At 44.4% G+C, this 71,364-nt stretch overlaps 5 protein-coding genes across 6 annotated transcripts in view; 4 read left to right on the top strand and 1 right to left on the bottom strand.

Annotated features, from left to right (window-relative positions):
- Positions 1–5,674: 5,674 nt before the first annotated feature.
- Positions 5,675–17,398, bottom strand: LOC308137912 (high-affinity choline transporter 1-like; the record flags this gene model as incomplete). Of its 2 annotated transcripts, XR_013936866.1 has the most annotated exons (9): positions 5,675–5,717; positions 5,799–6,870; positions 7,029–7,246; positions 12,241–12,394; positions 12,549–12,692; positions 13,224–13,372; positions 13,912–14,067; positions 14,346–14,462; positions 17,215–17,398. XR_013936866.1 is itself a non-coding variant. In XM_080506814.1 (8 exons), 8 exons carry the CDS (start codon positions 17,396–17,398, stop codon positions 6,319–6,321), a joined length of 1,674 nt encoding a protein of 557 aa, XP_080362940.1. In that variant the 3' UTR covers positions 5,718–6,318. The 2 variants fall into 2 exon arrangements, 1 of the variants encoding a protein (XP_080362940.1); XM_080506814.1 differs by lacking the exon at positions 5,675–5,717 and having other exon boundaries at positions 5,718–6,870.
- An 8,013-nt stretch (positions 17,399–25,411) lies between these two features.
- Positions 25,412–31,255, top strand: LOC308137925 (high affinity choline transporter 1-like). The gene is made up of 7 exons (XM_080506828.1): positions 25,412–26,412; positions 26,691–26,846; positions 27,351–27,499; positions 28,165–28,308; positions 28,463–28,616; positions 29,731–29,948; positions 30,107–31,255. The coding sequence occupies exons 1-7, from the start codon at positions 26,337–26,339 to the stop codon at positions 30,656–30,658; spliced, it is 1,449 nt and encodes a 482-aa protein (XP_080362954.1). The 5' UTR covers positions 25,412–26,336; the 3' UTR covers positions 30,659–31,255.
- A 9,656-nt stretch (positions 31,256–40,911) lies between these two features.
- LOC308142214 (high affinity choline transporter 1-like) lies at positions 40,912–46,332 on the top strand. The gene is made up of 7 exons (XM_080512562.1): positions 40,912–41,430; positions 41,706–41,861; positions 42,330–42,478; positions 43,242–43,385; positions 43,537–43,690; positions 44,805–45,022; positions 45,181–46,332. The coding sequence occupies exons 1-7, from the start codon at positions 41,355–41,357 to the stop codon at positions 45,730–45,732; spliced, it is 1,449 nt and encodes a 482-aa protein (XP_080368688.1). The 5' UTR covers positions 40,912–41,354; the 3' UTR covers positions 45,733–46,332.
- Positions 46,333–56,203: 9,871 nt separating this feature from the next.
- LOC308141755 (high affinity choline transporter 1-like) lies at positions 56,204–61,646 on the top strand. The gene is made up of 7 exons (XM_080511968.1): positions 56,204–56,722; positions 56,998–57,153; positions 57,622–57,770; positions 58,556–58,699; positions 58,851–59,004; positions 60,119–60,336; positions 60,495–61,646. Exons 1-7 carry the CDS (start codon positions 56,647–56,649, stop codon positions 61,044–61,046), a joined length of 1,449 nt encoding a protein of 482 aa, XP_080368094.1. The 5' UTR covers positions 56,204–56,646; the 3' UTR covers positions 61,047–61,646.
- Positions 61,647–69,336: 7,690 nt separating this feature from the next.
- The window catches only part of LOC308141109 (high-affinity choline transporter 1-like), a gene marked incomplete at its 5' end in the record, with an annotated part of 7,203 nt that continues 5,175 nt past the window's right edge, over positions 69,337–71,364 (top strand). Inside the window, one exon of the mRNA XM_080511123.1 lies at positions 69,337–69,520. Coding sequence (XP_080367249.1) covers positions 69,337–69,520 — 184 coding nt within the window. The remainder of the gene's footprint in view (positions 69,521–71,364) is intronic.

Raw genomic sequence — 71,364 nt, 5'->3', positions numbered from 1 at the left:
AGAGACTTAGTGTACTGAGTAACAAGTCAGATATTACTTAGAACCAAGTAAATCTAACATTAGACACTGACAGTGACAGTCTGTAATGACACAGCTGATCAATTAGTAGGGTTAATAATGGAAACAGAGACAGAAGGCAGAACAGAGAGAGTGTGGATTCTATTTTGAAAAGAATGCACTTCAAATGGTAAATTCTAATACATTGTGGACTATTCCTGCATTGTGAGATGTGATAAACTGTAGGGCCAGATGATATTGAACCATCCAAACAACAAACATGTTATGGAAGAAACATACTTATTCAAAAACACATAACTGAACCAATAAAAAGATGTATACAACATATATCTATGTATATAACGGGGCAGAAGGGGGCTAATCAGTACCTGTTATTGATCAAGTATTTTAGACCAGTGTTTTTCAACCACTGTGCCTGCGAGATATAGTCAGGTGTGCAGTGGTAAATTATCCAATTTCACATTTTTCTAAAAGAACATTTACTCTCAAAGTGGCTGTCAGAGCAGTGTGCAGCATAATCATGTATAAATACTGTGGTGAGCTCCACGGAAGAATTGCTCTGAGTCGAGGCTCTATTCTGCCAGCTGAAAACCAGAGGCTTTTACTTTGACATGAATGCATGCAACCAGAACTTTATAACAGGATGAAAGTCCACACAACATATTCCTCACTCATGGTTGCACACCAACATCCAACAAACCAAACTAGACGAAATAATGAACAATCTGAACTGAGGAACAAAAACACAACACAAGCACAAATCAACACACACAACAACCCCAACAATAACACCCAATAACCTCCGGCATCACATAACCTGAACTCCTATCATGCCCTGCAGTGACCAACTCCGTGATCGCTACAATACTCTTCACCACTAGATGGCAGCACAGAACGTTGCCGGTGAAATTAAACTTAACAGACGTCAGTGTGGTTAATCTCCTCCTCCTGCTACCATCTTGTATCAAAGTACTGTGTCAGTGACAGTGATGGAGAAGTTTTTGAAAAGGAAGAATGTGAAGCAGGATCTCAGCTCTTCATCCATCAGGTCCAGGTTTCACACTGACGGAGTCAAAATTAAAAAAAGAAATTGGGAAATACTTTTTTTCTGTATTTGATTCCTGTTGATAAATGTTACCTTTCTGGCTTTCCCGCTCCGAACCGTAGTTGGGAGCACGCCAATATTCCTCGGCTCGTAGTGGTAACCTTCGTCCAGTGGTCCGGGTCAACACGCTGAAGAACCAGTCAGCGAGGCGGCGAATCAATAGACGAACTCAGCTTTTATTCCCGTCTCAACACGGTTTAATATTATAACAAAACTAACAAGTACTGTGTTTCTCTCCTGGCACAACCACGCTGCTCTCTGTTTACCTCTTGCAGACAACCCACAATACACCGCGCTCACACGTCACATCACAATAGGCTCTTCCCACCTTGGCCACCAGGGGGGGATTGCAACACTACCCCCACTCTGGAGGATGATTAAAACATTAACATTCCTCCAGCATCGTGGTACAGTACACAAGAAGGATATGCTATAGTATGATATAGTCTTTGACGTCCTTTAGTGAAAATAAGGGGGCAGCAACCATAAAACATCAATTTAGGCATAATGCATATTCCTCCCACCAATTCTGAGATTAAAGGGGTCATATTCTGCAAAATTCACTTTCTCATGGTTTTGCAGCAGTAATATAAATCCCAAAACCTGGAATTAGAGAGGAGTGAGTTCACTACTATCAAAGCATCCAACCGATTTAATGTTTTATATATCAAAAACTATTTACTATATAAAGTACATAAAGCTTAATTTGTAATATTTCTTAATTGTTTTATCTGGATCAGTTGGTAGAGCATGAGACTCTTAAGCTCAGGGTTGTGGGTTCAAGTCCCACATTGGGCGGAGCTCTCTATTGAGACAGAGGTGTCCTTGAGGACAGAATGGTGGACTTGAGATGTGAACCTCACAGTTGAGAAGTCACCAGTGTGGATCTAGAGTAGCCTTGAGGGCCGTGATCCTGCATGGTTTCAATGTCTTCTCACATCAACACAGCTGACAACAATGATTGGCTCGTCACCATGACAACTCAGCTGTGTTTGAACATCCAGGACTGTGGCCCTTGAGGACCAGGGTTCCCCACACCTGATCTAGAGGATCTTTGACCCCATCAGCTCCCTGGAAGCTTCACTGTGTCACCTCACCTCCTCATCAATGTGATGTGCTGCTGTTGTTGCTTGATGTCAACCATCATTTATTTAAACGTAGAACTAGAACTACACTCAGATTGAAAGTCCAATCACGTTGTGATGACTCAATGAATGGTTCTTTGAGGGAGTGTGGTGAGATGTTAGTGACAACATGGTTGAATCAAGACTAGATCAGTCCACTTCAGTTCTATACTCCAGATGGGAGGCCAGTGCCTTGTCCATTAGGCCACTGGGTTCACAGTTTAATACAACCATGACCTCAGCATCATAAATATCACTGACAACTCCATCACCAGGGCCTCATCCAATATCATTCATGTGTATTCATATAATCAAACATCAAACATTCTGTCCCATTCTACAAACTTCTTCAGGTCTTCTTCACCATCACTCTATATTCTTTATGATCTTTGACAGGTGAAGCTTCTCAAGGTAGTGATGGTGGCATAGTGGAGAGCATAGCTGCCTTCCAAGCAGTTGACCCGGGTTTGATTCCTGGCCATCACAGAGGAGAAACTTTCCTCTATATGTTATGATGTTGGATATTTTTCAGTGCTTTCAAACCTTTATTCAAAGGCTCAATGTACGTCCAAAAAGTCCCTCCTAACTTTTTCTTTTCCTTTTCTAGGACCAGGAGTGTCCACTGCTGGAGACTCTGCTGGAGGTCAACAGGGTCATGTGAACACATGTGACTACAAGCAGCAACTCAATCCAGAGACTATATAATCTGCATTTCCCGCGGCAAATGCGTGATAGTGTGAATGCTGCAGGCAAACTGTAATGCTTTGTCCTGCCGGCCCGTCTCTGGTCTGGAGTGAGAGTTTATAGTCTTCAAACTCTTAAGAATTGTATTTCTTAGCTTTAATAAACTGATGTTCTCTTGTTTTTAGTTTCTATTTCTTCTTGTACCTATTTTTGGTCGGTCTGTATTTTATTGTAGTATATTTTGTATTTTGTAACAGTTTAGAAAAGTGCTATATACATAAAGTGATTATGTTTGCTGGTTATGTAACATCAGAGACTTTTCATACTTGATGGCATTAATATGATGAAGATAAAAACAGCAGCTCCACCAGAGTATTTCTCTACTGGACAGCAGCTCCTCAGGATATCAGTGATTTGACAATTGGGTGGAGATCATGAAAGCAACACTCCTCTGGATGGAAACTCCAGAGAACTGTTCTGCATTGACATAGACCATCAAGAGACATGTTAGTTTGATCCTACTGATGATGTCATTCTGCAATAGTCATCCTGCTCAGCATCTTTTCACCTGACAAGTTTCTTCACAAAGAGCCTGAACAGGGACTTGAACCCTGGACCGTCAGATTAAAAGTCTGATGCTCTACCATCTGAGCTACCCAGGCCTGCTAACACAGTGTTGTGTCTCCATCTGATTCTCACTTATGAGAGAGACGAAGCAGACACTAATCCTGACCACCAAGGTGCAGAAGTGGAGACTGTTCTGTTTTGAAACTCAACAAATTGTGAAAACAATCAGGAAACATGTGAGCAGACTGCTGGCTGTATTGCATCATATTTTCTCAGTGTCTGATTGGCTGCAGGTGAGAAGTTTTGCTTCAGGAAAACCAGTTTTCAGTGGTTCCCTGAGTGGGGACATGTTAAAATGCCGGCCCGTGACATCCAACCTCCTGATAACCATCAGGCCTGAACCCTGGCCAATGCAGTGGATGGTAGGCAAAGTCAGTCTTTCTCCTGTCTGGTGCTCATGGCTAATTTGCATATTGCAGGACTGACTCCAGCAGACTCTAACCTTCAGTTGTGGATGAAGTTCATCTGCAGATACGTCTGGACCAAAACCCTTGAGTTATGACCTCCTGCTGTGATTGAAACCCCAGTATTTAAAGCTTGTAGCTCACAGGTGTGTTTAGTTACATAACCAGAGAGCAGCAGAGTCCATCAATGTCTCATTACCTCCTGTGGATTCAATTCAGCAGATGAGAGAGGCTCCTCGTGGTAACTGTTGATCATAGAATGAGTTCACTCAGCTCAGAACAGTTTTCCTCCAGTCTAGTTCTTCTGTCTGCCACAGACATGGTGGACTGAAATTCACTAGCAGGTTTTAAAATAAACCTTTTTAAGAAACTCTGACCAATTTGTTGCTGCAGAAGAGTTTTAGGGCCACTCATGAGGAAATAAAATAGTAGTTTATTATCATGCAATTTAGTAAAGACTCAAAAAAAACATTGTTGAGATATTTTGTCCATAAAACACTTGGTGTGGTCGAGAGTGGAGATATTTTGGTGATAGGTGAGTTTTTACAATGAAGAGAAATGTATCTGTGCAAAAAATGTGCAATTCAAAATAAAACCATGAGTCAAGTCTTAGTCAAGTATTTTATTCCTCACACACACACACACACACACACACACACACACACACACACACACACACACACACACACACACACACAGAAACACTTATACACGAATGTGCAGTGAAGTGCTTTGATTAAATAAAAACATATTATAATTTAGACCACAAATAAAGATAAGAGCACACCATAGTACACTAATAAACTTTTATTTACACACAATTATGCTTTGTAAAATGTTTACTGAACAATTAAGATTCAGACAGGTGTCAGTGTTGTTCTGCAGTTCACCTGTAGACAGTAGTCACAGTGTTTTACTGTAGCTCACGTGTAGACAGGAGTCACAGTGTGTAGAGAGGTATAAGGGAGATCACAGTGTAGACAGGTACCAGGGAGATCACAGTGTAGATAGGTATCAGGGAGATCACAGTGTAGACAGGTACCAGGGAGATCACAGTGTAGATAGGTATCAGGGAGATCACAGTGTAGACATGTACCAGGGAGATCACAGTGTAGATAGGTATCAGGGAGATCACAGTGTAGACAGGTACCAGGGAGATCACAGTGTAGACAGGTACCAGGGAGATCACAGTGTAGATAGGTATCAGGGAGATCACAGTGTAGATGGGTATCAGTGAGAACACAGTGTTGATAGGAATCAGGGAGATCACAGTATAGACAGGTACCAGGGAGATCACAGTTTAGATAGGTGTCAGGGAGATCAGAGTGTAGACAGGTATCAAGGAGATCCCAGTGTGTAGATAGGTAACATGGAGATCACAGTGTGTAGATAGGTATCAGGGAGATCACAGTGTAGACATGTATCAAGGAGATCACAGTGTAGATAGTTATCAGGGAGATATGAGTGCAGATAGGTGTGTGCGTGTGTGTGTGTGTGTAAGTGTCTGCGTGTGTTTGTGTGTGTGGTGGGGGTGAATGTGAGCATGGGTGTATGTGCGTGTGGGGGTGTGTATTCTATATACAAGTATGGGTGTCGTCTTGTGTGAGTATGTGAGGGTGTGGGGGGGTCTATGCTCCCTAGCCGCTGGCCTGCTATATATTCTGTTTCTTTGTAAACCGTTTCTCTAAAGAGACATAAAAAAAGTCAAATGTTTGGATTACAACAGTTTATTTACTGTACAAGCTTTTTCTACCTCTAATTATTCAACTTCAATCACTAACTGATGTATTAGTGAAAGTTGGAATACATGTGAAAACTCAAGTAAAGTACAGATACTTCTGAAATCTACTTCAGTAATATAACAAAGTATTTTTAATTGGCTCCTTTAAGCCACTTAGTAAACCAAAACCAAGAAAGTTCAACACATCGAACAAGTATAATAATACTAAACAATGCATCAGTCCTCAGTGGCAAAAAAAACAAAACAAAACAAAAATAAACACAAGGATGTTGGTGCTGTTTGTTTCCATTTGACTGGAAAATTCTCAGATTTAATTTAATGAAACATTGAAAATAAGGTACCATGTTCAAAAAGAGCTTCTTCTAATTGCATCACATTTCATGTGTATTGGACTGACGAGCGTGACACTGTGACAGACCAGCAACCTGTCCAGGGTGGATCCTGGCCTCGCCCACAGTAGCTGGGATCGGCTCCAGAACCCCCGACCCTGAATTGGATAAGCAGAATACAAGATGGAAGGATGGACGAGGAGCATGAAGCAATGGATTTCATGAGCCTAGATTGTAGTTACCCCCTTCATTCATTACATGAGTAAATAAGCACCAGACAGGAATGTTAACATGTGCTCATCATTGGTTCTGTTATGTCAGAAGGAGGGAGGTTTCCATTCCGCTTCTCATTCTCCTTCAGCTCTGTGGCGCCACCTGCTGGTGTTTGTGGCAGCTGCCGGTCTTTCACTTTGAACACGTCCCACCTCTCAGACAGCAGGTTTCTATTGAAGAGCTCAGACGTCAGGTAGGAGAAGAGCAAGATGGAGACCAGACCAGACACCATGGAGATGGTCTTAACCGGAGAGTACTGGACGTAGACGCCCTCCTCCAGAGTGCATCCTGGGAAATGGAGGATGACGGGCAGTCCCAGAGATTTGTGTCCACTGAGGAGACGTACCCCCAGTCCCAACAGAAGGCCTATAAGAGCCCCGTAAGCAGTGGACACTTTAGAAAAGAGGACACAGACGAGTTGAGGGAAGATGAGGACGTATGACACTTCGGCTCCAAGAAACCAGAAGAGCACAGTGCTGTTTTCCAGGTTGGTCAGAGATGTTCCAGCCACACCCACCACAACCACAGCAGCACGGATCACCCACAGGGTCTCCCTGTCTGATGCCTGGGGAGAAAACAATGAATTATAAACCAGATGTTCATTCATTCATTCTGTCAAATCATCCTTAATGGCTCCTCTCCATACAGTAAAACAATTGAATGGGGAGTTTGGTACTGTAGTAGTAAGAAGAAGCAGTTTAGTTGGATTCTAGATCAGCTCACCTTTGGTCTCAGGAGGTTCTTGTAGATGTTGTTGGTGAAAACTGAAGCAGCAGAAAGCAAAGCAGAGTCAGCTGACGACATGACGGCTGCAGCCACACATCCGATTCCGATGATGGAGACAAAGGTCGGGGTGAGGTGCTGCAGGGCGATGGGCAGGACCAGAGCTGCTTCCCCACGGTCGTATGGAGACGGAGAACCATAGGAGGTCATGTTCCAGTCTGAAGGACGGAAACAGGAGAATGAAACAGTTCGACTGATAGACCTAAAATGGTTCATTCATTCATCTTCTATCCAACTTGGCCTGCATACGGTCCCAATGGCAGTATGGAGAGACAATCAGCCCGGACACCCCTGTCTTCCCCCAACAGTTCTGAAGGACGTCAAGCTTCTGGAAGACCATCCAAGAGATGTCATTTCTCCTGGTAGTTTGGACCGGGCGTAGGGGCTGAGTTGGATGTCCTTGGTTCAGTTAGAGGACACCAGTGGATCTCTTAGCCGTTGCCCTGAACCACTTTATCTGTCTCCTTTCACTGTGGAGGACCAATGGCTCCACCACGAGTCCTGACACTTGTATCCACAATCTCATTCTTTCAGTCTTGGTGGAACACGGCGGCACTGAGTAGGTGGAGCAGGATCAGTAGGCTGGGGGAGCCAGAGTCTTCTGCCCCCTCTCTTTCCTCAGTGTGGTTCTGTGTACCACACTGAGGAAAGAGAGGGGGCGCTACTCTGCCAGAGTGACTCCTGACACCGCTCTGAGTGTCTGCGTGTTTATTATGTTTCATTCGTTGTTTTGAGTGGGTATCTTTGAAAATGGACTGCTTCAATGGACAGCTAACTACAGCAGCACCTCATTGGCTTGGCCTGTGGCTGATTTTAATGACTCTCTGGCCAGGAAACAGACTTTGTCCAGAGGGGGCATCCGAAACAGACTGAGGAGGAGAGGCAGCCGGCTGCTGTTACCGGCCATTGTGCTGTCAAATGTGCGATCGCTTCGAAACAAGACATGAACTTTCTACCTTCCTACAGTTCGATCGGGACTACTGACAGACCAGCCCCTTCTGCTTCATGGAAACTTGGCTCACCGGAGACACAGACTGGCAACTGGATGGATTTAACATAATTTGCTTTGACCGGGACTCAGTGAGAACCAGGAAAACCAGGAAATCGATTGGGGGCAGGCTCTGTATGGCCGTCAACAGTAAGTGGGCAACAAACTTTACAGTGAGAGAGACGGAGTGCTGTAAGCACTAGGAGCTGTTGACGGTGTCTTTCAGACCGCATTGTTTACCCCGAGAGTTCTCCCAGCTGACTGTGATCTTAGCATATGTCCCTCGTCCTGATTCTAACACGGCGGCAGAATGGATCGCTGACAGCTACCACAGAGCGTCAATGTTTAGGTTATTCTGTATATATGGTGTGTCGGCTGAGATGAATGCGATGCTGAATGTGAGAATGGCTGCCTGTGTTCCACTGTATGTCTACTGAGTGTTATTGTAGCTACACCGCAATTTCGTTGTACCATGTACAATGACAATAAAGCTTCTAATCTAATCTAAATCAAACTGATGCGCAGCCTCTATTTCTTCTGGGGGATTTTAATCCCTGTGATGTCTCATTACAGCTGCCAGACCAGGAACAATACGTCACCACTCCCACCAGAATGAACAATATTCTGGATCTGAGTTATGGAAATATCCCAAACGCATATGTATCGAATTGTATCAAAGTACTGACCTCATATTTCTCATTCTGTGAGGACACTGTCACTCCCAGCAAAAAAATAACCATCTACCCGAACAATAAAAAATGGTTCAACAAAGACATGAAAGTCTGCTTAACCCAGAAGAAAAGAACATTTCTTCAGGGGGACAAGCAGAGGGTGAAAGAGCTGGAGAAGGACTTCAAGAGACAGTCTGCCCTTGCAAATAATAACTACAGGAAAAAAGTAGAGGATAAATTGACATGTGAGAATCTGAGGGAGGCATGGCAGGGACTAAATATCATGATGGGCTGTGCCACCAAACCAACTGCAGCTGGTTGCAAAGACCCTGCCTCATTTACAGAAGAACTAAACATCTTCTTCAGTCTAAACATCTTCTTCAGTAAGTTCAACCAAAACAACGTCACAACACTTTAGTTTGAACTGTCAGATTGACGACGAAGCCATCACTGTAGATGAGCAGCTTCTGAACAAGCAGCTTACTGAGGGTAAACCCTCACAAAGCTTCTGGTCCTGACAGGCTCATGGGCAGGAGGCTGGGGGACTGTGCTCTACAGTTGGGACCAGTCATCACCAGACTGTTCCAGCACCTTTTGGACTCTGGCTGTGCTCTCAACCTGTGAAAGGAGTCTTTAATCATCCCCATCCCCAAAAAGGCACGGGCTAAGGACACCAAAGACTTCAGGCCTGTGGCCCTCAAATCAGTCCTCTGCAAATGCATGGAGTGGTGTGTGACTTAATGTCACACATGTTGTCCGACTAACTGGATCCTCTCCAGTTTGCTTACAGCACAAAACGAGGTGTGGAAGATGCAAGCCTGACTCTTTTAGATACAGTTGCAGAAAACACGGACTCTGCACAACCACTTACTCAGATTTTATTTATGGATTTCCTCTCAGCTGTTAACACCGTAAACACTGACACTCTGCTGCACTGCCTCCTGAGCCTACAGATCCACCCAACTGGGATTTTATGGATACAAGACTTCCTCCTGGCAAGACCACAGCAGGTGCTTTTAAATGACTTTAAATCCGGTCGACAGGTCTTAAACATAGGGCTGTGCTTTTTCCCCCATTCTGTTATCTGCCTGCACGAACAACCTCACCTGTAGCAGGGAGGGAATGAGTCTTTTTAAATATGCCGATGACTTAGCCCTGGTGGCCCACATGGGCAGTATTGTGGCTCCCATCCAGTACTAACTGGCGGTCAATGACCTGGCCACAACCTTCAGGGGGAAATCACTGGATCTAAATATCCAAAAGACAAAGGAGACGTGCTGTGTGGGCAGGGACAGAGCAGCAGTTACACCTCAGCTTTTGAAACCCCTGATCATCCTGGGAGAACAGGTTGAACAGGTGGACTGTTTTAAGCATCTTGGGACACAGATAGACACCCGCCTGTCCTTCCAAACACACTCCAACACCATTTACAGTAAAGCGCTCCAGCGCCTCCATCTTCTCAGGAAACTAAGGCACTTCAACATCAGTGGGAAGATTCTAATAATGGTTTACCGGTCACTCATAAAATCCATTATCACCTTCAATGTCCCATCTTGGTACAACTTCCTCACCAGCAAGCAGAAAATAAAACCATTCTTCATCACCGCCCAAGCCAGCAAAATAACTGGCTCAGCACAAACTCCACTGTCCCACCTGTATGAACACTCTGTGATCAGGGATGCCATCCTGATCACAGAGGAACCCTCCCATCCCTTTCATCACTCCTTCACCCTCCTCCCTTCAGGCAGAAGATACAAAGTCCCACTGGCCAGAAAAACAATATACAAAAAAGCATTCATTCCATCTGCAGTCACAGCCCTCAACAGCAGAGGAAACCTAATTCCAAGAACTGAACAACTTGCAGCCGGCCCATTCCCTTCTCGGTTAATTTAAGTAATAATGTTGTTGTATACTGTCCTTTAATACTAATTTTACAAGTATTGCTGTTCTGTTCTTAATGACCTTTATGTGTGTGTATGTTAAGCATTTTTTGAGCGCTGTCAAAAGACACATTTCTGACACCCTTGGGTTAGACAATAAAACTCTATCAATCTATCTAAACTCTGTCAGAGCAGTCTTTGTGCTGTCAGAGGGCCTCAAACCTGATTGAAATGTCTGAGGACGTTGTTGGGATCGAGATGTCCTTGAAGCTGCAGGGTGACGACCTCTTCCAGAATCGATATTAGGGGCCATTACATGGGAGACTTTACTCACTTGCACAGAGAAGGATTTGTAAATGAGTCTCTATGCAGACAACATCATTATAGATGTGTATGAATTCATTACTGATGAGTTGTAGATGGCTACTTTATCAATGCTGGACGGAAACTGCTGATCATGAAGACGGACGCTTTTCTCTCCCTCCCTCCCTTATCTGCCCTTCTTGCTACCTCTTGTCTTGCATTTGTCAGAATCTAGTAGGAGCATCTCCCGACATCTCTAGCCCAGCGGTTTTTAACCTTTTTTGAGCCAAGACACACTTTTTTCTTTGGTAAAATCTGGAGTCACACCACCACCCGAAAATGTTAAAATGTGAAACTCTGTAGCTATTAACAATATAAAGTTATTCTCATCAATGCTTTATCAACATGAATCAAATGAATACTTAAAAAGGTATTTCCCAATTTGTTTTTTTAATTTTTACTCACTCAGTGTGAAACCTGGACCTGATGGATGAAGAGCTGAGATCCTGGTTCACATTCTTCCTTTTCAAAAACTTCTCCATCACTGTCACTGACACAGTACTTTGATACAAGATGGTAGCAGGAGGTGGAGATTAACCAGACTGACGTCTGTTAAGTTTCGATTTCACCGGCAACGTGTTGTGAGTGTTGTGGCGAGCACGGAGTTGGTCGCTGCAGGGCATGATGGGAGTTCAGGTTATGTGAAAAAATTTGAAATTGGATCATTTCCCACGGCACACCTGACTATATCTCGCGGAACACCAGTGTGCCGCGGCACAGTGGTTGAAAAACACTGCTCTCGCTAAACCGACATGATAGAATTGATCATTTAGTCTGTCAATGCAATTGACCAAATTTATTTGAGAAAAAGAATGGGCAGAGGAGAGCCTGTCTGTCCATACAGAACGTTTGCTGCTGGATACATGTTGGACTCCTGAAGCAGTTGGTGAATCGTGTGTCTCTCCATCTTTTCCAGCGAGGATGTGGAAGAAAAATTTTAACTCTCCCAGACAGCAAGTTTATGTAGATGGACACTCTGTCCCTCCTTATTTTCTCAATGCCGCTCCACCTAGAACCTTGTCTCTGAATCGGAACTATCGAAGGTGGTCCCATGCCATCAGTCGACTGACTGATCTATAGGACCAGGCTCAATCTCACAGCCCTTTAAAGAAACCAGGAAACACTTTGATCCTCTGCCTCAGCAGGAGCCTCCAGAGGGACAGTTTTTCAAAATGTCATTAGAATTTAATTGACCATAACACAGACACCATTTTTCACAATTGATTGCAGTAGGTAAAGCTGTTGATTACCTGTAGACGACACGGCCGCCCCGAGCAGTACGAGAGGAATCATAAATAGAAACAGGATGAAAGCAGCAACAAAGCATGTGAGCTTGGCCGTCGCAGTAGAAGAAGACGACAAGATTCTCTGGTGCATGGCCTGATATCCCAGACTGCCCAGTGCCTTCAAAACAAAATACAGTAAATTAAAAATTAAATCTGCTGATTTTCTTCCCTGAATTTAGTTTTGAAGTGTCAGAAACACAAATGACATGAGCTGTCCTAGTGCAGTGAGATTGTAGGAGATGATGTTACTTGATGTTGTTGCCTCATCTTACCAAGGAGCAGAACTCATCAATCAGTAACCATGTCTTTCTAACGTCTGGTGTGCCAATCCATGGAGAGTGTAAAGAGTTGTTCAGTAGAGTCTGGCTGATGTTCACGGTGTGAGGGTTCATCATGACGAAGGGAACACAGACAACCTGTAGGAAAAAGACAAGGAACAATAAATACACAGAGCCTGTGAGGTTTTCTTTCTAACCCTCCTTGAAGCGCATCAGATTCACCATGCTCCCTCCATCTCGATGATGTCACTGTAACTGCACCTTGGGAGAACATTGTTCTGCAATTTACAGTATTGAGCAACAAGATTTCAATTCAACTTTGGCCAATTAACCTGCATGTGCTTGGTTTCTAAATAAAAGCTCCAAAGTCCTTCAAATTAATAGTCCTCATTTAGTAAAACCTTCCAAATGGATATTACTTGGTTAGCTAGGCGAGGGCCTTTCATGATAAAATTCTCAACCACTTCGAAAAAACCTTTTTGAAAGGCCATCATTTTAAAAAAACGATGGCCCTTCCAAAAAAATAGAAGAAACACTGAACAAGATGTAGTTTATATGTTTGGCCACTAGTGGGTGCTGTAATGACACCACACACACACACACACACACACACACACACACACACACACACACACACACACACACGCACACGACTCCAGCAGCCTTTACCAAGCTGATGAAGATGAGGACGAGCTGTATGACATCAGTGTAGGCCACCGAGTAGAGGCCTCCCAGCAGGGTGTAGACCACGGCCACGGCAGCAGAGATCCAGATGCAGATGGAGAAGGACACATCCAGGACCACACTCATGGTTCCTCCTGTCAGACACCGTCAGGATTGGTCCACAGCACAGCAGCCAATGAGCATCACAGTAACGCCAGTATAAAGCCTCGTTTACACCACGACGTTTCAAGTGAAAACTCAGTGTTTTGGTTTCAGAAAGGTTTCACGTTTACACTGCAACATTCTAAAAACAATGTTTGTTTCCATGGAAGCGGCAGAAATGTGATGCAGAAATTATGTAGTTTTCATGGTGGGCCACTCGGTGCAGAGAACAATGAACTATAAACATTAACACTGGGATAACGTTCTAGTGGACAGACCACCAAGTCTGACTCTTGTCAAGGTGACTGTCAAAATAAAACTAGTTTTCATGGTGGGCCACAAGTTGGTGCTGTTTGTTTTGTTTTAGTAAAGCAACACACACACTCACACTCACACACACACATTGCAGAGAACACAGAGCTCTAAACATTAACACTGGGAGAACATTCTAGTGGACAGACGACCAAGTTTGATTGTTATCAAGGTGACTGTCAAAATAAAACTACCAAATCCCAGGAGAATGTATTTTTACCGAGTCCAATCAGTGTTGCTGGTACCCAGACCACATCCACCATAAGTGAAAGCAGACTCAGTCCAGCTGCAGCGATTTTTCCATATTTCAAGTGAAATGGATCCATCATGGTGACACATTTCATGTCTCTCATCGGCTTCGCAAAGAACAAACCACCTGAGGAGAAAAGTGCAACAGAAGGAGACAAAAAGTATATTGTGTTTTTGAAGATGTAGATATCAAACACTGATTCAAAAAAATTACATAATAACTTGTCAGCCATTGATCCTTTCCATCAATCTGCTTTCTTTGCAGAAACACAAACCAACATCTGAGCAGAAAATGTTCCTTGTTTGTCATGGTGTGTTTGGAAGAACTCTTCAGTTCTCTTCTGTTTTGAGTGTTTCTCAAATCCAGATTAGCAGTAGTCTGGCAGATATGACTGTAACTCTTACCAACAATGAACCCCAAACTGTATGCAGTGAACATGATGAGTGTCCAGATCAGTCCCATTGACGGTGTGTACATCATCTCCACAGTGCCAACAATCAGACCTCCTCCGACCCACGTGGCTGAGAGATGGATCACAAAACAAAGAATCACTGAATAAATAACAGCCAAACGGCTAAAATCTCACCAGCTTCCAATGTTCCTCTATCCAGGGTTGAGGGATAAAAGTATCAGTAACAAAATTATTGGCAGGATAGAGGCCCATTCACAGTAACCGCTATCAAACAAACTGCTTTCAGTACATTGGTGAAGTTCAACAGGTACTGAAAACATTAGATAATGTCCTGTTACTTTAATGTACTCTGACTTCAGCTAAAGCAGACTTGCTGTGCTTCTTCTTTCGTCAAGACAAATAGTGTGTAAACATACTTGCACCAGAAAACACATTTTCTCCAAGTGGACATGATGGTGAAAACAGTTATCAGCAGCGACAAAAACAGCAGTTCAATGTGAAGCAGCATAGACTGAGATATGGGCGTGTCTTGTATTGGCTTCTCCGCATGTCAATCTTCCTGGAGGCGGGGCTTCTCCAGCTCTGTGATGTCAGCAAGGTTGTGCCACGTCATCAAATAGAATCAAGGTGTTGAGCCCCCCTATCAGTTAGAACAGCAAAAGATCACTGTGAACTCAAGCTTGAGGGAATCAATGAAAAAACCACTTTGGGATGTTTATGAACCCCAAATAGCACTTTTATGATGTTTAAAGCACAGAAAATTTAGTATAATATGGTTCCTTTAATGTATTCTGACTTCAGCTAAAGCAGATTATAGAGCATCTTCCTCCTCTGACACCAGATTATAGAGCATCTTCCTCCTCTGACACCAGACTATAGAGCATCTTCCTCCTCTGACACCAGATTATAGAGCATCTTCCTCCCCTAACATAAGATTATAGAGCATCGTCCTCCTCTGACACCAGATTATAGAGCATCTTCCTCCCCTAACATCAGATTATAGAGCATCTTCCTCATCTGACACCAGATTATAGAGCATCTTCCTCCTCTGACACCAGATAATAGAGCATCTTCCTCCCCTAACATCAGATTATAGAGCATCTTCCTCCCCTAACATCAGATGATAGAGCATCTTCCTCCCCTGACACCAGATTATAGAGCATCTTCTTCCCCTAACATCAGATTTTAGAGCATCAAAGCCGTCAGACTTTACTTCAGACACTCGTGGCCTCAGAGGAATGACTTTCCTCCAGTAGGACCCCATTATAACTCACACTAAACATTTCTGGAAGAGAGCAGATGGCTGCCTTTGTCTCTTGCTGAAAAGGCCATGTTTTATTGAATTATAGTGTTTAATCGTCTCATTTAGCAGGTCCTTGTCCCGCTGCTCATCTGTTCACTTTGTCAATAGTTTCCGTTCAGCCATAATTAGCCCTTTTTCAAAGTGTTGGATCAGGGTGGTTTCTTTCTCCATCTGAGATCTGGTATTCTGAGAAGTTATCAACCTGGAAACCAACGTTAGCTCTGCCGCACACAGACACAGGGTCTGCATGTTAGTCTTTATTTACTAGCTTGTTTCTAACAACCTACACATTTCACATCAAAGACAACATCACACATGGAACTGAACACCATCTGATGGCTCCAGACGTTTTACAAAGCGAATCACATTCATATCAACTCATTTTATTCTGGGCTTTTTAACAGCGACACACAGGAAGCAGTCGTTCGTCTCACTGCTACGACTCTTTGGGTATGTCCAAAATGCTCCACCTTTCCCTGTGGATGACTTCATAGGGTTAAGCAAAGGTATTACAAGCTGTAGAAATACCATTGCATAAACTGAACTGAATTGCCAAGTGTGCTAAAAATAGACACAAGCAGGTTCAGTTTGCTGCGTTCCAAAAAACACGATGACTAACATCATACATCAACATAATTTATGAGTGGGTTCACGAATTCTAAAGTGTGTAGCAACAAGTCTGATCACAAACAGTGGAAAACTTTCAGAAGTAATAGATTACACCCTGGACATGAGCCAGTTTGCATTAACTCCACCCAGTAAGGTCACAGGCTCTTTTGTAGATGTAGGAGGCAGTTTAAAGTCATGAAAGTAGATATTTGTTCTCACAATCATATTGGAAGGAAAGATTAAAGTACAGATATCTAAAATACTTTCGACATTCAGACGTTCGACTGAAACTTGTAATATAGTTTTATACTGAAGAACTGAAGCACCAATTATTTATTCCTTATTGGACACTTGATGTATTTGTTTACTATTTCAGATGATTTTACAATTTCAATACTTTAGTGTACGTTGTACATTTCAGGCACTTTACAAGGAGGATAGAAAGTTCTCTGGCTTGTTAACATCACTTCATTGACCAGTTTCTATTTGACCTGCAGAGTTTACATCTATTATTTAGACTGGAGAAGCTCCAACCCTTAAAACCAACCAAAACTCTGAGAATTGTTAAAGTGTGTAAAGGAATTGTGCAACACGTCCCTTGTCTCATTGTTATGTATTTGATCAACTTGGTGGAAAACTGCATGTTGTATCTGTATTCTAATGTATATTTAACTCATACAATGTGTCTCACCTTTAATTCAGGGCGTCTTTTGAAATCTGAATTTTTTTTTTATTTGAATTTTTAAAATTTATTTTGGCAGTCTTCAGAAAACTAAACAGAACAAATAACCCTTAATTGTCCAACTGATCAGCCGAAAGGGTGGAGGTCCAAATGTTCCTGTCATTACTTTGAGTGGTGTCTGACTACACTGTAGTCTTCTCAATCTCGTCCAGATACTTTGTGATTACTCAGTGGGTAATGAAATCCCAGCGTTAGCGCGGCGCTCACCTGTCATGGTGAAGATCCCCACCAGCCAGCCGATGCCTCGGTTCCCCAGCAGGGCCATCTCCATCCCAGTGGCTGCACTCTTCTTCTGCTCCCGTCTGGACTTGAAGGAGGCCCAGACGCCGGTCCCGAGGACCAGCAGGTAGAAGACCGCCATCACCACGGCACCGGGGACGTTGACGGCCATGATGGACCGCCGCAGACTGTCTGAGGTGTGACTGACTGAACAAGTGACTGCTGGTGGTGAACATTTAAGTTATCAGGGAACAAATCCTCCCTCGTCTGAGCTAATCAGTCTGGTCAAACCAGTTGTTGTTTGTCGTGTAGAGATTTAAACCATATTGCCCAATGCAGTAGTGCTTAGAGATATGTGGAGAGAAAATCATACTTACTTATGTAATGGTGCCGAAAATGCTTTTTATGGGGAAGCTGTACAATATAAACAAAGTAATAAATCTGTCAAATCCTTTGGGACCTGTGTCAGAGTGATGATGTCACGGCCTACGTCTGTGCTGTATTTATCTTTCTTTCTTTATTAGTATATTTCCAGAGGATCGTACACATTAATGGACACTCAGTAGTCACTTTGTGTAAATGCACCAGATTTAGCCATGGGCTACTTTATATCCATAGTCCTTGTACATTCAAGACAACAACAATTATTTAAAAACAAACATGGACATAGAGTTTATACCCTATTTACAACCACCCCTGTGATATAAACAGATTTCCCAGTCAATAACATTTAATCAGGTCTTACAATTGATCACAAGATGGATTAGCCTTTAACCAGAGTTTCAGTTCTTTTTCAAATGCAGTAAAAGTGGAAGATTCTCTAATGGTAATTGGAAGATTATTCCAGCTATTGTTAATGAAGTTTATTGTGATCCGCCATTTTGCTTGTAGTTCCATCATACATCTCATACACTCCCTCCACCTATCTCTCTCTCGCCATTGCCAGGATTGGGTAGTAACAGACTACTTGTAATGGTGTTATGTAATTAGGATACAAAAAAATTGTTGACTCAGTAATGGGTCCAGTGTTGAAATTCGTACCCGTGTTCCCCTGAATTCCTGTGTGTTTGTTTGATCCGGGAGAGGCAGAAACAGAGTTAACTTCTTCAATAGGGAATTTAATAATCACACAAACAAGAGATTACAAAAATGCATATCAGATTACATAATGCTACAAAATTCCATATATCAGAGATTACATAATACGATCTCGGACCGTTCTTCCTTGCAGACCCAAGTATAGAGGCCAGGTTTACAATGAAGAAGGGCACAACTACAACGCGTGGTTCATATTTATACATTTGCATACGCCACCTCAACCTCACATTGGTCAGTTCCTCGTGATGTATGTGTTGCTATGGTGATGTTGCTATTCCTTTGTCTCCAAAACTGCTTCAAACTGGTTCTTCTCAGAGCTTGACGTTCTGTGGGACAAAGTGACCTCTGACCTCTTATCTGTTGATCCAATCTTAACTTGACCATGTTTTTACAAAGTGGAGCACTGAGGAGACGTCGCCAACCATTTGGAATGTTCCTGAACATGATTTATAGCTTTGTTATTCCCAACTTGGGCAGTGGGAGAAACCCCAGCAGTGTGGAAACACAACTGAAGACAATATGTTTAGTTGTCACACACAAAACAAATGTTTAACTACTATATTCCTTCCCCAGCGTGCTGTTCAATTATTAGGAATCAGTGATTCATGCTGCGAGATACAACCTCTCAAACCTATCAAACATTTATATTTAGTCCGGAAAAGAAACGACATTTTTGTAACGTTACATAATTGTAATGGATTACAATATTTAAGTGACCTTCCCAACCCTGTCCATTGCACACACACACACACACGCACGCATGGACGCACGGACGCATGCACACACACACACACACACACACACACACACACGCACACACACACAAAGCTGTATATAGGTAGTTAGAATCTGTGTTATATTTGTTGCTTACTTGTTGTTTTATTAATGAGCACAAAAGTGAATGAAATGTCGACCTCTTCTGTGTGAAGAACTGCTGAAGAAATATAAGAAATCATTCAAGCTTCACTGTTAATTGTGGTAATTGTCATTAATTTAGCTATTAAATTCAAATTTCTAATTAATTGTTCAGTATATCTTAAGAAACTGATATCAGTGAACTTACTATCATGTCCTGTTAAACAGGTGGTGCTCCGAGGTATCTGATACAGATTTTCAATAAAATTATTATTGACTATCTTTGATCATCATAAATCATAATCGATAGCCAAACTGCAAAAACTCTACATAAATGGTTCCTAGTGATCCTTGTGAGGGAAGAGATCTCTACATAAATGGTGCCCCGTGTGAAGTGTAGCAACACCGACCTTCATTCATATTTGTGCATCATTCATATCAGCATAATTTTGGTACAAACCAAAACAAGTCTGATTCTGGTGGAAAACTTCCTAAAGTTTCACATTTACCATTGTCTTCCTGTTACAGTAGACATTCAGCTGTACATACAAAAGTACACTGTGGAAAAAATGTTTTTATTCACAACTAAAACAAAATTAAGGCACTATAGGTAATCAAATTTGAAGCCCCACAGTTGTAAGCTTTACTTGTTGCTGCAGCTGCTTTTCAAGTTTGACTAACTGAAAGAAACGGTGTCACTATGAATATTCGAATGACACCATTCAATTGGCCGAGAAGCAGAGTTGTTGATTCTATTGTCCAGCAGGCCACCGGCCCGTCTTGATGAACGTGTCACATTTGGGGAGTTTTTGAGCATTTTAGGGTGTCAAATTTGAGTTGGTTGACACCCTATATGTTTGTTTGTTTGTTTCTTTCTTTCTTTCTTTGTTTCTTTCTTTCTTTATTTATTTACATGTCAACCAACTCAGGAGGAGTGTATGGCTAATATTTGGAATACGTGATGAAGCAACACATTTTTGTGCTTTCGGGATCGATGTAGTAATGTTTTTTTAAATGTTGTACTGTCTGGTAATGTGGTATATTTCGGCATACGTCATGTCATATATGTATTGTTATGTGGTGTGTTTTCATGTGTGCATTAATTTCCATACGTTCTATAGTACCTATGTATATTTGTGTTTGGTGGAATGGTTCTACCTCGTGGGACTGAAGATGTAAATGAGCTCTGAGCAAAATCTGGTATATTTACAGCACTGTCTGTTCATCAATATGGACTGGCCCATTCAAATTAATTAATAAATGAAAATACAATGTGAATTGTTGGTTTAAAAGTCTGAAGTGCAAATAGACAGAAACAAGTTCAGTTTGCTGCGTTCCAAATAACACCGTGACTAACATCAGCTGTAAGCAGAATTACTCATGTATAAGTGGGTTCACAAATTCTCAAGCATGTAGCAACACGTCTGATCACAAACAGTGGAAAACTTTCAGAAGTAATAGTTTACAACCTGAATATGAGCCAGTTTGCATTAACTCCACCCAGTAAGTTTACAGGCTCTCATGTAGATGTAGGAGGCAGTTAAAGTCATGAAAGTAGATATTTGTTCTCACAATCATATTGGAAGGAAAGACGAAAGTACAGATATCAGAATCAGAAGAATCAGAATCAGAATTAGAATCGTCTGTATTGTCATTGTAACAAGTACAACGAAACTACTCTAAGGAGCACAGTCTGTAATTGGGAAACAAAATCCACCTCAGGCACATCTAAGCATCAACAGACAGATTACAACATATTCGGGGGGGGGGGGGGGGGGGGGTGCAGCAGCAAAGGCGGTAAACGGAACTGTTTGCTTGTTCTTGAGTTAGTCCAGTTCTTTTGTTGTGGGAAGGCCTTCAGTCCTGAACAGAGCAAGCTTCCAGAAGGCCAGGTGTGAGTTCTTTATTAGGGAAGAAGGGGAGGAAGAGGGGGGCAGAGCCTTCGTTTCACACTCACATCCAGGAGAGTTGAAGACAAAACACCAGCCTTGACGACTGGGTGTCTGGGAATCTGAAATTGTAGATTAGATTTCTTTTCGTTCAGGCCATTCAGCTCTATCTTTCGATCTTGAGTGTCTCTGGTCTCCATGCTGTTCAAAAATTCTGGCCCCCCAATTTTTTTTTCCATTTCCAGCCAAGTTTTTAAACTTCTCGAAGATGGTTCCAATTTTGTGTAAACGCTCAAGAGTCGTGACTTGCATACTTTTGAGTTCATTTATCACATGAGTCTGAGCATTCAGTGCTTGGCACAATCCCTCAGTGACGATAGGCAGCCTTCCCAATGCAGCTGCCTGCGTCTTCTTAACTTTACGATAGATCAGAAAGCCGCTATCCCCAATCAGCAGCATACCTGCTATCATGAATCCCAATATGTAGAGGTCCTCCACATCCTCCATGGAAAGAATGGCCAAACACAGGAACCTCCAGGAACCCCAGGATTCCAGCATGTATCCGGCTGCAAACGTCCTATTGGGACATGCGGGCTCTCCTTTGCCCGATCGTCATGTGGAAAAAATTTGGTCGATGGCATTGAGAGACCAACTGATCAATTCCATGGTTACAGTTAATTTCGGATGGGGTGTGAAAAGAGGCTCTTGCTAGATCTGACATGAGACAGTTCAGGACGGGAGGAGCAAGCAGGGAAGACGAGGGAGAGAGGGGAGAAGAGAGAAGCGTCTGTCTTCGCCGAGTCGGAAGAAAAAAAAAATCCTAAACACTTTAACATTGTGAAAGATTGAAGAGCAACCTGCTCTCCTACGTAAAGCTATCATTACCCCGACACACGTTAGCATGCAGTTCTGAATGCATCACTCAGCTCCTGCAGTTAAAACCAAACCAACATGCCAACACACCAACTCAGACACAAATCTTCTCTTTCATTAGTGAAACAGTTCAGAAAAAATGTGTTACTGAAAACATTTGAAGTGAGAACTGCTCAGTTGAAAAGTTAAAATGCCGGTGAGGGGCGTGGCCTTAGAGTTTGACAGCTTCTTCTCGGAGTATGAACTCTCTTGCCCACAAGAATTATTTATGGCAGCGGGCCAACTGTCCTTCTTCTTATGGGAGTATGTATGCCAGGGCCTTTAGCTTTGTTTGTTTACTACCCAAAATGCACTGCGCTCTCCATGGCATCCTACGGCTCCATCTGCTGGAAAGTCAAATGTGTGTTGTAGGTTCCCTACAACACACATTTGGAACTAAACATGTCTTCAAACATCTCCTTTAGAAAGACCCTCCACTGGGATTTTCCCTCTTTTGGGTCATTTAATGGTGTCTCTGAGGGTCACTGAAGCTTATTTGGCCCTGCTTATTTCACGATTAGAACCGTTGGCAGAGCATCCCTTTAAAAAACAACATTGCCATGGATGCAATACCTGGACAAAACACCATTTCATTGAAAGGGTTAACAAGCTGGATTAATCTTCCAATTACCATTAGAGAATCTTCCACTTTTACTGCATTTGAAAAAGAACTGAAACTCTGGTTAAAGGCTAATCAATCTTGTGATCAATTGTAAGACCTGATTAAATGTTATTGACTGGGAAATTTGTTTATTTCACAGGGGTGGTTGTAAATAGGGTATATACTCTATGTCCATGTTTGTTTTGAAATAATTGTTGTTTTCTTGAATGTACAAGGACTATGGATATAAAGTAGCCCATGGCTAAATCTGGTGCATTTACACAAAGTGACTACTGAGTTTCCATTAATGTGTATGATCCTCTGGAAATATACTAATAAAGAAAGAAAGATAAATACAGCACAGACGTAGACCGCGACATCATCACTCTGACACAGGTCCCAACATATATGACAGATTTATTACTTTGTTTATATTGTACAGCTTCCCCATATAAAACATTTTAGGCACCATTACATAAGTAAGTATGATTTTCTCTCCACATATCTCTAAGCACTACTGCATTGAGCAATATGGTTTAAATCTCTACACGACAAACAACAACCGGTTTGACCAGACTGATTAGCTCAGATGAGGGAGGATTTGTTCTTTGATCATTTAAATATTCCCCACCAGCAGTCACTTGTTCAGTCAGTCACACCTCAGACAGTCTGCGGTGGTCCATCATGGCCGTCAACGTCCCCGGTGCCGTGGTGATGGCGGTCTTCTACCTGCTGGTCCTCGGGACCGGCGTCTGGGCCTCCTTCAAGTCCAGACGGGAGCAGAAGAAGAGTGCAGCCACTGGGATGGAGATGGCCCTGCTGGGGAACCGAGGCATCGGCTGGCTGGTGGGGATCTTCACCATGACAGGTGAGCGCCACGCCAATGCTGGGATTTCATAACCCACTGAGTAATCACAAAGTATCTGGATGAGATTGAGAAGAAAATCAAACTACTGCAGAGAAACAGAAGGACTGCAAGGTGACGCACATTTCACCTCCAGGTCCTTCCTCATATTCAACATGAAAGGAAGTTCAAAAAGACAAATTCAAAGTCAAACAGCTTGAGACACGCAGTGGAATCGAACCCTCGTCTTTGTGACTCTCCTGCAGTGTAGTCAGATATCACTCAGGGTAATGACAAGAACATTTTCAGTCGAATTCCTGTGTATTTTTCAGTTTTGAACAGACGTGACAATAAATTAATGAAGTATTTCTACAGCCAATTATATGAAAGTATTTTAGATATCTGTACTTTAATCTATCCTTCCAATACGATAGTGAGAAAAAGTATCTACTTTCATGACTTTAAACTGCCTCCTACATCTACATAAGAGCCTGTGACCTTACTGGGTGGAGTTAATGCAAACTGGCTCATGTCCAGGGTGTAATCTATTACTTCTGAAAGTTTTCCACTGTTTGTGATCAGACTTGTTGCTACATGCTTGAGAAGGTGTGAGTCCACTCATTAAACCTTCATTTGCATAATTGTGTTTACAGCTGATGTTCGTCATGGTGTTTTTTGGAACTCAGCCAACTTGTCATGTCCTGCTCCTCTGCAGCCTCATAGGAGGGTTATAGTGCTGCAGGTTGTGTTTCCTTCTCCTCTGCAGGTTCCAGATGGGCGTGTCAGGCGGCTGTGTCAGAGAGGAGAGAGCCGGCTGGGTAATTCCCTGGATTGGGTGCAGCTGCTTAAGCTCCGCTCAGATCCAGTCCGTGTGTTCCCCCTCACCAAACCTACTCCTTTGGAGGAGCACCAAGCGCAGGGGTGTCAAACTCAGTTCCTCGAGGGCCGAAGCTCTGCACGTTTTCCACGTCTCCCCCCACTGAATGTCCTGATGGTTCATCACCACGTTAAACACAAAGCCAGATAAGGAGCTGCTCATTGCATTCAGCTGTGTGGAAAGCAGGGAGACGTGGAAAATGTGCAGGGCTGCAGCTCTCCAGGACCGGAGTTTGACACATGTGATCTAGAGAAAGGACTCAAGCCTTGTTTTATTCCCGTTTGAAGAGTAAAAGATCCTGTGTTGATGTTCAATTGGTTTCCAGGCTGTTTCCTGCACTAGAGCCTCCGTCTACCACCCTGCAACACAAACTGGACCTGTTTCTGTCTATTGACACTTTAGAATTCAGTTCAGTTTTATACAATGGTATTTCTACAGCTCCGAATACAACTCAGTCATTTCAACACGATCTACAAAGGAAAACCAACAATTCACATTGTATTTTCATTTATTTATTAATTTGAATGAGACAGTGCATTTTGATGAACAGACAGTGCTGTAAATATACCAGATTTAGCTCAGAGCTCATTTACATCTTCAGTCCCACAATGTAGAACCATACCACCAAACACAAATATACATAGGTACTAAAGTATGTGTAAAAAATAACAGACACTAGAAAACACACCACATTACAATACATTTACCAGACAGCACATCATTTAAAAAAACATTACTACATCAATGGAGGCTTTCTGCTGACCAATTGGGTTGAGGGGACAGAGGAGTAGAAAGGATAGGATGGATAGAGAAATAGATTGGAGGGATAGAGGAGAGGAAAGTCTAGGATAGGAAAGAAAGAGATCGATTGGGGGGGATTCAAACCTTGATTTGGGTAGTGGGCAGAAACAGACCCTGGTACAGGTAGGGAGCTCTAGAGAGAATGGCAGGAGGAGGAGAGGATAGAAGAGAGGAAAGGATAGGACAGATAGGTTGTTTAAGTTGGGGGAGGTAGAGAGAGGTAGCGAGAGAGGCGGGGGGGGGGGGGGGGGGGGGGTTTAAACAGTCCCAACTATAAACTTTCGTAAATAGAAACGTTTGGATTCTTGTCTTAAAAGTAGATTCTGTTTCAGCCTCCCTAACTGAAACTGGGATCTGGTTCCACAAGATGGGAGCGTACGAGCTGAAGGCTCATTGTACTTTCAGAAAACCGAGGAACCTCCAGGGGGCAGCACTCTTCGAACCAAGTGTTCTTCTTGGGGGGTACGGGACTAACAGTTCTTTAAGATAAGATGGGGCCTGGTTATTAAGAGCTTCATAGGTTAGAAGAAGGATTTTAAATTCTATTCTAGATTTAACAGGGAGCCAATGCAGAGAGTATTGAAGTGATGTGATCTCTTATGCTGGTCCTTGTCAGGACTCTCGCTGCAGCATTTTGAATCGATTGAAGACTTTTTAAGAAGTTACTTGGACACCCTGATATAGGGAGTTACAATAGTGTACTCCAGAAGTAATAAATGATGGATTAGTTTTTCGGCATCACGCTGAGTCAGCATGTTTCTAATTTTGGAAATATTACATAGGTGAAAAAAGGCAGTCCTGCAGATTTGTTTAATGTGAGTTAAAGGATAAATCCTGGTCAAAAAAAACTATCAGGTTCCTCACACTGGTACTGGAGGTCAAACTAGTACCATCCAGTGTGACGATATCTTTAGATAATTTGATTCTCAGATGTTGTTGCCAAAATATCATAATTTCAGTTTTATGTGAGTTAAGGAGCAAAAAATGATGTCTCATCCAAACCATGTACCAAGCATGTAAAAAGTAAAATGTATAGGACCAAAGATAGAGCCCCGTGGAACTTAATGGTTAAACCCAGTGCAGTTTTTACGGGGGGACTCGGCCGAGGATATAGGAAGATTGGAAGCTGGTGAGTATTTAGTAGTTTAACTGTTATTTGTTCAGTGATTCTGTGTTTTGTGATCCATCTCAGCCACGTGGGTCGGAGGAGCTGTGATTGTTGGCACTGTGGAGATGATGTACACGCCGTCAATGGGACTGATCTGGACACTCATCATGTTCACTGCATACAGTTTGGGGTTCATTGTTGGTAAGAGTTACAGTCATATCTGCCAGACTACTGCTAATCTGGATTTGAGAAACAATCAAAACAGAAGAGAATTGAAGAGTTCTTCCAAACACACCATGACAAACAAGGAACATTTTCTGCTCAGATGTTGGTTCGTGTTTCTGCAAAGAAAGCAGATTGATGGAAAGGATCAATGGCTGACAAGTTATTATGTAATTTTTTTGAATCAGTGTTTGATATCTACATCTTCAAAAACACAATATACTTTTTGTCTCCTTCTGTTGCACTTTTCTCCTCAGGTGGTTTGTTCTTTGCGAAGCCGATGAGAGACATGAAATGTGTCACCGTGATGGATCCATTTCACTTGAAATATGGAAAAATCGCTGCAGCTGGACTGAGTCTGCTTTCACTTATGGTGGATGTGACCTGGGTACCATCAACACTGATTGGACTCGGTAAAAATCCATTCTCCTGGGATTTGGTAGTTTTATTTTGACAGTCACCTTGATAACAATCAAACTTGGTAGTTTTATTTTTACAGTCACCTTGATAACAATCAAACTTGGTAGTTTTATTTTTACAGTCACCTTGATAACAATCAAACTTGGTCGTCTGTCCACTAGAATGTTCTCCCAGTGTTAATGTTTAGAGCTCTGTGTTCTCTGCAATGTGTGTGTGTGAGTGTGAGTGTGTGTGTGTGTTGCTTTACTAAAACAAAACAAACAGCACCAACTTGTGGCCCACCATGAAAACTACATAATTTCTGCATCACGTTTCGTCCGTTTCCATAGAAACAAACATTGTTTTTAGAATGTTGCAGTGTAAATGTGAAACCTTTCTGAAAACAAAACACTGAGTTTTCACTTGAAACGTCGTGGTGTAAACGAGGCTTTATACTGGCGTTACTGTGATGCTCATTGGCTGCTGTGCTGTGGACCAATCCTGACGGTGTCTGACAGGAGGAACCATGAGTGTGGTCCTGGATGTGTCCTTCTCCGTCTGCATCTGGATCTCTGCTGCCGTGGCCGTGGTCTACACCCTGCTGGGAGGCCTCTACTCGGTGGCCTACACTGATGTGATACAGCTCGTCCTCATCTTCATCAGCTTGGTAAAGGCTGCTGGAGTCGTGTGTGTATGTGTGTGTGTGTGTGGGTCGGTGGCGTCATTGCAGCAGCCACTCGCGGCCAAACATAAACTACATCTTCAGTGTTTTGGCTATTTCTATAGGAAGGGCCATCGTTTTTAAAATGAGGGCCTTTCAAAAAGGATTTTTTGAAGGAGTTTAGAATTTTATTATGAAAGGCCCTAGCCTAGCTAACCAAGTAATATCCATTTGCAAGGTTTTACTAAATGAGGGCTATTAATTTTAAGTTTGGAGCTTTTATTTTGAAAGCAAGGACATGCAGATTAACTGGCCAAAGTTAAATTTAAATCTAGTTGCTCAATACTATGAATTGCAGAACAATGTTCTCCCAAGGTGCAGTTACAGCGACATCATCAAGATGGAGGGAGCATGGTGAAGAGGTCAAATGTGGCTTTACTTAGGCAGAAGAGGAAGAAGAGGAGGAAAGAGAAACGACAAATCATTCAGTATCCTTGCCCCCTGGCAAGGCTGGTGGAAGGGTCAGGGTTAGGGCTAGGGTTAGGGTTAGGGTTAACCCAAACCCTGACAACTAAACTATATTTCTATATAATCTGATACGTTTCAAGGAGGGTTAGAAAGAAAACCTCACAGGCTCTGTGTATTTATTGTTCCTTGTCTTTTTCCTACAGGTTGTCTGTGTTCCCTTCGTCATGATGAACCCTCACACCGTGAACATCAGCCAGACTCTGCTGAACAACTCTTTACACTCTCCATGGATTGGCACACCAGACGTTAGAAAGACATGGTTACTGATTGATGAGTTCTGCTCCTTGGTAAGCTGAGGCAACAACATCAAGTAATATCATCTCCTACAATCACACTGCAGTAGGACAGCTCATGTCATTTGTGTTTCTGACACTTCAAAACTAAATTCAGGGAAGAAAATCAGCAGATTTAGTTTTTAATTCACTGCATTTTGTTTTGAAGGTCCTTGGCAGTATGGGATATCAGGCTATCCACCAGAGAATCTTGTCGTCTTCTTCTACTGCGACGGCCAAGCTCACATGCTTTGTTGCTGCTTTCATCCTGCTTGTATTTATGATTCCTCTCGTACTGCTCGGTGCGGCCGTGTCGTCTACAGGTAATCAACAGTTTTACCTACTGCAGTCAATTGTGAAAAATGCTGTCTGTGTTATGGTCAATTAAATTCTAATGTCATTTTGAAAAATTGTCCCTCTGGAAGCTCCTGCTGAGGCAGAGGATCAAAGTGTTTCCTGGTTTCTTAATAGGGGCGTAGAAGATAAATGAGAAGACTTTCAACTTGATCAGCAGTTTCCATCAAGCAGCCATCTACAACTCATCAGTAATGAATTCATGCACTTATATAATGATGATCTCTTCATAGAGACTCGTTTACAAATCAATTCTCTGTGCAAGTGAATAAAGTCTCCCATGTTACAGCCTCTAAAATCAAACAGCACACATCTGGTAGTGGATCCCTGAGCTGAGTCACAATATTCCTTTTCTATCGTATTAGTGCTGAATGTCAACTGGTGAAGTACCGCCCTCCCTCAAACTGCAGCAATCAGATCCATATTAAAGAAGCACAACCTGGATCCTGAGCTCCTCTCAAACAAGCACCCTCTCTCAAACTGTCCCTTTCTGACAAAGATTCTGGAAAAGGTCGTCACCCTGCAGATTCCAGGACATCTCCAATCCCAACAACGTCCTCAGACGTTTCAATCAGGTTTGAGACCCTCCGACAGCACAAAGACTGCTCTGACAGAGTTTTAAATAACCTCCTGAGAGCAGAAGATTCTGGCTCCCCCAGACTACTGATCCTGCTCCACCTACTCAGTGCCGCCGTGTTCCACCAAGACTGAAAGAACGAGATTGTGGATACAAGTGTCAGGACTCATGGTGGAGCCATTGGTCCTTCACAGTGAAAAGAGACAGCTAAAGTGGTTCAGGACAACGGCTAAGAGATCCACTGGTGTCCTCTAACTGAACAAAGGACATCCGACTCAGCCCCTCAGCCCGGTCTAAACTACCAGGAGAAATGACATCTCTTGGATGGTCTTCCAGAAATTTGACGCCCTTCAAAAGTGTTGGGGGAAAACAGGGGTGTCCGGGCTGATTGTCTCTCCATACTGCCATTGGGACCGTATGCAGGCCAAGTTGGATAGACGATGAATGAATTAACCATTTTAGGTCTATCAGTCGAACTGTTTCATTCTCCTGTTTCCGTCCTTCAGACTGGAACATGACCTCCTATGGTTCTCCGTCTCCATACAACCGTGGGGAAGCAGCTCTGGTCCTGCCCATCGCCCTGCAGCACCTCACCCCGACCTTCGTCTCCATCATCGGTATCGGATGTGTGGCTGCAGCCGTCATGTCGTCAGCTGACTCTGCTTTGCTTTCTGCTGCTTCAGTTTTCACCAACAACATCTACAAGAACCTCCTGAGACCAAAGGTGAGCTGATCTAGAATCCAACTAAACTGCTTCTTCTTACTACTACAGTACCAAACTCCCCATTCAATGGTTTTACTGTATGGAGAGGAGCCAATAAGGATGATTTGACAGACTGAATGAATGAACATCTGGTTTATAATTCATTGTTTTCTCCCCAGGCACCAGACAGGGAGACCCTGTGGGTGATCCGTGCTGCTGTGGTTGTGGTGGGTGTGGCTGGAACATCTCTGACCAACCTGAAAAACAGCATCGTGCTCTTCTGGTTTCTTGGAGCCGAAGTGTCATACGTCCTCATCTTCCCTCAACTCGTCTGTGTCCTCTTTTCTAAAGTGTCCAATGCTTACGGGGCTCTTATAGGCCTTCTAGTGGGACTGGGGGTACGACTCCTCAGTGGAAACAAATCTCTGGGACTGCCCGTCATCCTCCATTTCCCAGGATGCACTCTGGAGGAGGGCGTCTACGTCCAGTACTCTCCGGTTAAGACCATCTCCATGGTGTCTGGTCTGGTCTCCATCTTGCTCTTCTCCTACCTGACGTCTGAGCTCTTCAATAGAAACCTGCTGTCTGAGAGGTGGGACGTGTTCAAAGTGAAACACCGGCAGCTGCCACAAACACCAGCAGGTGGCGCCACAGAGCTGAAGGAGAATGAGAAGCGGAATGGAAACCTCCCTCCTTCTGACATAACAGAACCAATGATGAGCACATGTTAACATTCCTGTCTGGTGTTTATTTACTCATGTAATGAATGAAGGGGGTAACTACAATCTAGGCTCATGAAATCCATTGCTTCATGCTCCTCGTCCATCATTCCATCTTGTATTTGCTAATCCAATTCAGGGTCGGGGGTTCTGGAGCCGATCCCAACTACTGTGGGCGAGGCCAGGATCCACCCTGGACAGGTTGCTGGTCTGTCACAGTGTCACGCTCGTCAGTCCAATATACATGAAATGTGATGCAATTAGAAGAAGCTCTTTTTAAACATGGTACCTTATTTTCAATGTTTCATTTAATTAAATCTGAGACATTTCCAGTCAAATGTAAACAAACAGCACCAACATCCTTGTGGGTTTTTTTTGTTTGTTTTGGTTTTTTTGCCACTGAGGACTGATGCATTGTTTAGTATTATTATACTTGTTCGATGTGTTGAACTTTCTTGGTTTTGGTTTACTAAGTGGCTTAAAGGAGCCAATTAAAAATACCTTGTTATATTACTGAAGTAGATTTCAGAAGTATCTGTACTTCACTTGAGTTTTCACATGTATTCCAACTTTCACTAATACATCAGTTAGTGAGTGAAGTCGAATAATTAGAGGTAGAAAAAGCTTGTACAGTAAATAAACTGTTGTAATCCAAACATTTGACTTTTTATGTTGCTTTAGAGAAACGGTTTACAAAGAAATAGAATATATAGCAGGCCAGCGGCTAGGGAGCATAGACCCCCCCACACCCTGACATACTCACACAAGACGACACCCATACTTATATATAGAATACACACCCCCACACGCACATACACCCATGCTCACATTCACCCCACCACACACACAAACACACGCAGACACTTACACACACACACCCGCACACACCTATCTGCACTCGTATCTCCCTGATACCAATCTACACTGTGATCTCCCTGATACCCATCTACACTGTGATCTCCCTGATACCCATCTACACTGAGATCTCCCTGATACCTGTCTACACTGTGATCTCCCTGATACCTCTCTACACACTGTGATCTCACTGATACCCATCTACACTGTGATCTCACTGATACCCATCTACACTGTGATCTCCCTCATACCTATCTACACTGTCATCTCCCTGATACCTGTCTACACACTGTGATCTCCCTGATACCTATCTACACTGTGATCTCCCTGATACCTATCTACATGCACTCTGGCTGTGTACACCAGTCCAAACATTCTGACCAAAGACCTGTGAAGACTTATCGTTATACCTGGGCCACCCCATTCCAGTCTCACCTGCACTTTGCCTGTTAGACGATCTCACAGAAATTAAAAGAGAGAAAAACGAGTCCTTCACACTCCTGGTCTCTCGAAGTGTGACAAAAAAGCCAATCCTCATGAACTGGATATCCAAAAGTAATCTTAATAAAACCTTACACCTAGACAACATCACATTGGAGAGGGGGGGGGGGGGGGGTAGTACCGGCTTGGGGCTCTTGGGGTCATCTGTGGCTGGGGTGTTGAGGCTTGGGTGGTTGGTGGCCCTGCAATCTGGGGGGGTGCTGGCGTCTAGCCTGGGGAGGGGCGGCCTGGCCTGGGGGGTACTGGGGAGGTTGTGTGGGGGAGGGTCTGCTCTGGTTTGGGGGTGGTCCCGCTGGGGTGGGGTGGGGGTGCTGGGAATTGGGCCTTAATGACCTAATTAAAAAGTCGCATCAAGCAGGTAGTGCAAATAAATAAATAGATAAATAGTACAACAACAGACTACAACTTACTACTAATAAAAGCAGAAATAGTAAAAATGCAATAAAAAAAGTGAGTCAGATATAAATAGAACAGAGATTGAAGGTCAAAGGTTAAATGTTTTTTATGTTGAGATCAGGGGGCATGTTGTCGACAGCTGCTGAAAGTAACTAAAAAGTTACTCGTAATCTTTTTATTTCCCCTACTCCTTTTTAGCAGCATCAACATGACAACATGATGTGACTGAGAGATGTGTGATGTCAGAACAGTTTTTACTCTTGTAACAGGAAGAGACCAAGAGTCTCCTCCTGTTGCTGCTTTTTTTCAATGTTGGCATGGCTGCTGTACACGACCAGGGGGGAACGCTCAAAGAGACACCCCAACACACACACACACACACACACACACACACACACACACACACACACACACACACACACACACACACACACACACACACACACACACACACACACACACACACACACACACACACACACACACATACGGGTCCCCAACAGGCCATCATGAGATCCCATCCTCCATCAATCCAACCACGATTGAGCAGGGAGAACCACAACCCAGCCCCCCTGGAGCACCATACGTGAACGAGCCTGACCCCCCCGTGCTCCAGCCATACTCAACCTGGACCGGGGCAGGACCACAGCCAGAGGTGCTGGGGGGACAAAGATAAACTGGAGCAAGTAAACAAGTGATTTCCTAGAATTGCTCTTTGAACAATTTGATTAAAACTCAAAGCCACGCCCAATTTCAATGTGAACCAGTCTCTGTGGCGCAATAGGATAGCGTGTTCGGCTGTTAACCGAAAGGTTGGTGGTTCGGGCCCACCTAGGGATGAGATCTATGGCTATGCACAGAGAGACAGGTCAAGACAAACACAGAAAACCAACTATTCTCTTCGCAGCATCTGTGCTGCTGGGAAAAATCAGGAACTACAACAAACCTCAGTTCCTCATGAACCTGAGGTGAATGCATCAGGCTAAACTCACAAAGGCTGGTTGAAAAACTGCTGGAGGAGGTAATGAAGGTTTGCCTGGCTCCTTCTGCGAGTCTCTGGGAAAGGAAGCATCAACTCACCAAACAGCCACGGATTTTACTTTCCCACATCAGTGCTGCAGTCAGTCAGCAGGAGGTGGACAATGGACTTCTGCTCTCCTTTGCTACACCAAAACTCCCTGACTTTTCTGAGCTGAAGAAGAAGGACCTCTACACCGTCACAGTGAAGGTCATGAACTGTATGTCGCTGACTGGTGTCCAGGAGTCCAGGTGGTCTGAGACGTTGGCACCAGGGTCCTCACCTAGACGCAGCTGTAGGTCCCTGTACAAAGCCCCCATTGAGAAATGCACTGCGGATCTCCAGTGGAGGGTGGTACATGGACCGTGGATCTCCAGTGGAGGGTGGTACATGGGGCCGTGGGTCTCCAGTGGAGGGTGGTACATGGGGCTGTGGGTCTCCAGTGGAGGGTGGTACATGGGGCTGTGGGTCTCCAGTGGAGGGTGGTACATGGGGCTGTGGGTCTCCAGTGGAGGGTGGTACATGGGGCTGTGGGTCTCCAGTGGAGGGTGGTACATGGGGCTGTGGGTCTCCAGTGGAGGGTGGTACATGGGGCCGTGGGTCTCCAGTGGAGGGTGGTACATGGGGCCGTGGGTCTCCAGTGGAGGGTGGTTCATGGGGCCGTGGGTCTCCAGTGGAGGGTGGTTCATGGGGCACCACTCAATCCCCAAACTGACAGTCGAACTGACTCACTCATTCTTCCTCAACTCCCTGTGAAGACTCTCCATCCACCTGGTTGACGTCGTCCTGAGGAGGACTTTCCTTCCATTGTAACGCCTCAAAAGTCTTGAATGAACATCGGCTCGGAGTGATTCTGGCAAATGAATCCAGGATTCACTCTACCAACTGAGCTATAGAACGATGTAAACTGTTTCCTCACAGGCGAGAAAACATCCCAGTGGAATAGACACACAGCAATAGTTTACATTGTTCTAATTCATGTTTCTGAAAAGCCAAGTTTTTATGGACAAAATAGCTCAACAATGTTTTTTTGAGTCTTTATTAAATTGCATGATAATAAACTACTATTTTATTTCCTCATGAGTGGCCCTAAAACTCTTCTGCAGAAACAAGTTGGTCTGAGTTTCTTAAAAAGGTCTATTTTAAAACCTGCTAGTGAATTTCAGTCCACCATGTCTGTGGCAGACAGAAGAACCAGACTGGAGGAAAACTGTGCTGAGCTGAGGGAACTCATTCTATAATCAACAGTTACCATGAGGAGCCTCTCTCATCTGCTGAATTGAATCCACAGGAGGTAATGAGACATCGATGGACTCTGCTGCTCTCTGATTATGTAACTAAACACACCTGTGAGCTACAAGCTTTAAATACTGGAGTTTCAATCACAGCAGGAGGTCATAACTCAAGGGTTTGTGTCCAGAAGTATCTGCAGATGAACTTCATCCACAACTGAAGGTTACAGTCTGCTGGAGTCAGTCCTGCAATATGCAAATTAGCCATGAGCACCAGACAGGAGAAAGCCTGACTTTGAGTAACTTTGTAAATAAAGTCACTCAGTTCCAGTGATAATAAGCTGGAGCTGCTGGAGGAGAGCAGAGCTCCGGAGGTGAGGCTCCACACGCCAAGGTTGTGTGGCCGAGACGATGAGCCTCCCATGGGCTCAGGAGAAGCATGTGGGGGGGGTCAGTTGGTGGGTCAGATGGAGTTCTGTGAAAAGTGAATAAAGCCCCGGAGATGTATCCACGGCACGAAGCCTGTTAATCCTTAAAAATCCATATATTAACCACTTCATTATATAAGCTGCAGGGATCAAAGCACGTGGAAAAAGTAAGGGCTTATAGTCCAGAAAGTAGTGTAGTTAAACTATTTATGGATCCGTCAGTTTTCCAATGTGTGTCCACATTCTCACTCCTATACAAGTGGTTCCTTGGGTTTTCAGAAGAAGGAGTGGGAGGAGTTGTGGTTCAGGAACAGTCCTGGTTCTCCCATGCAGGTCCAAGGAGCTGGTCGCTTGAGATCTGTGATGAAACTTTGTCCTGTGTGATCCAGGAGGAGCTGGCCGGTGTTTTCTGTCATTTGTTGGTGGAGTTCGTTATGAGTTCTGGAGGCATGATTCAGTCGTGATATAATTACAGGAATCGATGAGGATGGGATTTGAACCCACACGTGCAGAGCACAATGGGTTAGCAGTCCATCACCTTAACCACTCGGTCAAGAGGTTAAATTAACCACTCAGTGTGCTGCTTTTTGAATGGCCCCTCAGGAATAAATCATTTTATTTGACTTGTCCGGCACCCCACTTGAACTAATCTGACTTCATGCCAAAGTACAGAGACACAGAGCCTACAGCAGTGGTTCTGGAACTCTCTCAGCACTTCCCACAATACATCTCTGGACACGGTGGTCGACCATCCTCAACGCTTTGAAACGCATGTGTACACTGGATCGGTGAATCCCCATGGCCCCTTGATCATCTGTGAGAGGGTGAATCTGGTCTGTGGTACCACGGCCAGGACTGAATCTGAGGTTTGACCATTGGTTGGAGTCTCCTTCCCAGTACCCGAGCGTAGACTTTCCCTGGGAGGCTGAGAAGTGTGGTCTTGAAGAAGTGTGTCTTGTGGAAATGTTGGAGGTGAGCATGCAGCAATGTCAGTCGGCTGAGGAATCAGACTGCGATCGAACATTTTAATGATCCTTTCACGTAATGAGAGAAATGTTTCCATCAAACGTCTGAGCGGAAAGTAAAGGAAATGTTTTATTTTAGACACGACAGCAAATATGATCCAGCACAGGAATTGATTGTGTCTGATCTAAAGTTACAAAAGGCACACCAAAAACTAATCTTCTCAAAAGTAAACATTCCCACAGTAGACATCTTTTGCCTCCACTTCCCATAATGATTATTTCTATCGCTTCTGGTGCACACGCTGTGACACAGGGAGTTAAATCCCACACCACCTGTGGAGTTTCACAATAAAATGATGACATGAACAAAAGAACAATACAATACAGGCCACTTCTTTTGTCCAGGCATGAATGCTCCCCTGAACTCAAATGCAACCAGACTAAGGTTCGCTTCACGGCCAATGTCAGGGACTATCAGCGGACTTTCCAGCAAATGGAGCCGGAGGACGCCATGGAGAGCGCTGTGCATTTTGGGTAGTAAACAAACAAAGCTACAGGCCCCGGCATACATACTCCCATAAGAAGAAGGACAGTTGGCCCGCTGCCATAAATAATTCTTGTTGGCAGGAGAGTTCATACTCCGAGAAGAAGCTGTCAAACTCTAAGGCCACGCCCCCTCACCTGCATTGTAACTTTTCAACTGAACAGCTCTCACTTCAAATGTTTTCAGAAACACATTTTTCTGAACTGTTTCACTAATAAAAGAGAAGATTTGTCTCTGAGCCGCCATGTTGGTTTGGTTTTAACTGCAGGAGCTGAGTGATGCATTCAGAACTGCATGCTAATGTTTGTCGGGGTGATGATGGCTTTATGTGGGAGAGCAGGTTGCTCTTCAATCTTACACAATGAGTCATTTGAGAGAGAGAGAGAGCGAGAGGGAGAGAGAGAGAGAGAGAGAGAGAGAGAGAGAGAGAGAGAGAGAGAGAGAGAGAGAGAGTTGTACTGTTGAAAACCTAGGCAAACTTGTTTTTTTACATTTTCATTTACTTTGATAAGAGATGCTATCAAACAGTACCTGAGCCTTTCAGTCGAAACAAAGCTGAGGAATTTAGGGGTGACCTTTGACTCGTTATTGTCACTGGAGCAACATTGTAGACAGCTGGTAAAAAACAGTTGTGTCACATCGCCAATCTCAGGTCCGTGATATCGAGAGAGGAGCTCAAAATGACACCTGGACTACTGCAGCAGCCTCTTCACGTGCCTCAACAAAACAGAGCTGGCTCGGTTGCAGTTCATCCAAAGCTCAGCTGCGAGACTCTTGACCATCACCAACAGGAGGGCCCATATTACCCCGGTGCTGATATCACTCCACTACTCAATACTGCTCTGAGCTCAAAGAGTTGGAGGAAATAATGAAGCTACTGCCGTGGTGCCAATCAGGTGTGTTGTTCTGGGCCACATGAGTTGACAGGTGAGATCCCACTAGCATTTGTCTCTAACTCTCCAACACTGCTGGTAAATAACTCAACCTCGAAGCACAAATCAGATGAGAAGCTGGACTTGGATGCAAATGAGTTTTACTCCTAAGAACCAGCAGAATTCAGAGTCTCTGCTTGGTCCAAGACTGACGACACAGTGTTTGATTCTACCTCACTTCCCTTCTCTGGTCTGCTGTATTACCTTTGGCATCATGCCTTTTATGTTATTTTTGGAACCTACAACACACATTTGGAACTAAACATGTCTTCAAACGTCTCCTTTAGAAAGACCCTCCACTGGGATTTTCCCTCTTTTGGGTCATTTAATGGTGTCGTATTCCTCTGAGGGTCACTGAAGCTTATTTGGCCCTGCTTATTTCACGATTAGAACCATTGGCAGAGCATCCCTTTAAAAAACAACAACATTGCCATGGATGCAATACCTGGACAAAACACCATTTCATTGAAAGGGTTAACAAGCTGGATTAATCTTCCAATTACCATTAGAGAATCTTCCACTTTTACTGCATTTGAAAAAGAACTGAAACTCTGGTTAAAGGCTAATCAATCTTGTGATCAATTGTAAGACCTGATTAAATGTTATTGACTGGGAAATTTGTTTATTTCACAGGGGTGGTTGTAAATAGGGTATATACTCTATGTCCAGGTTTGTTTTTAAATAATTGTTATTGTCTTGAATGTACAAGGACTATGGATATAAAGTAGCCCATGGCTAAATCTGGTGCATTTACACAAAGTGACTACTGAGTGTCCATTAATGTGTACGATCCTCTGGAAATATACTAATAAAGAAAGAAAGATAAATACAGCACAGATCTAGGCCACGACATCATCACTCTGACACAGGTCCCAACATATATGACAGATTTATTACTTTGTTTATATTGTACAGCTTCCCCATGTAAAACATTTTAGGCACCATTACATAAGTAAGTATGATTTTCTCTCCACATATCTCTAAGCACTACTGCATTGGGCAATATGGTTTAAATCTCTACACGACAAACAACAACCGGTTTGACCAGACTGATTAGCTCAGACGAGGGAGGATTTGTTCCCTGATAACTGTAATGTTCACCACCAGCAGTCACTTGTTCAGTCAGTCACACCTCAGACAGTCTGCGGTGGTCCATCATGGCCGTCAACGTCCCCGGTGCCGTGGTGATGGCGGTCTTCTACCTGCTGGTCCTCGGGACCGGCGTCTGGGCCTCCTTCAAGTCCAGACGGGAGCAGAAGAAGAGTGCAGCCACTGGGATGGAGATGGCCCTGCTGGGGAACCGAGGCATCGGCTGGCTGGTGGGGATCTTCACCATGACAGGTGAGCGCCACGCCAATGCTGGGATTTCATAACCCACTGAGTAATCACAAAGTATCTGGATGAGATTGAGAAGAAAATCAAACTACTGCAGAGAAACAGAAGGACTGCAAAGTTAATGCAAACTGGCTCATGTCCAGGGTGTAATCTATTACTTCTGAAAGTTTTCCACTGTTTGTGATCAGACTTGTTGCTACACACTTGAGAAGGTGTGAGTCCACTCATTAAACCTTCATTTGCATAATTGTGTTTACAGCTGATGTTCGTCATGGTGTTTTTGGAACTCAGCCAACTTGTCATGTCCTGCTCCTCTGCAGCCTCATAGGAGGGTTATAGTGCTGCAGGTTGTGTTTCCTTCTCCTCTGCAGGTTCCAGATGGGCGTGTCAGGCGGCTGTGTCAGAGAGGAGAGAGCCGGCTGGGTAATTCCCTGGATTGGGTGCAGCTGCTTAAGCTCCGCTCAGATCCAGTCCGTGTGTTCCCCCTCACCAAACCTACTCCTTTGGAGGAGCACCAAGCGCAGGGGTGTCAAACTCAGTTCCTCGAGGGCCGAAGCTCTGCACGTTTTCCACGTCTCCCTCCACTGAATGTCCTGATGGTTCATCACCACGTTTAACACAAAGCCAGATAAGGAGCTGCTCATTGCATTCAGCTGTGTGGAAAGCAGGGAGACGTGGAAAATGTGCAGGGCTGCAGCTCTCCAGGACCGGAGTTTGACACATGTGATCTAGAGAAAGGACTCAAGCCTTGTTTTATTCCCGTTTGAAGAGTAAAAGATCCTGTGTTGATGTTCAATTGGTTTCCAGGCTGTTTCCTGCACTAGAGCCTCCGTCCACCACCCTGCAACACAAACTGGACCTGTTTCTGTCTATTGACACTTTAGAATTCAGTTCAGTTTTATACAATGGTATTTCTACAGCTCCGAATACAACTCAGTCATTTCAACACGATCTACAAAGGAAAACCAACAATTCACATTGTATTTTCATTTATTTATTAATTTGAATGAGACAGTGCATTTTGATGAACAGACAGTGCTGTAAATATACCAGATTTAGCTCAGAGCTCATTTACATCTTCAGTCCCACAATGTAGAACCATACCACCAAACACAAATATACATAGGTACTAAAGTATGTGTAAAAAATAACAGACACTAGAAAACACACCACATTACAATACATTTACCAGACAGTACATCATTTAAAAAAACATTACTACATCAATGGAGGCTTTCTGCTGACCGATTGGGTTGAGGGGACAGAGGAGTAGAAAGGATAGGATGGATAGAGAAATAGATTGGAGGGATAGAGGAGAGGAAAGTCTAGGATAGGAAAGAAAGAGATCGATTGGGGGGGATTCAAACCTTGATTTGGGTAGTGGGCAGAAACAGACCCTGGTACAGGTAGGGAGCTCTAGAGAGAATGGCAGGAGGAGGAGAGGATAGAAGAGAGGAAAGGATAGGACAGATAGGTTGTTTAAGTTGGGGGAGGTAGAGAGAGGTAGCGAGAGAGGCGGGGGGGTTTAAACAGCCCCAACTATAAACTTTCGTAAATAGAAACGCTTGGATTCTTGTCTTAAAAGTAGATTCTGTTTCAGCCTCCCTAACTGAAACTGGGATCTGGTTCCACAAGATGGGAGCGTACGAGCTGAAGGCTCATTGTACTTTCAGAAAACCGAGGAACCTCCAGGGGGCAGCACTCTTCGAACCAAGTGTTCTTCTTGGGGGATATGTGACTAACAGTTCTTTAAGATAAGATGGGGCCTGGTTATTAAGAGCTTCATAGGTTAGAAGAAGGATTTTAAATTATATTCTAGATTTAACAGGGAGCCAATGCAGAGAGTATTGAAGTGATGTGATCTCTTATGCTGGTCCTTGTCAGGACTCTCGCTGCAGCATTTTGAATCGATTGAAGACTTTTTAAGAAGTTATTTGGACACCCTGATATAGGGAGTTACAATAGTGTACTCCAGAAGTAATAAATGATGGATTCGTTTTTCGGCATCACGCTGAGTCAGCATGTTTCTAATTTTGGAAATATTACATAGGTGAAAAAAGGCAGTCCTGCAGATTTGTTTAATGTGAGTTAAAGGATAAATCCTGGTCAAAAATAACTTCCAGGTTCCTCACACTGGTACTGGAGGTCAAACTAGTACCATCCAGTGTGACGATATCTTTAGATAATTTGATTCTCAGATGTTGTTGCCAAAATATCATAATTTCAGTTTTATGTGAGTTAAGGAGCAAAAAATGATGTCTCATCCAAACCATGTACCAAGCATGTAAAAAGTCAAATGTATAGGACCAAAGATAGAACCCTGTGGAACTTAATGGTTAAACCCAGTGCAGGTTTTTACGGGGGGACTCGGCCGAGGATATAGGAAGATTGGAAGCTGGTGAGTATTTAGTAGTTTAACTGTTATTTGTTCAGTGATTCTGTGTTTTGTGATCAATCTCAGCCACGTGGGTCGGAGGAGCCTTGATTGTTGGCACTGTGGAGATGATGTACACGCCGTCAATGGGACTGATCTGGACACTCATCATGTTCACTGCATACAGTTTGGGGTTCATTGTTGGTAAGAGTTACAGTCATATCTGCCAGACTACTGCTAATCTGGATTTGAGAAACAATCAAAACAGAAGAGAATTGAAGAGTTCTTCCAAACACACCATGACAAACAAGGAACATTTTCTGCTCAGATGTTGGTTCGTGTTTCTGCAAAGAAAGCAGATTGATGGAAAGGATCAATGGCTGACAAGTTATTATGTAATTTTTTTGAATCAGTGTTTGATATCTACATCTTCAAAAACACAATATACTTTTTGTCTCCTGTTGCACTTTTCTCCTCAGGTGGTTTGTTCTTTGCGAAGCCGATGAGAGACATGAAATGTGTCACCATGATGGATCCATTTCACTTGAAATATGGAAAAATCGCTGCAGCTGGACTGAGTCTGCTTTCACTTGTGGTGGATGTGACCTGGGTACCAGCAACACTGATTGGACTCGGTAAAAATCCATTCTCCTGGGATTTGGTAGTTTTATTTTGACAGTCACCTTGATAACAATCAAACTTGGTAGTTTTATTTTGACAGTCACCTTGATAACAATCAAACTTGGTCGTCTGTCCACTAGAATGTTCCCCCAGTGTTAATGTTTAGAGCTCTGTGTTCTCTGCAATGTGTGTGTGTGTGAGTGTGAGTGTGTGTGTGTGTGTGTTGCTTTACTAAAACAAAACAAACAGCACCAACTTGTGGCCCACCATGAAAACTACATAATTTCTGCATCACGTTTCGGCCGTTTCCATAGAAACAAACATTGTTTTTAGAATGTTGCAGTGTAAATGTGAAACCTTTCTGAAAACAAAACACTGAGTTTTCACTTGAAACGTCGTGGTGTAAACGAGGCTTTATACTGGCGTTACTGTGATGCTCATTGGCTGCTGTGCTGTGGACCAATCCTGACGGTGTCTGACAGGAGGAACCATGAGTGTGGTCCTGGATGTGTCCTTCTCCGTCTGCATCTGGATCTCTGCTGCCGTGGCCGTGGTCTACACCCTGCTGGGAGGCCTCTACTCGGTGGCCTACACTGATGTCATACAGCTCGTCCTCATCTTCATCAGCTTGGTAAAGGCTGCTGGAGTAGTGTGTGTGTGTGTGTGTGTGTGTGTGTGTGTGTGTGTGTGTGTGTGTGTGTGTGTGTGTGTGTGTGTGTGTGTGTGTGTGTGTGTGTGTGTGTGTGTGTGTGTGTGTGTGTGTGTGTGTGGGTCGGTGGCGTCATTGCAGCAGCCACTCGCGGCCAAACATAAACTACATCTTCAGTGTTTTGGCTATTTCTATAGGAAGGGTCATCGTTTTTAAAATGAGGGCCTTTCAAAAAGGATTTTTTGAAGGAGTTTAGAATTTTATTATGAAAGGCCCTAGCCTAGCTAACCACGTAATATCCATTTGCAAGGTTTTACTAAATGAGGGCTATTAATTTTAAGTTTGGAGCTTTTATTTTGAAAGCAAGGACATGCAGATTAACTGGCCAAAGTTAAATTTAAATCTAGTTGCTCAGTACTATGAATTGCAGAACAATGTTCTCCCAAGGTGCAGTTACAGTGACATCATCAAGATGGAGGGAGCATGGTGAAGAGGTCAAATGTGGCTTTACTTAGGCAGAAGAGGAAGAAGAGGAGGAAAGAGAGAAACGACAAATCATTCAGTATCCTTGCCCCCTGGCAAGGCTGGTGGAAGGGTCAGGGTTAGGGCTAGGGTTAGGGTTAACCAAAACTCAAACCCTGACAACTAAAGTATATTTCTATATAATCTGATACGTTTCAAGGAGGGTTAGAAAGAAAACCTCACAGGCTCTGTGTATTTATTGTTCCTTGTCTTTTTCCTACAGGTTGTCTGTGTTCCCTTCGTCATGATGAACCCTCACACCGTGAACATCAGCCAGACTCTGCTGAACAACTCTTTACACTCTCCATGGATTGGCACACCAGACGTTAGAAAGACATGGTTACTGATTGATGAGTTCTGCTCCTTGGTAAGCTGAGTCAACAACATCAAGTAATATATCTCCAACAATCACAGCACTTGGACAACTCATGTCATTTGTGTTTCTGACACTTCAAAACTAAATTCAGGGAAGAAAATCAGCAGATTTAGTTTTTAATTCACTGCATTTTGTTTTGAAGGTCCTTGGCAGTATGGGATATCAGGCTATCCACCAGAGAATCTTGTCGTCTTCTTCTACTGCGACGGCCAAGCTCACATGCTTTGTTGCTGCTTTCATCCTGTTTGTATTTATGATTCCTCTCGTACTGCTCGGTGCGGCCGTGTCGTCTACAGGTAATCAACAGCTTTACCTACTGAAGTCAATTGTGAAAAATGCTGTCTGTGTTATGGTCAATTAAATTCTAATGTCATTTTGAAAAATTGTCCCTCTGGAGGCTCCTGCTGAGGCAGAGGATCAAAGTGTTTCCTGGTTTCTTAATAGGGGTGTAGAAGATAAATGAGAAGACTTTCAACTGGATCAGCAGTTTCCATCAAGCAGCCATCTACAACTCATCAGTAATGAATTCATGCACTTATATAATGATGATCTCTTCATAGAGACTCGTTTACAAATCAATTCTCTGTGCAAGTGAATAAAGTCTCCCATGTTACAGCCTCTAATATCAAACAGCACACATCTGGTAGTGGATCCCTGAGCTGAGTCACAATATTCCTTTTCTATCGTATTAGTGCTCAATGTCAACTGGTGAAGAACCGCCCTCCCTCAAACTGCAGCAATCAGATCCATATTAAAGAAGCACAACCTGGATCCTGAGCTCCTCTCAAACAAGCACCCTCTCTCAAACTGTCCCTTTCTGACAAAGATTCTGGAAAAGGTCGTCACCCTGCAGATTCCAGGACATCTCCAATCCCAACAACGTCCTCAGACGTTTCAATCAGGTTTGAGACCCTCCGACAGCACAAAGACTGCTCTGACAGAGTTTTAAATAACCTCCTGAGAGCAGAAGATTCTGGCTCCCCCAGCCTACTGATCCTGCTCCACCTACTCAGTGCCGCCGTGTTCCACCAAGACTGAAAGAACGAGATTGTGGATACAAGTGTCAGGACTCATGGTGGAGCCATTGGTCCTTCACAGTGAAAAGAGACAGCTAAAGTGGTTCAGGACAACGGCTAAGAGATCCACTGGTGTCCTCTAACTGAACAAAGGACATCCGACTCAGCCCCTCAGCCCGGTCCAAACTACCAGGAGAAATGACATCTCTTGGATGGTCTTCCAGAAATTTGACGTCCTTCAAAAGTGTTGGGGGAAGACAGGGGTGTCCGGGCTGATTGTCTCTCCATACTGCCATTGGGACCGTATGCAGGCCAAGTTGGATAGACGATGAATGAATTAACCATTTTAGGTCTATCAGTCGAACTGTTTCATTCTCCTGTTTCCGTCCTTCAGACTGGAACATGACCTCCTATGGTTCTCCGTCTCCATACAACCGTGGGGAAGCAGCTCTGGTCCTGCCCATCGCCCTGCAGCACCTCACCCCGACCTTCGTCTCCATCATTGGTATCGGATGTGTGGCTGCAGCCGTCATGTCGTCAGCTGACTCTGCTTTGCTTTCTGCTGCTTCAGTTTTCACCAACAACATCTACAAGAACCTCCTGAGACCAAAGGTGAGCTGATCTAGAATCCAACTAAACTGCTTCTTCTTACTACTACAGTACCAAACTCCCCATTCAATGGTTTTACTGTATGGAGAGGAGCCAATAAGGATGATTTGACAGACTGAATGAATGAACATCTGGTTTATAATTCATTGTTTTCTCCCCAGGCACCAGACAGGGAGACCCTGTGGGTGATCCGTGCTGCTGTGGTTGTGGTGGGTGTGGCTGGAACATCTCTGACCAACCTGAAAAACAGCACTGTGCTCTTCTGGTTTCTTGGAGCCGAAGTGTCATACGTCCTCATCTTCCCTCAACTCGTCTGTGTCCTCTTTTCTAAAGTGTCCAATGCTTACGGGGCTCTTATAGGCCTTCTAGTGGGACTGGGGGTACGACTCCTCAGTGGAAACAAATCTCTGGGACTGCCCGTCATCCTCCATTTCCCAGGATGCACTCTGGAGGAGGGCGTCTACGTCCAGTACTCTCCGGTTAAGACCATCTCCATGGTGTCTGGTCTGGTCTCCATCTTGCTCTTCTCCTACCTGACGTCTGAGCTCTTCAATAGAAACCTGCTGTCTGAGAGGTGGGACGTGTTCAAAGTGAAACACCGGCAGCTGCCACAAACACCAGCAGGTGGCGCCACAGAGCTGAAGGAGAATGAGAAGCGGAATGGAAACCTCCCTCCTTCTGACATAACAGAACCAATGATGAGCACATGTTAACATTCCTGTCTGGTGTTTATTTACTCATGTAATGAATGAAGGGGGTAACTACAATCTAGGCTCATGAAATCCATTGCTTCATGCTCCTCGTCCATCATTCCATCTTGTATTCTGCTAATCCAATTCAGGGTCGGGGGTTCTGGAGCCGATCCCAACTACTGTGGGCGAGGCCAGGATCCACCCTGGACAGGTTGCTGGTCTGTCACAGTGTCACGCTCGTCAGTCCAATATACATGAAATGTGATGCAATTAGAAGAAGCTCTTTTTAAACATGGTACCTTATTTTCAATGTTTCATTTAATTAAGTCTGAGACATTTCCAGTCAAATGGAAACAAACAGCACCAACATCCTTGTGGGTTTTTTTTGTTTGTTTTGGTTTTTTTGCCACTGAGGACTGATGCATTGTTTAGTATTATTATACTTGTTCGATGTGTTGAACTTTCTTGGTTTTGGTTTACTAAGTGGCTTAAAGGAGCCAATTAAAAATACCTTGTTATATTACTGAAGTAGATTTCAGAAGTATCTGTACTTCACTTGAGTTTTCACATGTATTCCAACTTTCACTAATACATCAGTTAGTGAGTGAAGTCGAATAATTAGAGGTAGAAAAAGCTTGTACAGTAAATAAACTGTTGTAATCCAAACATTTGACTTTTTATGTTGCTTTAGAGAAACGGTTTACAAAGAAATAGAATATATAGCAGGCCAGCGGCTAGGGAGCATAAACCCCCCCACACCCTGACATACTCACACAAGACGACACCCATACTTATATATAGAATACACACCCCCACACGCACATACACCCATGCTCACATTCACCCCACCACACACACAAACACACGCAGACACTTACACACACACACCCGCACACACCTATCTGCACTCGTATCTCCCTGATACCAATCTACACTGTGATCTCCCTGATACCCATCTACACTGTGATCTCCCTGATACCCATCTACACTGTGATCTCCCTGATACCTGTCTACACTGTGATCTCGCTGATACCCATCTAAACTGTGCTCTCCCTGATACCTATCTAAACTGTGATCTCCCTGATACCTGTCTACACTGTGATCTCCCTGATACCTCTCTACACACTGTGATCTCACTGATACCCATCTACACTGTGATCTCACTGATACCCATCTACACTGTGATCTCCCTCATACCTATCTACACTGTCATCTCCCTGATACCTGTCTACACACTGTGATCTCCCTGATACCTATCTACACTGTGATCTCCCTGATACCTATCTACATGCACTCTGGCTGTGTACACCAGTCCAAACATTCTGACCAAAGACCTCTGAAGACTTATCGTTATACCTGGGCCACCCCATTCCAGTCTCACCTGCACTTTGCCTGTTAGACGATCTCACAGAAATTAAAAGAGAGAAAAACGAGTCCTTCACACTCCTGGTCTCTCGAAGTGTGACAAAAAAGCCAATCCTCATGAACTGGATATCCAAAAGTAATCTTAATAAAACCTTACACCTAGACCACATCACATTGGAGAGGGGGGGGGGGGGGGGGGGGTAGTACCGGCTTGGGGCTCTTGGGGTCATCTGTGGCTGGGGCGTTGAGGCTTGGGTGGTTGGTGGCCCTGCAATCTGGGGGGGTGCTGGCGTCTATCCTGGGGAGGGGCGGCCTGGCCTGGGGGGTACTGGGGAGGTTGTGTGGGGGAGGGTCTGCTCTGGTTTGGGGATGGTCCCGCTGGGGTGGGGTGGGGGTGCTGGGAATTGGGCCTTAATGACCTAATTAAAAAGTCGCATCAAGCAGGTAGTGCAAATAAATAAATAGATAAATAGTACAACAACAGACTACAACTTACTACTAATAAAAGCAGAAATAGTAAAAATGCAATAAAAAAAAGTGAGTCAGATATAAATAGAACAGAGATTGAAGGTCAAAGGTTAAATGTTTTTTATGTTGAGATCAGGGGGCATGTTGTCGACAGCTGCTGAAAGTAACTAAAAAGTTACTCGTAATCTTTTTATTTCCCCTACTCCTTTTTAGCAGCATCAACATGACAACATGATGTGATTGAGAGACGTGTGATGTCAGAACAGTTTTTACTCTTGTAACAGGAAGAGACCAAGAGTCTCCTCCTGTTGCTGCTTTTTTTCAATGTTGGCATGGCTGCTGTACACGACCGGGGGGGAACGCTCAAAGAGACACCCCAACACACACACACACACACACACACACACACACACACACACACACACACACACACACACACACACACACACACACACACACACACACACACACACACACACACACACACACACATACGGGTCCCCAACAGGCCATCATGAGATCCCATCCTCCATCAATCCAACCACGATTGAGCAGGGAGAACCACAACCCAGCCCCCCTGGAGCACCATACGTGAACGAGCCTGACCCCCCCGTGCTCCAGCCGTACTCAACCTGGACCGGGGCAGGACCACAGCCAGAGGTGCTGGGGGGACAAAGATAAACTGGAGCAAGTAAACAAGTGATTTCCTAGAATTGCTCTTTGAACAATTTGATTAAAACTCAAAGCCACGCCCAATTTCAATGTGAACCAGTCTCTGTGGCGCAATAGGATAGCGTGTTCGGCTGTTAACCGAAAGGTTGGTGGTTCGGGCCCACCTAGGGATGAGATCTATGGCTATGCACAGAGAGACAGGTCAAGACAAACACAGAAAACCAACTATTCCCTTCGCAGCATCTGTGCTGCTGGGAAAAATCAGGAACTACAACAAACCTCAGTTCCTCATGAACCTGAGGTGAATGCATCATGCTAAACTCACAAAGGCTGGTTGAAAAACTGCTGGAGGAGGTAATGAAGGTTTGCCTGGCTCCTTCTGCGAGTCTCTGGGAAAGGAAGCATCAACTCACCAAACAGCCACGGATTTTACTTTCCCACATCAGTGCTGCAGTCAGTCAGCAGGAGGTGGACAATGGACTTCTGCTCTCCTTTGCTACACCAAAACTCCCTGACTTTTCTGAGCTGAAGAAGAAGGACCTCTACACCGTCACAGTGAAGGTCATGAACTGTATGTCGCTGACTGGTGTCCAGGAGTCCAGGTGGTCTGAGACGTTGGCACCAGGGTCCTCACCTAGACGCAGCTGTAGGTCCCTGTACAAAGCCCCCATTGAGAAATGCACTGCGGATCTCCAGTGGAGGGTGGTACATGGGGCCGTGGGTCTCCAGTGGAGGGTGGTACATGGGGCCGTGGGTCTCCAGTGGAGGGTGGTACATGGGGCCGTGGGTCTCCAGTGGAGGGTGGTACATGGGACCGTGGATCTCCAGTGGAGGGTGGTACATGGGGCCGTGGGTCTCCAGTGGAGGGTGGTACATGGGGCTGTGGGTCTCCAGTGGAGGGTGGTACATGGGGCTGTGGGTCTCCAGTGGAGGGTGGTACATGGGGCTGTGGGTCTCCAGTGGAGGGTGGTACATGGGGCTGTGGGTCTCCAGTGGAGGGTGGTACATGGGGCTGTGGGTCTCCAGTGGAGGGTGGTACATGGGGCCGTGGGTCTCCAGTGGAGGGTGGTACATGGGGCTGTGGGTCTCCAGTGGAGGGTGGTTCATGGGGCCGTGGGTCTCCAGTGGAGGGTGGTACATGGGGCCGTGGGTCTCCAGTGGAGGGTGGTTCATGGGGCACCACTCAATCCCCAAACTGACAGTCGAACTGACTCACTCATTCTTCCTCAACTCCCTGTGAAGACTCTCCATCCACCTGGTTGACGTCGTCCTGAGGAGGACTTTCCTTCCATTGTAACGCCTCAAAAGTCTTGAATGAACATCGGCTCGGAGTGATTCTGGCAAATGAATCCAGGATTCACTCTACCAACTGAGCTATAGAACGATGTAAACTGTTTCCTCACAAGCGAGAAAACATTCCAGTGGAATAGACACACAGCAATAGTTTACATTGTTCTAATTCATGTTTCTGAAAAGCCAAGTTTTTATGGACAAAATAGCTCAACAATGTTTTTTTGAGTCTTTATTAAATTGCATGATAATAAACTACTATTTTATTTCCTCATGAGTGGCCCTAAAACTCTTCTGCAGAAACAAGTTGGTCTGAGTTTCTTAAAAAGGTCTATTTTAAAACCTGCTAGTGAATTTCAGTCCACCATGTCTGTGGCAGACAGAAGAACCAGACTGGAGGAAAACTGTGCTGAGCTGAGGGAACTCATTCTATAATCAACAGTTACCATGAGGAGCCTCTCTCATCTGCTGAATTGAATCCACAGGAGGTAATGAGACATCGATGGACTCTGCTGCTCTCTGATTATGTAACTAAACACACCTGTGAGCTACAAGCTTTAAATACTGGAGTTTCAATCACAGCAGGAGGTCATAACTCAAGGGTTTGTGTCCAGAAGTATCTGCAGATGAACTTCATCCACAACTGAAGGTTACAGTCTGCTGGAGTCAGTCCTGCAATATGCAAATTAGCCATGAGCACCAGACAGGAGAAAGCCTGACTTTGAGTAACTTTGTAAATAAAGTCACTCAGTTCCAGTGATAATAAGCTGGAGCTGCTGGAAGAGAGCAGAGCTCCGGAGGTGAGGCTCCACACGCCAAGGTTGTGTGGCCGAGACGATGAGCCTCCCATGGGCTCAGGAGAAGCATGTGGGGGGGGTCAGTTGGTGGGTCAGATGGAGTTCTGTGAAAAGTGAATAAAGCCCCGGAGATGTATCCACGGCACGAAGCCTGTTAATCCTTAAAAATCCATATATTAACCACTTCATTATATAAGCTGCAGGGATCAAAGCACGTGGAAAAAGTAAGGGCTTATAGTCCAGAAAGTAGTGTAGTTAAACAATTTATGGATCCGTCAGTTTTCCAATGTGTGTCCACATTCTCACTCCTATACAAGTGGTTCCTTGGGTTTTCAGAAGAAGGAGTGGGAGGAGTTGTGGTTCAGGAACAGTCCTGGTTCTCCCATGCAGGTCCAAGGAGCTGGTCGCTTGAGATCTGTGATGAAACTTTGTCCTGTGTGATCCAGGAGGAGCTGGCCGGTGTTTTCTGTCATTTGTTGGTGGAGTTCGTTATGAGTTCTGGAGGCATGATTCAGTCGTGATATAATTACAGGAATCGATGAGGATGGGATTTGAACCCACACGTGCAGAGCACAATGGGTTAGCAGTCCATCACCTTAACCACTCGGTCAAGAGGTTAAATTAACCACTCAGTGTGCTGCTTTTTGAATGGCCCCTCAGGAATAAATCATTTTATTTGACTTGTCCGGCACCCCACTTGAACTAATCTGACTTCATGCCAAAGTACAGAGACACAGAGCCTACAGCAGTGGTTCTGGAACTCTCTCAGCACTTCCCACAATACATCTCTGGACACGGTGGTCGACCATCCTCAACGCTTTGAAACGCATGTGTACACTGGATCGGTGAATCCCCATGGCCCCTTGATCATCTGTGAGAGGGTGAATCTGGTCTGTGGTACCACGGCCAGGACTGAATCTGAGGTTTGACCATTGGTTGGAGTCTCCTTCCCAGTACCCGAGCGTAGACTTTCCCTGGGAGGCTGAGAAGTGTGGTCTTGAAGAAGTGTGTCTTGTGGAAATGTTGGAGGTGAGCATGCAGCAATGTCAGTCGGCTGAGGAATCAGACTGCGATCGAACATTTTAATGATCCTTTCACGTAATGAGAGAAATGTTTCCATCAAACGTCTGAGCGGAAAGTAAAGGAAATGTTTTATTTTAGACACGACAGCAAATATGATCCAGCACAGGAATTGATTGTGTCTGATCTAAAGTTACAAAAGGCACACCAAAAACTAATCTTCTCAAAAGTAAACATTCCCACAGTAGACATCTTTTGCCTCCACTTCCCATAATGATTATTTCTATCGCTTCTGGTGCACACGCTGTGACACAGGGAGTTAAATCCCACACCACCTGTGGAGTTTCACAATAAAATGATGACATGAACAAAAGAACAATACAATACAGGCCACTTCTTTTGTCCAGGCATGAACGCTCCCCTGAACTCAAATGCAACCAGACTAAGGTTCGCTTCACGGCCAATGTCAGGGACTATCAGCGGACTTTCCAGCAAATGGAGCCGGAGGACGCCATGGAGAGCGCTGTGCATTTTGGGTAGTAAACAAACAAAGCTACAGGCCCCGGCATACATACTCCCATAAGAAGAAGGACAGTTGGCCCGCTGCCATAAATAATTCTTGTTGGCAGGAGAGTTCATACTCCGAGAAGAAGCTGTCAAACTCTAAGGCCACGCCCCCTCACCTGCATTGTAACTTTTCAACTGAACAGCTCTCACTTCAAATGTTTTCAGAAACACATTTTTCTGAACTGTTTCACTAATAAAAGAGAAGATTTGTCTCTGAGCCGCCATGTTGGTTTGGTTTTAACTGCAGGAGCTGAGTGATGCATTCAGAACTGCATGCTAATGTTTGTCGGGGTGATGATGGCTTTATGTGGGAGAGCAGGTTGCTCTTCAATCTTACACAATGAGTCATTTGAGAGAGAGAGAGAGCGAGAGGGAGAGAGAGAGAGAGAGAGAGAGAGAGAGAGAGAGAGAGAGAGAGAGAGAGAGAGAGAGAGAGAGAGAGTTGTACTGTTGAAAACCTAGGCAAACTTGTTTTTTTACATTTTCATTTACTTTGATAAGAGATGCTATCAAACAGTACCTGAGCCTTTCAGTCGAAACAAAGCTGAGGAATTTAGGGGTGACCTTTGACTCGTTATTGTCACTGGAGCAACATTGTAGACAGCTGGTAAAAAACAGTTGTGTCACATCGCCAATCTCAGGTCCGTGATATCGAGAGAGGAGCTCAAAATGACACCTGGACGACTGCAGCAGCCTCTTCACGTGCCTCAACAAAACAGAGCTGGCTCGGTTGCAGTTCATCCAAAGCTCAGCTGCGAGACTCTTGACCATCACCAACAGGAGGGCCCATATTACCCCGGTGCTGATATCACTCCACTACTCAATACTGCTCTGAGCTCAAAGAGTTGGAGGAAATAATGAAGCTACTGCCGTGGTGCCAATCAGGTGTGTTGTTCTGGGCCACATGAGTTGACAGGTGATCCCACTAGCATTTGTCTCTAACTCTCCAACACTGCTGGTAAATAACTCAACCTCGAAGCACAAATCAGATGAGAAGCTGGACTTGGATGCAAATGAGTTTTACTCCTAAGAACCAGCAGAATTCAGAGTCTCCGCTTGGTCCAAGACTGACGACACAGTGTTTGATTCTACCTCACTTCCCTTCTCTGGTCTGCTGTATTACCTTTGGCATCATGCCTTTTATGTTATTTTTGGAACCTACAACACACATTTGGAACTAAACATGTCTTCAAACGTCTCCTTTAGAAAGACCCTCCACTGGGATTTTCCCTCTTTTGGGTCATTTAATGGTGTCGTATTCCTCTGAGGGTCACTGAAGCTTATTTGGCCCTGCTTATTTCACGATTAGAACCGTTGGCAGAGCATCCCTTTAAAAAACAACAACATTGCCATGGATGCAATACCTGGACAAAACACCATTTCATTGAAAGGGTTAACAAGCTGGATTAATCTTCCAATTACCATTAGAGAATCTTCCACTTTTACTGCATTTGAAAAAGAACTGAAACTCTGGTTAAAGGCTAATCAATCTTGTGATCAATTGTAAGACCTGATTAAATGTTATTGACTGGGAAATTTGTTTATTTCACAGGGGTGGTTGTAAATAGGGTATATACTCTATGTCCAGGTTTGTTTTTAAATAATTGTTATTGTCTTGAATGTACAAGGACTATGGATATAAAGTAGCCCATGGCTAAATCTGGTGCATTTACACAAAGTGACTACTGAGTGTCCATTAATGTGTACGATCCTCTGGAAATATACTAATAAAGAAAGAAAGATAAATACAGCACAGACGTAGGCCATGACATCATCACTCTGACACAGGTCCCAACATATATGACAGATTTATTACTTTGTTTATATTGTACAGCTTCCCCATGTAAAACATTTTAGGCACCATTACATAAGTAAGTATGATTTTCTCTCCACATATCTCTAAGCACTACTGCATTGGGCAATATGGTTTAAATCTCTACACGACAAACAACAACCGGTTTGACCAGACTGATTAGCTCAGACGAGGGAGGATTTGTTCCCTGATAACTGTAATGTTCACCACCAGCAGTCACTTGTTCAGTCAGTCACACCTCAGACAGTCTGCGGTGGTCCATCATGGCCGTCAACGTCCCCGGTGCCGTGGTGATGGCGGTCTTCTACCTGCTGGTCCTCGGGACCGGCGTCTGGGCCTCCTTCAAGTCCAGACGGGAGCAGAAGAAGAGTGCAGCCACTGGGATGGAGATGGCCCTGCTGGGGAACCGAGGCATCGGCTGGCTGGTGGGGATCTTCACCATGACAGGTGAGCGCCACGCCAATGCTGGGATTTCATAACCCACTGAGTAATCACAAAGTATCTGGATGAGATTGAGAAGAAAATCAAACTACTGCAGAGAAACAGAAGGACTGCAAAGTTAATGCAAACTGGCTCATGTCCAGGGTGTAATCTATTACTTCTGAAAGTTTTCCACTGTTTGTGATCAGACTTGTTGCTACACACTTGAGAAGGTGTGAGTCCACTCATTAAACCTTCATTTGCATAATTGTGTTTACAGCTGATGTTCGTCATGGTGTTTTTGGAACTCAGCCAACTTGTCATGTCCTGCTCCTCTGCAGCCTCATAGGAGGGTTATAGTGCTGCAGGTTGTGTTTCCTTCTCCTCTGCAGGTTCCAGATGGGCGTGTCAGGCGGCTGTGTCAGAGAGGAGAGAGCCGGCTGGGTAATTCCCTGGATTGGGTGCAGCTGCTTAAGCTCCGCTCAGATCCAGTCCGTGTGTTCCCCCTCACCAAACCTACTCCTTTGGAGGAGCACCAAGCGCAGGGGTGTCAAACTCAGTTCCTCGAGGGCCGAAGCTCTGCACGTTTTCCACGTCTCCCTCCACTGAATGTCCTGATGGTTCATCACCACGTTTAACACAAAGCCAGATAAGGAGCTGCTCATTGCATTCAGCTGTGTGGAAAGCAGGGAGACGTGGAAAATGTGCAGGGCTGCAGCTCTCCAGGACCGGAGTTTGACACATGTGATCTAGAGAAAGGACTCAAGCCTTGTTTTATTCCCGTTTGAAGAGTAAAAGATCCTGTGTTGATGTTCAATTGGTTTCCAGGCTGTTTCCTGCACTAGAGCCTCCGTCCACCACCCTGCAACACAAACTGGACCTGTTTCTGTCTATTGACACTTTAGAATTCAGTTCAGTTTTATACAATGGTATTTCTACAGCTCCGAATACAACTCAGTCATTTCAACACGATCTACAAAGGAAAACCAACAATTCACATTGTATTTTCATTTATTTATTAATTTGAATGAGACAGTGCATTTTGATGAACAGACAGTGCTGTAAATATACCAGATTTAGCTCAGAGCTCATTTACATCTTCAGTCCCACAATGTAGAACCATACCACCAAACACAAATATACATAGGTACTAAAGTATGTGTAAAAAATAACAGACACTAGAAAACACACCACATTACAATACATTTACCAGACAGTACATCATTTAAAAAAACATTACTACATCAATGGAGGCTTTCTGCTGACCGATTGGGTTGAGGGGACAGAGGAGTAGAAAGGATAGGATGGATAGAGAAATAGATTGGAGGGATAGAGGAGAGGAAAGTCTAGGATAGGAAAGAAAGAGATCGATTGGGGGGGATTCAAACCTTGATTTGGGTAGTGGGCAGAAACAGACCCTGGTACAGGTAGGGAGCTCTAGAGAGAATGGCAGGAGGAGGAGAGGATAGAAGAGAGGAAAGGATAGGACAGATAGGTTGTTTAAGTTGGGGGAGGTAGAGAGAGGTAGCGAGAGAGGCGGGGGGGTTTAAACAGCCCCAACTATAAACTTTCGTAAATAGAAACGCTTGGATTCTTGTCTTAAAAGTAGATTCTGTTTCAGCCTCCCTAACTGAAACTGGGATCTGGTTCCACAAGATGGGAGCGTACGAGCTGAAGGCTCATTGTACTTTCAGAAAACCGAGGAACCTCCAGGGGGCAGCACTCTTCGAACCAAGTGTTCTTCTTGGGGGATATGTGACTAACAGTTCTTTAAGATAAGATGGGGCCTGGTTATTAAGAGCTTCATAGGTTAGAAGAAGGATTTTAAATTATATTCTAGATTTAACAGGGAGCCAATGCAGAGAGTATTGAAGTGATGTGATCTCTTATGCTGGTCCTTGTCAGGACTCTCGCTGCAGCATTTTGAATCGATTGAAGACTTTTTAAGAAGTTATTTGGACACCCTGATATAGGGAGTTACAATAGTGTACTCCAGAAGTAATAAATGATGGATTCGTTTTTCGGCATCACGCTGAGTCAGCATGTTTCTAATTTTGGAAATATTACATAGGTGAAAAAAGGCAGTCCTGCAGATTTGTTTAATGTGAGTTAAAGGATAAATCCTGGTCAAAAATAACTTCCAGGTTCCTCACACTGGTACTGGAGGTCAAACTAGTACCATCCAGTGTGACGATATCTTTAGATAATTTGATTCTCAGATGTTGTTGCCAAAATATCATAATTTCAGTTTTATGTGAGTTAAGGAGCAAAAAATGATGTCTCATCCAAACCATGTACCAAGCATGTAAAAAGTCAAATGTATAGGACCAAAGATAGAACCCTGTGGAACTTAATGGTTAAACCCAGTGCAGGTTTTTACGGGGGGACTCGGCCGAGGATATAGGAAGATTGGAAGCTGGTGAGTATTTAGTAGTTTAACTGTTATTTGTTCAGTGATTCTGTGTTTTGTGATCAATCTCAGCCACGTGGGTCGGAGGAGCCTTGATTGTTGGCACTGTGGAGATGATGTACACGCCGTCAATGGGACTGATCTGGACACTCATCATGTTCACTGCATACAGTTTGGGGTTCATTGTTGGTAAGAGTTACAGTCATATCTGCCAGACTACTGCTAATCTGGATTTGAGAAACAATCAAAACAGAAGAGAATTGAAGAGTTCTTCCAAACACACCATGACAAACAAGGAACATTTTCTGCTCAGATGTTGGTTCGTGTTTCTGCAAAGAAAGCAGATTGATGGAAAGGATCAATGGCTGACAAGTTATTATGTAATTTTTTTGAATCAGTGTTTGATATCTACATCTTCAAAAACACAATATACTTTTTGTCTCCTGTTGCACTTTTCTCCTCAGGTGGTTTGTTCTTTGCGAAGCCGATGAGAGACATGAAATGTGTCACCATGATGGATCCATTTCACTTGAAATATGGAAAAATCGCTGCAGCTGGACTGAGTCTGCTTTCACTTGTGGTGGATGTGACCTGGGTACCAGCAACACTGATTGGACTCGGTAAAAATCCATTCTCCTGGGATTTGGTAGTTTTATTTTGACAGTCACCTTGATAACAATCAAACTTGGTAGTTTTATTTTGACAGTCACCTTGATAACAATCAAACTTGGTCGTCTGTCCACTAGAATGTTCCCCCAGTGTTAATGTTTAGAGCTCTGTGTTCTCTGCAATGTGTGTGTGTGTGAGTGTGAGTGTGTGTGTGTGTGTGTTGCTTTACTAAAACAAAACAAACAGCACCAACTTGTGGCCCACCATGAAAACTACATAATTTCTGCATCACGTTTCGGCCGTTTCCATAGAAACAAACATTGTTTTTAGAATGTTGCAGTGTAAATGTGAAACCTTTCTGAAAACAAAACACTGAGTTTTCACTTGAAACGTCGTGGTGTAAACGAGGCTTTATACTGGCGTTACTGTGATGCTCATTGGCTGCTGTGCTGTGGACCAATCCTGACGGTGTCTGACAGGAGGAACCATGAGTGTGGTCCTGGATGTGTCCTTCTCCGTCTGCATCTGGATCTCTGCTGCCGTGGCCGTGGTCTACACCCTGCTGGGAGGCCTCTACTCGGTGGCCTACACTGATGTCATACAGCTCGTCCTCATCTTCATCAGCTTGGTAAAGGCTGCTGGAGTAGTGTGTGTGTGTGTGTGTGTGTGTGTGTGTGTGTGTGTGTGTGTGTGTGTGTGTGTGTGTGTGTGTGTGTGTGTGTGTGTGTGTGTGTGTGTGTGTGTGTGTGTGTGTGTGTGTGTGTGTGTGTGTGTGTGTGTGTGTGTGTGGGTCGGTGGCGTCATTGCAGCAGCCACTCGCGGCCAAACATAAACTACATCTTCAGTGTTTTGGCTATTTCTATAGGAAGGGTCATCGTTTTTAAAATGAGGGCCTTTCAAAAAGGATTTTTTGAAGGAGTTTAGAATTTTATTATGAAAGGCCCTAGCCTAGCTAACCACGTAATATCCATTTGCAAGGTTTTACTAAATGAGGGCTATTAATTTTAAGTTTGGAGCTTTTATTTTGAAAGCAAGGACATGCAGATTAACTGGCCAAAGTTAAATTTAAATCTAGTTGCTCAGTACTATGAATTGCAGAACAATGTTCTCCCAAGGTGCAGTTACAGTGACATCATCAAGATGGAGGGAGCATGGTGAAGAGGTCAAATGTGGCTTTACTTAGGCAGAAGAGGAAGAAGAGGAGGAAAGAGAGAAACGACAAATCATTCAGTATCCTTGCCCCCTGGCAAGGCTGGTGGAAGGGTCAGGGTTAGGGCTAGGGTTAGGGTTAACCAAAACTCAAACCCTGACAACTAAAGTATATTTCTATATAATCTGATACGTTTCAAGGAGGGTTAGAAAGAAAACCTCACAGGCTCTGTGTATTTATTGTTCCTTGTCTTTTTCCTACAGGTTGTCTGTGTTCCCTTCGTCATGATGAACCCTCACACCGTGAACATCAGCCAGACTCTGCTGAACAACTCTTTACACTCTCCATGGATTGGCACACCAGACGTTAGAAAGACATGGTTACTGATTGATGAGTTCTGCTCCTTGGTAAGCTGAGTCAACAACATCAAGTAATATATCTCCAACAATCACAGCACTTGGACAACTCATGTCATTTGTGTTTCTGACACTTCAAAACTAAATTCAGGGAAGAAAATCAGCAGATTTAGTTTTTAATTCACTGCATTTTGTTTTGAAGGTCCTTGGCAGTATGGGATATCAGGCTATCCACCAGAGAATCTTGTCGTCTTCTTCTACTGCGACGGCCAAGCTCACATGCTTTGTTGCTGCTTTCATCCTGTTTGTATTTATGATTCCTCTCGTACTGCTCGGTGCGGCCGTGTCGTCTACAGGTAATCAACAGCTTTACCTACTGAAGTCAATTGTGAAAAATGCTGTCTGTGTTATGGTCAATTAAATTCTAATGTCATTTTGAAAAATTGTCCCTCTGGAGGCTCCTGCTGAGGCAGAGGATCAAAGTGTTTCCTGGTTTCTTAATAGGGGTGTAGAAGATAAATGAGAAGACTTTCAACTGGATCAGCAGTTTCCATCAAGCAGCCATCTACAACTCATCAGTAATGAATTCATGCACTTATATAATGATGATCTCTTCATAGAGACTCGTTTACAAATCAATTCTCTGTGCAAGTGAATAAAGTCTCCCATGTTACAGCCTCTAATATCAAACAGCACACATCTGGTAGTGGATCCCTGAGCTGAGTCACAATATTCCTTTTCTATCGTATTAGTGCTCAATGTCAACTGGTGAAGAACCGCCCTCCCTCAAACTGCAGCAATCAGATCCATATTAAAGAAGCACAACCTGGATCCTGAGCTCCTCTCAAACAAGCACCCTCTCTCAAACTGTCCCTTTCTGACAAAGATTCTGGAAAAGGTCGTCACCCTGCAGATTCCAGGACATCTCCAATCCCAACAACGTCCTCAGACGTTTCAATCAGGTTTGAGACCCTCCGACAGCACAAAGACTGCTCTGACAGAGTTTTAAATAACCTCCTGAGAGCAGAAGATTCTGGCTCCCCCAGCCTACTGATCCTGCTCCACCTACTCAGTGCCGCCGTGTTCCACCAAGACTGAAAGAACGAGATTGTGGATACAAGTGTCAGGACTCATGGTGGAGCCATTGGTCCTTCACAGTGAAAAGAGACAGCTAAAGTGGTTCAGGACAACGGCTAAGAGATCCACTGGTGTCCTCTAACTGAACAAAGGACATCCGACTCAGCCCCTCAGCCCGGTCCAAACTACCAGGAGAAATGACATCTCTTGGATGGTCTTCCAGAAATTTGACGTCCTTCAAAAGTGTTGGGGGAAGACAGGGGTGTCCGGGCTGATTGTCTCTCCATACTGCCATTGGGACCGTATGCAGGCCAAGTTGGATAGACGATGAATGAATTAACCATTTTAGGTCTATCAGTCGAACTGTTTCATTCTCCTGTTTCCGTCCTTCAGACTGGAACATGACCTCCTATGGTTCTCCGTCTCCATACAACCGTGGGGAAGCAGCTCTGGTCCTGCCCATCGCCCTGCAGCACCTCACCCCGACCTTCGTCTCCATCATCGGTATCGGATGTGTGGCTGCAGCCGTCATGTCGTCAGCTGACTCTGCTTTGCTTTCTGCTGCTTCAGTTTTCACCAACAACATCTACAAGAACCTCCTGAGACCAAAGGTGAGCTGATCTAGAATCCAACTAAACTGCTTCTTCTTACTACTACAGTACCAAACTCCCCATTCAATGGTTTTACTGTATGGAGAGGAGCCAATAAGGATGATTTGACAGACTGAATGAATGAACATCTGGTTTATAATTCATTGTTTTCTCCCCAGGCACCAGACAGGGAGACCCTGTGGGTGATCCGTGCTGCTGTGGTTGTGGTGGGTGTGGCTGGAACATCTCTGACCAACCTGAAAAACAGCACTGTGCTCTTCTGGTTTCTTGGAGCCGAAGTGTCATACGTCCTCATCTTCCCTCAACTCGTCTGTGTCCTCTTTTCTAAAGTGTCCAATGCTTACGGGGCTCTTATAGGCCTTCTAGTGGGACTGGGGGTACGACTCCTCAGTGGACACAAATCTCTGGGCCTGCCCGTCATCCTCCATTTCCCAGGATGCACTCTGGAGGAGGGCGTCTACGTCCAGTACTCTCCGGTTAAGACCATCTCCATGGTGTCTGGTCTGGTCTCCATCTTGCTCTTCTCCTACCTGACGTCTGAGCTCTTCAATAGAAACCTGCTGTCTGAGAGGTGGGACGTGTTCAAAGTGAAACACCGGCAGCTGCCACAAACACCAGCAGGTGGCGCCACAGAGCTGAAGGAGAATGAGAAGCGGAATGGAAACCTCCCTCCTTCTGACATAACAGAACCAATGATGAGCACATGTTAACATTCCTGTCTGGTGTTTATTTACTCATGTAATGAATGAAGGGGGTAACTACAATCTAGGCTCATGAAATCCATTGCTTCATGCTCCTCGTCCATCATTCCATCTTGTATTCTGCTAATCCAATTCAGGGTCGGGGGTTCTGGAGCCGATCCCAACTACTGTGGGCGAGGCCAGGATCCACCCTGGACAGGTTGCTGGTCTGTCACAGTGTCACGCTCGTCAGTCCAATATACATGAAATGTGATGCAATTAGAAGAAGCTCTTTTTAAACATGGTACCTTATTTTCAATGTTTCATTTAATTAAGTCTGAGACATTTCCAGTCAAATGGAAACAAACAGCACCAACATCCTTGTGGGTTTTTTTTGTTTGTTTTGGTTTTTTTGCCACTGAGGACTGATGCATTGTTTAGTATTATTATACTTGTTCGATGTGTTGAACTTTCTTGGTTTTGGTTTACTAAGTGGCTTAAAGGAGCCAATTAAAAATACCTTGTTATATTACTGAAGTAGATTTCAGAAGTATCTGTACTTCACTTGAGTTTTCACATGTATTCCAACTTTCACTAATACATCAGTTAGTGAGTGAAGTCGAATAATTAGAGGTAGAAAAAGCTTGTACAGTAAATAAACTGTTGTAATCCAAACATTTGACTTTTTATGTTGCTTTAGAGAAACGGTTTACAAAGAAATAGAATATATAGCAGGCCAGCGGCTAGGGAGCATAAACCCCCCCACACCCTGACATACTCACACAAGACGACACCCATACTTATATATAGAATACACACCCCCACACGCACATACACCCATGCTCACATTCACCCCACCACACACACAAACACACGCAGACACTTACACACACACACCCGCACACACCTATCTGCACTCGTATCTCCCTGATACCAATCTACACTGTGATCTCCCTGATACCCATCTACACTGTGATCTCCCTGATACCCATCTACACTGTGATCTCCCTGATACCTGTCTACACTGTGATCTCGCTGATACCCATCTAAACTGTGCTCTCCCTGATACCTATCTAAACTGTGATCTCCCTGATACCTGTCTACACTGTGATCTCCCTGATACCTCTCTACACACTGTGATCTCACTGATACCCATCTACACTGTGATCTCACTGATACCCATCTACACTGTGATCTCCCTCATACCTATCTACACTGTCATCTCCCTGATACCTGTCTACACACTGTGATCTCCCTGATACCTATCTACACTGTGATCTCCCTGATACCTATCTACATGCACTCTGGCTGTGTACACCAGTCCAAACATTCTGACCAAAGACCTCTGAAGACTTATCGTTATACCTGGGCCACCCCATTCCAGTCTCACCTGCACTTTGCCTGTTAGACGATCTCACAGAAATTAAAAGAGAGAAAAACGAGTCCTTCACACTCCTGGTCTCTCGAAGTGTGACAAAAAAGCCAATCCTCATGAACTGGATATCCAAAAGTAATCTTAATAAAACCTTACACCTAGACCACATCACATTGGAGAGGGGGGGGGGGGGGGGGGGGTAGTACCGGCTTGGGGCTCTTGGGGTCATCTGTGGCTGGGGCGTTGAGGCTTGGGTGGTTGGTGGCCCTGCAATCTGGGGGGGTGCTGGCGTCTATCCTGGGGAGGGGCGGCCTGGCCTGGGGGGTACTGGGGAGGTTGTGTGGGGGAGGGTCTGCTCTGGTTTGGGGGTGGTCCCGCTGGGGTGGGGTGGGGGTGCTGGGAATTGGGCCTTAATGACCTAATTAAAAAGTCGCATCAAGCAGGTAGTGCAAATAAATAAATAGATAAATAGTACAACAACAGACTACAACTTACTACTAATAAAAGCAGAAATAGTAAAAATGCAATAAAAAAAAGTGAGTCAGATATAAATAGAACAGAGATTGAAGGTCAAAGGTTAAATGTTTTTTATGTTGAGATCAGGGGGCATGTTGTCGACAGCTGCTGAAAGTAACTAAAAAGTTACTCATAATCTTTTTATTTCCCCTACTCCTTTTTAGCAGCATCAACATGACAACATGATGTGATTGAGAGACGTGTGATGTCAGAACAGTTTTTACTCTTGTAACAGGAAGAGACCAAGAGTCTCCTCCTGTTGCTGCTTTTTTTCAATGTTGGCATGGCTGCTGTACACGACCGGGGGGGAACGCTCAAAGAGACACCCCAACACACACACACACACACACACACACACACACACACACACACACACACACACACACACACACACACACACACACACACACACACACACACACACACACACACATACGGGTCCCCAACAGGCCATCATGAGATCCCATCCTCCATCAATCCAACCACGATTGAGCAGGGAGAACCACAACCCAGCCCCCCTGGAGCACCATACGTGAACGAGCCTGACCCCCCCGTGCTCCAGCCGTACTCAACCTGGACCGGGGCAGGACCACAGCCAGAGGTGCTGGGGGGACAAAGATAAACTGGAGCAAGTAAACAAGTGATTTCCTAGAATTGCTCTTTGAACAATTTGATTAAAACTCAAAGCCACGCCCAATTTCAATGTGAACCAGTCTCTGTGGCGCAATAGGATAGCGTGTTCGGCTGTTAACCGAAAGGTTGGTGGTTCGGGCCCACCTAGGGATGAGATCTATGGCTATGCACAGAGAGACAGGTCAAGACAAACACAGAAAACCAACTATTCCCTTCGCAGCATCTGTGCTGCTGGGAAAAATCAGGAACTACAACAAACCTCAGTTCCTCATGAACCTGAGGTGAATGCATCATGCTAAACTCACAAAGGCTGGTTGAAAAACTGCTGGAGGAGGTAATGAAGGTTTGCCTGGCTCCTTCTGCGAGTCTCTGGGAAAGGAAGCATCAACTCACCAAACAGCCACGGATTTTACTTTCCCACATCAGTGCTGCAGTCAGTCAGCAGGAGGTGGACAATGGACTTCTGCTCTCCTTTGCTACACCAAAACTCCCTGACTTTTCTGAGCTGAAGAAGAAGGACCTCTACACCGTCACAGTGAAGGTCATGAACTGTATGTCGCTGACTGGTGTCCAGGAGTCCAGGTGGTCTGAGACGTTGGCACCAGGGTCCTCACCTAGACGCAGCTGTAGGTCCCTGTACAAAGCCCCCATTGAGAAATGCACTGCGGATCTCCAGTGGAGGGTGGTACATGGGGCCGTGGGTCTCCAGTGGAGGGTGGTACATGGGGCCGTGGGTCTCCAGTGGAGGGTGGTACATGGGGCCGTGGGTCTCCAGTGGAGGGTGGTACATGGGACCGTGGATCTCCAGTGGAGGGTGGTACATGGGGCCGTGGGTCTCCAGTGGAGGGTGGTACATGGGGCTGTGGGTCTCCAGTGGAGGGTGGTACATGGGGCTGTGGGTCTCCAGTGGAGGGTGGTACATGGGGCTGTGGGTCTCCAGTGGAGGGTGGTACATGGGGCTGTGGGTCTCCAGTGGAGGGTGGTACATGGGGCTGTGGGTCTCCAGTGGAGGGTGGTACATGGGGCCGTGGGTCTCCAGTGGAGGGTGGTACATGGGGCTGTGGGTCTCCAGTGGAGGGTGGTTCATGGGGCCGTGGGTCTCCAGTGGAGGGTGGTACATGGGGCCGTGGGTCTCCAGTGGAGGGTGGTTCATGGGGCACCACTCAATCCCCAAACTGACAGTCGAACTGACTCACTCATTCTTCCTCAACTCCCTGTGAAGACTCTCCATCCACCTGGTTGACGTCGTCCTGAGGAGGACTTTCCTTCCATTGTAACGCCTCAAAAGTCTTGAATGAACATCGGCTCGGAGTGATTCTGGCAAATGAATCCAGGATTCACTCTACCAACTGAGCTATAGAACGATGTAAACTGTTTCCTCACAGGCGAGAAAACATTCCAGTGGAATAGACACACAGCAATAGTTTACATTGTTCTAATTCATGTTTCTGAAAAGCCAAGTTTTTATGGACAAAATAGCTCAACAATGTTTTTTTGAGCCTTTATTAAATTGCATGATAATAAACTACTATTTTATTTCCTCATGAGTGGCCCTAAAACTCTTCTGCAGAAACAAGTTGGTCTGAGTTTCTTAAAAAGGTCTATTTTAAAACCTGCTAGTGAATTTCAGTCCACCATGTCTGTGGCAGACAGAAGAACCAGACTGGAGGAAAACTGTGCTGAGCTGAGTGAACTCATTCTATAATCAACAGTTACCATGAGGAGCCTCTCTCATCTGCTGAATTGAATCCACAGGAGGTAATGAGACATCGATGGACTCTGCTGCTCTCTGATTATGTAACTAAACACACCTGTGAGCTACAAGCTTTAAATACTGGAGTTTCAATCACAGCAGGAGGTCATAACTCAAGGGTTTGTGTCCAGAAGTATCTGCAGATGAACTTCATCCACAACTGAAGGTTACAGTCTGCTGGAGTCAGTCCTGCAATATGCAAATTAGCCATGAGCACCAGACAGGAGAAAGCCTGACTTTGAGTAACTTTGTAAATAAAGTCACTCAGTTCCAGTGATAATAAGCTGGAGCTGCTGGAGGAGAGCAGAGCTCCGGAGGTGAGGCTCCACACGCCAAGGTTGTGTGGCCGAGACGATGAGCCTCCCATGGGCTCAGGAGAAGCATGTGGGGGGGGGTCAGTTGGTGGGTCAGATGGAGTTCTGTGAAAAGTGAATAAAGCCCCGGAGATGTATCCACGGCACGAAGCCTGTTAATCCTTAAAAATCCATATATTAACCACTTCATTATATAAGCTGCAGGGATCAAAGCACGTGGAAAAAGTAAGGGCTTATAGTCCAGAAAGTAGTGTAGTTAAACTATTTATGGATCTGTCAGTTTTCCAATGTGTGTCCACATTCTCACTCCTATACAAGTGGTTCCTTGGGTTTTCAGAAGAAGGAGTGGGAGGAGTTGTGGTTCAGGAACAGTCCTGGTTCTCCCATGCAGGTCCAAGGAGCTGGTCGCTTGAGATCTGTGATGAAACTTTGTCCTGTGTGATCCAGGAGGAGCTGGCCGGTGTTTTCTGTCATTTGTTGGTGGAGTTCGTTATGAGTTCTGGAGGCATGATTCAGTCGTGATATAATAACAGGAATCGATGAGGATGGGATTTGAACCCACACGTGCAGAGCACAATGGGTTAGCAGTCCATCACCTTAACCACTCGGTCAAGAGGTTAAATTAACCACTCAGTGTGCTGCTTTTTGAATGGCCCCTCAGGAATAAATCATTTTATTTGACTTGTCCGGCACCCCACTTGAACTAATCTGACTTCATGCCAAAGTACAGAGACACAGAGCCTACAGCAGTGGTTCTGGAACTCTCTCAGCACTTCCCACAATACATCTCTGGACACGGTGGTCGACCATCCTCAACGCTTTGAAACGCATGTGTACACTGGATCGGTGAATCCCCATGGCCCCTTGATCATCTGTGAGAGGGTGAATCTGGTCTGTGGTTCCATGGCCAGGACTGAATCTGAGGTTTGACCATTGGTTGGAGTCTCCTTCCCAGTACCTGAGCGTAGACTTTCCCTGGGAGGCTGAGAAGTGTGGTCTTGAAGAAGTGTGTCTTGTGGAAATGTTGGAGGTGAGCATGCAGCAATGTCAGTCGGCTGAGGAATCAGACTGCGATCGAACATTTTAATGATCCTTTCACGTAATGAGAGAAATGTTTCCATCAAACGTCTGAGCGGAAAGTAAAGGAAATGTTTTCTTTTAGACACGACAGCAAATATGATCCAGCACAGGAATTGATTGTGTCTGATCTAAAGTTACAAAAGGCACAACAAAAACTAGTCTTCTCAAAAGTAAACATTCCCACAGTAGACATCTTTTGCCTCCACTTCCCATAATGATTATTTCTATCGCTTCTGGTGCACACGCTGTGACACAGGGAGTTAAATCCCACACCACCTGTGGAGTTTCACAATAAAATGATGACATGAACAAAAGAACAATACAATACAGGCCACTTCTTTTGTCCAGGCATGAACGCTCCCCTGAACTCAAATGCAACCAGACAAAGGTTCGCTTCACGGCCAATGTCAGGGACTATCAGCGGACTTTCCAGCAAATGGAGCCGGAGGACGCCATGGAGAGCGCTGTGCATTTTGGGTAGTAAACAAACAAAGCTACAGGCCCCGGCATACATACTCCCATAAGAAGAAGGACAGTTGGCCCGCTGCCATAAATAATTCTTGTTGGCAGGAGAGTTCATACTCCGAGAAGAAGCTGTCAAACTCTAAGGCCACGCCCCCTCACCTGCATTGTAACTTTTCAACTGAACAGCTCTCACTTCAAATGTTTTCAGAAACACATTTTTCTGAACTGTTTCACTAATAAAAGAGAAGATTTGTCTCTGAGCCGCCATGTTGGTTTGGTTTTAACTGCAGGATCTGAGTGATGCATTCAGAACTGCATGATAACGTGTGTCGGGGTGATGATGGCTTTATGTGGGAGAGCAGGTTGCTCTTCAATCTTACACAATGAGTCATTTGAGAGAGAGAGAGAGCGAGAGGGAGAGAGAGAGAGAGAGAGAGAGAGAGAGAGAGAGAGAGAGAGAGAGAGAGAGAGAGAGAGAGAGAGAGAGAGAGAGAGAGAGAGAGAGAGAGAGAGAGAGTTGTACTGTTGAAAACCTAGGCAAACTTGTTTTTTTACATTTTCATTTACTTTGATAAGAGATGCTATCAAACAGTACCTGAGCCTTTCAGTCGAAACAAAGCTGAGGAATTTAGGGGTGACCTTTGACTCGTTATTGTCACTGGAGCAACATTGTAGACAGCTGGTAAAAAACAGTTGTGTCACATCGCCAATCTCAGGTCCGTGATATCGAGAGAGGAGCTCAAAATGACACCTGGACTACTGCAGCAGCCTCTTCACGTGCCTCAACAAAACAGAGCTGGCTCGGTTGCAGTTCATCCAAAGCTCAGCTGCGAGACTCTTGACCATCACCAACAGGAGGGCCCATATTACCCCGGTGCTGATATCACTCCACTGACACCCTAAATATTAAAACCATGTGTATCTCTACTCAATACTGCTCTGAGTTCAAAGAGTTGGAGGAAATAATGAAGCTACTGCCGTGGTGCCAATCAGGTGTGTTGTTCTGGGCCACATGAGTTGACAGGTGATCCCACTAGCATTTGTCTCTAACTCTCCAACACTGCTGGTAAATAACTCAACCTCGAAGCACAAATCAGATGAGAAGCTGGACTTGGATGCAAATGAGTTTTACTCCTAAGAACCAGCAGAATTCAGAGTCTCTGCTTGGTCCAAGACTGACGACACAGTGTTTGATTCTACCTCACTTCCCTTCTCTGGTCTGCTGTATTACCTTTGGCATCATGCCTTTTATGTTATTTTTGGAACCTACAACACACATTTGGAACTAAACATGTCTTCAAACGTCTCCTTTAGAAAGACCCTCCACTGGGATTTTCCCTCTTTTGGGTCATTTAATGGTGTCGTATTCCTCTGAGGGTCACTGAAGCTTATTTGGCCCTGCTTATTTCACGATTAGAACCGTTGGCAGAGCATCCCTTTAAAAAACAACAACATTGCCATGGATGCAATACCTGGACAAAACACCATTTCATTGAAAGGGTTAACAAGCTGGATTAATCTTCCAATTACCATTAGAGAATCTTCCACTTTTACTGCATTTGAAAAAGAACTGAAACTCTGGTTAAAGGCTAATCAATCTTGTGATCAATTGTAAGACCTGATTAAATGTTATTGACTGGGAAATTTGTTTATTTCACAGGGGTGGTTGTAAATAGGGTATATACTCTATGTCCATGTTTGTTTTTAAATAATTGTTGTTGTCTTGAATGTACGAGGACTATGGATATAAAGTAGCCCATGGCTAAATCTGGTGCATTTACATAAAGTGACTACTGAGGGTCCATTAATGTGTACGATCCTCTGGAAATATACTAATAAAGAAAGAAAGATAAACACAGCACAGACGTAGGCCACGACATCATCACTCTGACACAGGTCCCAACATATATGACAGATTTATTACTTTGTTTATATTATACAGCTTCCGCATATAAAACATTTTAGGCACCATTACATAAGTAAGTATGATTTTCTCTCCACATATCTCTAAGCACTACTGCATTGGGCAATATGGTTTAAATCTCTACACGACAAACAACAACCGGTTTGACCAGACTGATTAGCTCAGATGAGGGAGGATTTGTTCCCTGATAACTTAAATGTTCACCACCAGCAGTCACTTGTTCAGTCAGTCACACCTCAGACAGTCTGCGGTGGTCCATCATGGCCGTCAACGTCCCCGGTGCCGTGGTGATGGCGGTCTTCTACCTGCTGGTCCTCGGGACCGGCATCTGGGCCTCCTTCAAGTCCAGACGGGAGCAGAAGAAGAGTGCAGCCACTGGGATGGAGATGGCCCTGCTGGGGAACCGAGGCATCGGCTGGCTGGTGGGGATCTTCACCATGACAGGTGAGCGCCACGCTAACGCTGGGATTTCATTACCCACTGAGTAATCACAAAGTATCTGGATGAGATTGAGAAGAAAATCAAACTACTGCAGAGAAACAGAAGGACTGCAAGGTGACGCACATTTCACCTCCAGGTCCTTCCTCATATTCAACATGAAAGGAAGTTCAAAAAGACAAATTCAAAGTCAAACAGCTTGAGACACGCAGTGGAATCGAACCCTCGTCTTTGTGACTCTCCTGCAGTGTAGTCAGATATCACTCAGGGTAATGACAAGAACATTTTCAGTCGAATTCCTGTGTATTTTTCAGTTTTGAACAGACGTGACAATAAATTAATGAAGTATTTCTACAGCCAATAATATGAAAGTATTTTAGATATCTGTACTTTAATCTTTCCTTCCAATATGATTGTGAGAAAAAATATCTACTTTCATGACTTTAAACTGCCTCCTACATCTACATAAGAGCCTGTGACCTTACTGGGTGGAGTTAATGCAAACTGGCTCATGTCCAGGGTGTAATCTATTACTTCTGAAAGTTTTCCACTGTTTGGTATCAGGCTTGTTGCTACATACTTGAGAAGGTGTGAGTCCACTCATTAAACCTTCATTTGCATAATTGTGTTTGAATTATGTTGATGTATGATGTTAGTCATGGTGTTTTTTGGAACGCAGCAAACTGATAAGATAAGATAAGATAAGATCGCCTTTATTAATCTCACAGTTGAGAAATGTACTTGTTGCATACAGCTCTTGAGGACACATGAGGAAAGGAGAGGAACCTGCTTGTGTCTATTTTTAGCACACTTTACAATTCAGTTCAGTTTATGCAATGGTATTTCTACAGCTTGTAATGCCTTTGCTTAACCCCATGAAGTCATCCACAGGGAAAGGTGGAGCATTTTGGACATACCCAAAGAGTCGTAGCAGTGAGACGAACGACTGCTTCCTGTGTGTCTCTGTTAAAAAGCCCAGAATAAAATGAGTTGATGTGAATGTGATTCGCTTTGTAAAACGTCTGGAGCCATCAGATGGTGTTCAGTTCCATGTGTGATGTTGTCTTTGATGTGAAATGTGTAGGTTGTTAGAAACAAGTTAGTAAATAAAGATTAGCATGCAGACCCTGTGTCTGTGTGCGGCAGAGCTAACGTTGGTTTCCAGGTTGCTAACTTCTCAGAATACCAGATCTCAGATGGAGAAAGAAACCACCCTGATCCAACACTTGGAAAAAGTGCTAATTATGGCTGAACGGAAACTATTGACAAAGTGAGCAGATGAGCAGCGGGACAAGGACCTGCTAAACGAGACGATTAAACACTATAATTCAATAAAACATGGCCTTTTCAGCAAGAGACAAAGGCTGCCATCTGCTCTCTTCCAGAAATGTTTAGTGTGAGTTATAATGGGGTCCTACTGGAGGAAAGTCATTCCTCTGAGGCCACGAGTGTCTGAAGTAAAGTCTGACGGCTTTGATGCTCTATAATCTGATGTTAGAGGAGGAAGATGCTCTATAATCTGGTGTCAGAGGAGGGAGATGCTCTATAATCTGGTGTCAGAGGAGGAAGATGCTCTATAATCTGGTGTCAGAGGAGGGAGATGCTCTATAATCTGGTGTCAGAGGAGGAAGATGCTCTATAATCTGATGTTAGATGAGGAAGATGCTCTATAACCTGGTGTCAGAGGAGGAAGATGCTCTATAATTTGATGTTAGAGGAGGAAGATGCTCTATAATCTGGTGTCAGAGGAGGAAGATGCTCTATAATCTGATGATAGAGGAGGAGGATGCTCTATAATCTGATGTTAGAGGAGAAATATGCTCTATAACCTGATGTCAGAGGAGGAAGAT

This window comes from Blennius ocellaris (genome assembly GCF_963422515.1).
Source record: "Blennius ocellaris genome assembly, chromosome: 2".
NCBI lineage: Eukaryota > Metazoa > Chordata > Actinopteri > Blenniiformes > Blenniidae > Blennius > Blennius ocellaris.
This window is presented reverse-complemented; position numbering and strand designations above follow the sequence as displayed.

Excerpts from the sequence above, each read along its gene's own strand:
- LOC308141755 (XM_080511968.1), top strand. The coding sequence starts at position 56,647 with ATGATGTACACGCCGTCAATGGGACTGATCTGGACACTCATCATGTTC. Across the intron at positions 56,723-56,997 it reads CAGTTTGGGGTTCATTGTTG|GTGGTTTGTTCTTTGCGAAG; the intron begins GTAAGAGTTACA and ends TTTTCTCCTCAG. Across the intron at positions 59,005-60,118 it reads TGCGGCCGTGTCGTCTACAG|ACTGGAACATGACCTCCTAT; the intron begins GTAATCAACAGC and ends TCCGTCCTTCAG.
- LOC308142214 (XM_080512562.1), top strand. The coding sequence starts at position 41,355 with ATGATGTACACGCCGTCAATGGGACTGATCTGGACACTCATCATGTTC. Across the intron at positions 43,691-44,804 it reads TGCGGCCGTGTCGTCTACAG|ACTGGAACATGACCTCCTAT; the intron begins GTAATCAACAGC and ends TCCGTCCTTCAG. Across the intron at positions 45,023-45,180 it reads AGAACCTCCTGAGACCAAAG|GCACCAGACAGGGAGACCCT; the intron begins GTGAGCTGATCT and ends TTTTCTCCCCAG.
- LOC308137925 (XM_080506828.1), top strand. The coding sequence starts at position 26,337 with ATGATGTACACGCCGTCAATGGGACTGATCTGGACACTCATCATGTTC. Across the intron at positions 26,413-26,690 it reads CAGTTTGGGGTTCATTGTTG|GTGGTTTGTTCTTTGCGAAG; the intron begins GTAAGAGTTACA and ends TTTTCTCCTCAG. Across the intron at positions 28,309-28,462 it reads TTGATGAGTTCTGCTCCTTG|GTCCTTGGCAGTATGGGATA; the intron begins GTAAGCTGAGGC and ends TTTGTTTTGAAG.